Source organism: Apteryx mantelli, unplaced genomic scaffold (genome assembly GCF_036417845.1).
Source record: "Apteryx mantelli isolate bAptMan1 unplaced genomic scaffold, bAptMan1.hap1 HAP1_SCAFFOLD_20, whole genome shotgun sequence".
NCBI lineage: Eukaryota > Metazoa > Chordata > Aves > Apterygiformes > Apterygidae > Apteryx > Apteryx mantelli.
The window spans coordinates 839,158-911,049 of record NW_027118553.1 but is presented as its reverse complement, the minus strand read 5'-3'; the positions used below and the strand labels follow the sequence as shown (position 1 = coordinate 911,049).

Here is a 71,892-nt window from a genome sequence, read left to right as displayed (position 1 = left end):
GTACCTGGGAGTCATACATTCACCGCTACTTTATGTGAGTTGGTGCCTATTGAACCATGTCTAGATCATATGGGGTTTTACTTTTGTCCTAGTTCTAATCCTGGGCGAGGAGACTGTAACTACCCAAACTCTTATTATTGTGGTTATTGGGGATGTGAAACTATAGCCTCTGATTGGACTCCAGAAGCAGGGTTAGATAAGTTTTTATCAGTAAAATGGGGGCCTTTTGGGTGTACCCCCCCCCCAAAAAGGATTTCCAGCTGGGGTATCGGGGAAATCCCCACTATACCCCCCCCCCCAGGAACTTGTAAACATTTAGTGATAAATATCACCCATCCGGAGGATCCGGGATGGTTTTTGGGAAAGACCTGGGGAGTCCGGTACTGGGAGTCCGGGACCGATAGAGGTGGATTAATTTTCATAAAGAAAGAAAGTGTGCAATCCATTCCTCAAGCAATAGGGCCGAATCTAGTTATAACAGAAACTGGAATTTCCTCCCTAATGAAGCAACAGCAAGACCTTAGCACCCTATGGGCGACTGTAGATGAGGACTTGGAACGAACAGAAAAATCCATTACAGCCTCAGAAAAGTCGTTAACATCACTATCAGAAGTGGTGTTACAAAACAGAAGAGGGATGGACCTCTTATTTTTACAACAGGGAGGATTGTGTGCAGCCCTAGGAGAAGAATGTTGCTTTTATGCAGATCATACAGGAGTTGTCAGGGATACTATGGCAAAACTGAGAGAAGGCCTTGAAAGACGTAAAAAAGAAAGAGAAGCCCAGCAAGGGTGGTATGAGTCATGGTTCAGTCATTCTCCCTGGCTAACCACCCTATTGTCTACAATCGCGAGTCCATTGGCTTTATTAGTGCTTATGTTGACCTTTGGACTGTGTATAGTAAATAGAATAATTAACTTAGCAAAAAGCAGACTCGAAGCTGCCCACCTACTGTTGATAAGAAGTCAATATGAACAACTGAACGAAGATGAGAGTAAGCATAACCCTGTGCTCTCCCTGGCACAGGAGGCTGTTGTTCGATTTGATGAACAAATTAGAAGGGACCAAAACAAAAAGGGGGGATTGTGATAGGTGCTAGTTTGTTACATCAAATCGGGAAGTGATTTTACGATGAAACTAGGTGCTAATTACGGGCTAAAACCACAACATCCTGCAATGAGGGCATGTACCCCGCCTGAGATAATTAAGTGGAGCCAGCGAGGCGGCGATGTTAGTTTAGATAGCCTAATATGGCATTGGCGAGGTCACACAGTTGTAAAATATATGCATGACCTGAGGGTCACCACACACAACGCAGAGGGAAACTCCAGCCTTCATCCCCACGACCACCAGAAGGCTGAAGAAGACCCCCTAGCAACAGCCGGCGCAACCGCAGAAGTTACAGGAAGTGCCACATATACCCAGGGCTGGAATCGCATATAAGGAGACTGTGAGGGGGGGATCGCGCGTGCCGTTGGTGGAGCAGGAGACTCCCCGGCCGCCCAGCGCTGTTTTGCTTACTTGTGACTTGTTCAATTATTTTATTAAATTGGAGTTTATGCAACCCGGCCGGAGTGGTTGTCAATTTGTCGCGTTTACCTATAACAACCTCAAAACCACAAAAAGCAGCCATGCGCCTAGCACTGGCCTATCAGGCACTGAGACACAAGTGACCTCACAACCACAAACAGCACCCAGGCACCTAGCACTGGCCTATCAGGCACTGAGACACAAGTGACCTCACAATCACAAACAGCAGCCACGGGCCTAGCACTGGCCTATGAGGCACTGAGCCACAAGTCACCTCACAACCACAAACAGCAGCCATGGGCCTAGCACTGGCCTAGCAGGCACTGAGCCACAAGTGACCTCACAACCACAAACAGCACCCAGGCACCTAGCACTGGCCTGTCAGGCACTGAGCCACATCTGACCTCACAACCACAAACAGCACCCAGGCACCTAGCACTGGCCTATCAGGCACTGAGACACAAGTGACCTCACAACCACAAACAGCACCCAGGCACCTAGCACTGGCCTATCAGGCACTGAGACACAAGTGACCTCACAACCACAAACAGCACCCAGGCACCTAGCACTGGCCTGTCAGGCACTGAGCCACATCTGACCTCACAACCACAAACAGCACCCAGGCACCTAGCACTGGCCTATCAGGCACTGAGACACAAGTGACCTCACAACCACAAACAGCACCCAGGCACCTAGCACTGGCCTATCAGGCACTGAGACACAACTGACCTCACAACCACAAACAGCAGACATGGGCCTAGCACTGGCCTATGAGGCACTGAGCCACAAGTCACCTCACAACCACAAACAGCACCCTTGGGACTAGCACTGGCCTATCAGGCACTGAGCCACAATTGACCTCACAATCACAAACAGCACCCATGGGCCTAGCACTGGCCTATCAGGCACTGAGACACAAGTGACCTCACAACCACTAACTGCAGCCATGGGCCTAGCACTGGCCTATCAGGCACTGAGCCACAAGTGACCTCACAATCACAAACAGCAGCCATGGGACTAGCACTGGCCTATGAGGCACTGAGCCACAAGTGACCTCACAATCACAAACAGCAGATATGGGACTAGCACTGGCCTATCAGGCACTAAGACACAACTGACCTCACAGTCACAAACAGCAGCCATGTGCCTAGCACTGGCCTATCAGGCACTGAGCCACAAGTGACCTCACAACCACAAACAGCAGCCATGGGCCTAGCACTGGCCTATCAGGCACTGAGACACAACTGACCTCACAATCACAAACAGCAGCCATGCAGCTAGCACTGGCCTATCAGGCACTGATAAAAAAGTGACCTCACAATCACAAACAGCAGCCATGTGCCTAGCACTGGCCTATGAGGCACTCAGCCACAAGTGACCTCACAATCACAAACAGCAGCCATGGGCCTAGCACTGGCCTATCAGGCACTGAGACACAACTGACCACACAATCACAAACAGCCGCCATGCAGCTAGCACTGGCCTATCAGGCACTGAGACACAACTGACCTCACAATCACAAACAGCAGCCATGGGCCTAGCACTGGCCTATCAGGCACTGAGACACAAGTGACCTCACAACCACAAACAGCAGCCATGCGCCTAGCACTGGCCTATGAGGCAATGAGTCAGAAGTGACCTCACAAACACAAACAGCCGCCATGCAGCTAGCACTGGCCTATCAGGCACTGAGACACAAGTGACCTCACAACCACAAACAGCACCCATGGGACAAGCACTGGCCTATGAGGCACTGAGCCACAAGTGACCTCACAACCACAAACAGCAGCCATGGGCCTAGCACTGGCCTATCAGGCACTGATAAATAAGTGACCTCACAACCACAAACAGCAGCCATGGGCCTAGCACTGGCCTATCAGGCACTGAGGCACAAGTGACCTCACAATCACAAACAGCCGCCATGCAGCTAGCACTGGCCTATCAGGCACTGATAAACAAGTGACCTCACAATCACAAACAGCACCCTTGGGACTAGCACTGGCCTATGAGGCACTGAGCCACAAGTGACCTCACAACCACAAACAGCAGCCATGGGACAAGCACTGGCCTATGAGGCACCGAGCCACAAGTGACCTCACAACCACAAAAAGCAGCCATGCAGCTAGCACTGGCCTATCAGGCACTGAGACACAAGTGACCTCACAACCACAAACAGCAGCCATGCAGCTAGCACTGGCCTATCAGGCACTGAGACACAACTGACCTCACAACCACTAACTGCAGCCATGCGCCTAGCACTGGCCTATCAGGCACTGAGCCACAAGTGACCTCACAATCACAAACAGCACTCTTGGGACTAGCAGTGGCCTATGAGGCACTGAGACACAAGTGACCTCACAGTCACAAACAGCACTCATGGGGCTAGCACTGGCCTATCAGGCACTCAGCCACAAGTGACCTCACAGTCACAAACAGCAGCCAAGGGCCTAGCAATGGCCTATCAGGCACTGAGCCACAAGTGACCTCACAATCACAAACAGCCGCCATGCAGCTAGCACTGGCGTATCAGGCACAGTGACACAACTGACCTCACAATCACAAACAGCACCCTTGGGACTAGGACTGGCCTGTCAGGCACTGAGACACAAGTGACCTCACAATCACAAACAGCAGCCATGCAGCTAGCACTGGCCTATCAGGCACTGAGCCACAAGTGACCTCACAATCACAAACAGCACCCTTGGGACTAGCAATGGCCTATGAGGCACTGAGCCACAAGTCACCTCACAATCACAAACAGCACCCATGCGCCTAGCACTGGCCTATCAGGCACTGAGCCACAAGTGACCTCACAACCACTAACTGCAGCCATGCAGCTAGCACTGGCCTATGAGGCACTGAGTCACAAGTGACCTCACAACCACAAACAGCAGCCATGGGCCTAGCCCTGGCCTATCAGGCACTGAGCCACAAGTGACCTCACAACCACAAACAGCACCCTTGGGCCTAGCACTGGCCTATCAGGCACTGAGCCACAATTGACCTCACAATCACAAACAGCACCCATGGGCCTAGCACTGGCCTATCAGGCACTGAGACACAAGTGACCTCACAATCACAAACAGCACCCACGGGCCTAGCACTGGCATATGAGGCACTGAGCCACAACTGACCTCACAATCACAAGCAGCAGCCATGGGCCTAGCACTGGCCTATCAGGCACTGAGACACAAGTGACCTCACAATCACAAACAGCACCCATGGGACTAGCACTGGCCTGTCAGGCACTGAGCCACAAGTGACCTCACAATCACAAACAGCAGCCATGCAGCTAGCACTGGCCTACCAGGCACTGAGCCACAACTGACCTCACAACCACAAACAGCACCCTTGGGACTAGCACTGGCCTGTCAGGCACTGATAAACAAGTGACCTCACAACCACAAACAGCAGCCATGGGCCTAGCAGTGGCCTATGAGGCACTGAGACACAACTGACCTCACAATCACAAACAGCAGCCATGCAGCTACCACTGGCATATCAGGAACTGAGACACAAGTGACCTCACAACCACAAACTGCAGCCATGGGCCTAGCCCTGGCCTATCAGGCACTGAGGCACAGGTGACCTCACAGTCACAAACAGCAGCCAAGGGCCTAGCAATGGCCTATCAGGCACTGAGACACAAGTGACCTCACAATCACAAACAGCACCCTTGGGACTAGCACTGGCCTGTCAGGCACTGAGACACAAGTGACCTCACAATCACAAACAGCAGACATGGGCCTAGCACTGGCCTATCAGGCACTGAGCCACAAGTGACCTCACAACCACAAACAGCAGCCATGCAGCTAGCACTGGCCTATCAGGCACTGAGACACAAGTGACCTCACAACCACAAACAGCACCCATGGGACAAGCACTGGCCTATGAGGCACTGAGCCACAAGTGACCTCACAACCACAAACAGCAGCCATGGGCCTAGCACTGGCCTATCAGGCACTGATAAATAAGTGACCTCACAACCACAAACAGCAGCCATGGGCCTAGCACTGGCCTATCAGGCACTGAGGCACAAGTGACCTCACAATCACAAACAGCCGCCATGCAGCTAGCACTGGCCTATCAGGCACTGATAAACAAGTGACCTCACAATCACAAACAGCACCCTTGGGACTAGCACTGGCCTATGAGGCACTGAGCCACAAGTGACCTCACAACCACAAACAGCAGCCATGGGACAAGCACTGGCCTATGAGGCACCGAGCCACAAGTGACCTCACAACCACAAAAAGCAGCCATGCAGCTAGCACTGGCCTATCAGGCACTGAGACACAAGTGACCTCACAACCACAAACAGCAGCCATGCAGCTAGCACTGGCCTATCAGGCACTGAGACACAACTGACCTCACAACCACTAACTGCAGCCATGCGCCTAGCACTGGCCTATCAGGCACTGAGCCACAAGTGACCTCACAATCACAAACAGCACTCTTGGGACTAGCAGTGGCCTATGAGGCACTGAGACACAAGTGACCTCACAGTCACAAACAGCACTCATGGGGCTAGCACTGGCCTATCAGGCACTCAGCCACAAGTGACCTCACAGTCACAAACAGCAGCCAAGGGCCTAGCAATGGCCTATCAGGCACTGAGCCACAAGTGACCTCACAATCACAAACAGCCGCCATGCAGCTAGCACTGGCGTATCAGGCACAGTGACACAACTGACCTCACAATCACAAACAGCACCCTTGGGACTAGGACTGGCCTGTCAGGCACTGAGACACAAGTGACCTCACAATCACAAACAGCAGCCATGCAGCTAGCACTGGCCTATCAGGCACTGAGCCACAAGTGACCTCACAATCACAAACAGCACCCTTGGGACTAGCAATGGCCTATGAGGCACTGAGCCACAAGTCACCTCACAATCACAAACAGCACCCATGCGCCTAGCACTGGCCTATCAGGCACTGAGCCACAAGTGACCTCACAACCACTAACTGCAGCCATGCAGCTAGCACTGGCCTATGAGGCACTGAGTCACAAGTGACCTCACAACCACAAACAGCAGCCATGGGCCTAGCCCTGGCCTATCAGGCACTGAGCCACAAGTGACCTCACAACCACAAACAGCACCCTTGGGCCTAGCACTGGCCTATCAGGCACTGAGCCACAATTGACCTCACAATCACAAACAGCACCCATGGGCCTAGCACTGGCCTATCAGGCACTGAGACACAAGTGACCTCACAATCACAAACAGCACCCACGGGCCTAGCACTGGCATATGAGGCACTGAGCCACAACTGACCTCACAATCACAAGCAGCAGCCATGGGCCTAGCACTGGCCTATCAGGCACTGAGACACAAGTGACCTCACAATCACAAACAGCACCCATGGGACTAGCACTGGCCTGTCAGGCACTGAGCCACAAGTGACCTCACAATCACAAACAGCAGCCATGCAGCTAGCACTGGCCTACCAGGCACTGAGCCACAACTGACCTCACAACCACAAACAGCACCCTTGGGACTAGCACTGGCCTGTCAGGCACTGATAAACAAGTGACCTCACAACCACAAACAGCAGCCATGGGCCTAGCAGTGGCCTATGAGGCACTGAGACACAACTGACCTCACAATCACAAACAGCAGCCATGCAGCTACCACTGGCATATCAGGAACTGAGACACAAGTGACCTCACAACCACAAACTGCAGCCATGGGCCTAGCCCTGGCCTATCAGGCACTGAGGCACAGGTGACCTCACAGTCACAAACAGCAGCCAAGGGCCTAGCAATGGCCTATCAGGCACTGAGACACAAGTGACCTCACAATCACAAACAGCACCCTTGGGACTAGCACTGGCCTGTCAGGCACTGAGACACAAGTGACCTCACAATCACAAACAGCAGACATGGGCCTAGCACTGGCCTATCAGGCACTGAGCCACAAGTGACCTCACAACCACAAACAGCAGCCATGCAGCTAGCACTGGCCTATCAGGCACTGAGACACAAGTGACCTCATAGTAACAAACAGCAGCCATGCAGCTAGTACTGGCCTATCAGGCACTGAGCCACAAGTGACCTCACAGTCACAAACAGCACTCATGGGGCTAGCACTGGCCTATCAGGCACTGAGACACAACTGACCTCACAACCACAAACAGCATCCATCGGCCTAGCACTGGCCTATGAGGCACTGAGGCACAAGTGACCTCACAATCACAAACAGCACCCTTCGGACTAGCACTGGCCTGTCAGGCACTGAGCCACAAGTGACCTCATAGTAACAAACAGCAGCCATGCAGCTAGCACTGGCCTATCAGGCACTGAGACACAAGTGACCTCACAATCACAAACAGCAGCCATGCAGCTAGCACTGGCGTATCAGGCACAGTGACACAACTGACCTCACAATCACAAACAGCACCCTTGGGACTAGCACTGGCCTATCAGGCACTGAGCCACAAGTGACCTCACAATCACAAACAGCACCCTTGGGACTAGCAATGGCCTATGAGGAACTGAGCCACAAGTGAACTCATAGTAACAAACAGCACCCATGCGCCTAGCACTGGCCTATCAGGCACTGAGCCACAAGTGACCTCACAACCACTAACTGCAGCCATGCAGCTAGCACTGGCCTATGAGGCACTGAGTCACAAGTGACCTCACAACCACAAACAGCAGCCATGCAGCTAGCACTGGCCTATCAGGCACTGAGGCACAGGTGACCTCACAAACACAAACAGCACCCTTGGGCCTAGCACTGGCCTATCAGGCACTCAGCCACAAGTCACCTCACAATCACAAACAGCACCCTTGGGCCTAGCCCTGGCCTATCAGGCACTGAGCCACAATTGACCTCACAATCACAAACAGCACCCATGGGCCTAGCACTGGCCTGTCAGGCACTGAGACACAAGTGACCTCACAACCACTAACTGCAGCCATTTGCCTAGCACTGGCCTATCTGGCACTGAGACACAACTGACCTCACAATCACAAGCAGCAGCCATGGGCCTAGCACTGGCCTATCAGGCACTGAGCCACAAGTGACCTCACAAACACAAACAGCAGCGATGCGCCTAGCACTGGCCTAGCAGGCACTGAGCCACAACTGACCTCACAGCCACAAACAGCACCCATGGGCCTAGCACTGGCCTATCAGGCACTGAGACACAAGTGACCTCACAGTCACAAACAGCAGCCACGGGCCTAGCACTGTCCTATCAGGCACTGAGACACAAGTGACCTCACAATCACAAACAGCACCCATGGGACTAGCACTGGCCTGTCAGGCACTGAGCCACAAGTGACCTCACAATCACAAACAGCAGCCATGCAGCTAGCACTGGCCTACCAGGCACTGAGCCACAAGTGACCTCACAACCACAAACAGCACCCATGGGCCTAGCAGTGGCCTATCAGGCACTGATAAACAAGTGACCTCACAACCACAAACAGCAGCCACACACCTAGCACTGGCCTATCAGGCACTGAGACACAAGTGACCTCACAATCACAAACAGCAGCCATGGGACAAGCACTGGCCTGTCAGGCACTGAGACACAAGTGACCTCACAACCACAAACAGCAGCCATGCAGCTAGCACTGGCCTATCAGGCACTGAGACACAAGTGACCTTACAACCACTAACTGCAGGCATGTGCCTAGCACTGGCCTGTCAGGCACTGAGCCACAAGTGACCTCACAACCACAAACAGCAGCCATGGACCTAGTACTGGCCTATCAGGCACTGAGACACAACTGACCTCACAACCACAAACAGCATCCATCGGCCTAGCACTGGCCTATGAGGCACTGAGGCACAAGTGACCTCACAATCACAAACAGCACCCTTCGGACTAGCACTGGCCTGTCAGGCACTGAGCCACAAGTGACCTCATAGTAACAAACAGCAGCCATGCAGCTAGCACTGGCCTATCAGGCACTGAGCCACAAGTGACCTCACAATCACAAACAGCAGCCATGCAGCTAGCACTGGCCTATCAGGCACTGAGCCACAAGTGACCTCACAATCACAAACAGCACCCTTGGGACTAGCAATGGCCTATGAGGCACTGAGCCACAAGTGACCTCATAGTAACAAACAGCAGCCAAGGGCCTAGCACTGGCCTATCAGGCACTGAGACACAAGTGACCTCACAACCACTAACTGCAGCCATGCAGCTAGCACTGGCCTATCAGGCACTCAGGCACAAGTGACCTCACAACCACAAACAGCACCCATGGGCCTCGCACTGGCCTATCAGGCACTGAGCCACCACTGACCTCACAACCACAAACAGCACCCATGGGCCTAGCACTGGCCTAGCAGGCACTGAGCCACAAGTGACCTCACAACCACAAACAGCAGCCATGGGCCTAGCACTGGCCTGTCAGGCACTGAGCCACAACTGACCTCACAACCACAAACAGCAGCCATGGGCCTAGCAGTGGCCTATGAGGCACTGAGACACAACTGACCTCACAATCACAAACAGCAGCCATGGGTCTAGCACTGGCCTATCAGGCACTGAGCCACAAGTGACCTCACAGTCACAAACAGCAGACATGGGACAAGCACTGGCATATCAGGCACTGAGACACAAGTGACCTCACAACCACAAACATCAGCCATGGGCCTAGCACTGGCCTATCAGGCACGGAGACACAAGTGACCTCACAACCACAAACATCAGCCATGGGTCTAGCACTGGCCTATCAGGCACTGAGGCACAAGTGACCTCACAATCACAAACAGCCGCCATGCAGCTAGCACTGGCCTATCAGGCACTGAGACACAACTGACCTCACAATCACAAACAGCACCCTTGGGACTAGGACTGGCCTGTCAGGCACTGAGCCACAAGTGACCTCACAATCACAAACAGCAGCCATGCAGCTAGCACTAGCGTATCAGGCACAGTGACACAACTGACCTCACAATCACAAACAGCACCCTTGGGACTAGGACTGGCCTGTCAGGCACTGAGCCACAAGTGACCTCACAATCACAAACAGCAGCCATGCAGCTAGCACTGGCCTATCAGGCACTGAGCCACAAGTGACCTCACAATCACAAACAGCACCCTTGGGACTAGCAATGGCCTATGAGGCACTGAGCCACAAGTCACCTCACAATCACAAACAGCACCCATGCGCCTAGCACTGGCCTATCAGGCACTGAGACACAAGTGACCTCACAACCACTAACTGCAGCCATGCAGCTAGCACTGGCCTATGAGGCACTGAGTCACAAGTGACCTCACAACCACAAACAGCAGCCATGGGCCTAGCCCTGGCCTATCAGGCACTGAGGCACAGGTGACCTCACAAACACAAACAGCACCCTTGGGCCTAGCACTGGCCTATCAGGCACTGAGCCACAAGTCACCTCACAATCACAAACAGCACCCTTGGGCCTAGCACTGGCCTATCAGGCACTGAGCCACAATTGACCTCACAATCACAAACAGCACCCATGGGCCTAGCACTGGCCTGTCAGGCACTGAGACACAAGTGACCTCACAACCACTAACTGCAGCCATTTGCCTAGCACTGGCCTATCAGGCACTGAGACACAAGTGACCTCACAATCACAAACAGCAGCCATGCAGCTAGCACTGGCCCAGCAGGCACTGAGACACAACTGACCTCACAATCACAAACAGCAACCTTCGGACTAGCACTGGCCTATGAGGCACTGAGCCACAAGTGACCTCACAATCACAAACAGCACCCATGGGCCTAGCACTGGCCTATCAGGCACTGTGACACAAGTGACCTCACAGTCACAAACAGCAGCCATGGGCCTAGCAGTGGCCTATCAGGCACTGAGACACAAGTGACCTCACAACCACAAAGAGCAGACATGTGCCTAGCACTGGCCTATGAGGCACTGAGCCACAAGTGACCTCAGAATCGCACACAGTGATATCGTGTTTCCTTGTTGCCCGTAATTTAGAGATGCAGAACTGGCCTAACATTGTGTATCAAAGGAAGTTGCTTGCTGCTTGCCTATCCCATTCCGAGCAAGTAGTTACTTCACAGGCTTCATCAAAGCCATGTGCCATCTGCTGGCCTATTATATAGGAAGGCAAGAATGACCTCACAAGCGAAAACAGCAGCCATGTGTCCACCACTGGCCTCTCAATACTGAAACAAAAGTGAATTCACAGTCTTTATTGAAGCCACATGCATGCTCCTCGCCTAGCATGGACTGAGGCACAGCATCCCCAGAAGCACAAACAGCACTAATCTCCATTTTGCTGCTCTACCAGGTGCTGCTGTACCTGTACAAAAAGAAGCAATGTGTCTGTTGGTGACCTAGGAGGCACTGAGCCCGAATGACTTCACAAACACAAACATCAGTAATATGCATCGAGCTGGTCTGTCAGGTGCTGAGGCTGAAGTGAGAGGAGAGGAGAAGCTCACCTGGGCCACTTGCATGTCCCTTGATTATGGCATTAGCACTCCATGCAGAACAGTCTTCTGCAAACAGCTTTCATCTCCTGGAAGACTCTCTCCAGATCATGGCACAGCTCCACTCTGTCACCCTGCGCACAAATCACAAAAGGGAACGATTGGTCTTGCTTTTCCTTTAGTTCCATCAAGTCCCAGCTGGGAGCCTTTGCACTGCAGCACCTACACAATGACAACAGGATGCCACTTCCATTTCTAGTGCATTTCTAGGGACAGAGACCAGCTGAGGGAGCAGCCACACTGGAAAGGGTTGCTGACATTGTCACATCAACTCAGCACTGCACCAGGCATCAACCTGATGCCAGACCTCTGCTCTGCCACCTAGTCTACAAACACACTGTCTCTGCCCCACAGAGCTGCCTCTTCTGCTAGATATGGCCAAGTGCGAGAAAGAAGAGATGCATGCAGGACACTCGCCTCTTGCACACTCCCCAGCCACTGCTCTGCTTGCTGCCTTCCCTTGGCTTCTCAACCCAGAGACACAGCGAAGCTCTTGTGGTGACACCACAAGGTGGCCAAGGCACTCTAGGCTCACAAGGCCTGTGCAAATGAGCAGCACAAGATCAGGCAGGCACAGAGCTGGCTCCTTGGGTGATGCTGCTCCTTGCAGAGGGAAGGATCCTGCTTTCTTTGGGCACAGCAGGCTGCTGCTTTCCACCTCCATCCCCTCAGAAACCTCCACCTAGGGATGGGGGTGGATGGGGATTTTGTTTAGCAAAACAAAGGTTACAGATACAATGGAGTAACCGTTGGGAGTCCGGAAGGCCTCCTGAGCCCAAAGTAACCTCACTTCCTTTCCTTTAGTTACTTGGACAAGACGCCCTGCAGAAGGGAAAAAGGGTGCAGAGGCTTTGATATGAGGCCCAAGCAAGGAGACAGCCCCAGCCTGGACGTCTCTCAAATGCCAGCTGTCCTGGCTGCGCAGCCTCTGCAGCAGCAGTCCGGGCTCCACAGCTGGCTTCACAGAGCACTGAGGCCTGGGTGCCATGGGCAACCTGGCCCTGGGCACATCTTCACCCCTCACAGAGCCACAAGCCCAAGAGCTGTCAGACTTCCTCAGGTCAAGCCATGGAGGCTTTGGGACACTCACACAAAGGCACTCAAGACATGCGGGCATTTATTATAAGGGTCTTGGACTCATCCTATATGGCACCACAACCTCCTAGGAAAAGGAGGGGACACAACAGCATTTGCTGAGCAGGCTAGCAGTAACAGCAGTTGTGGGAGGCGGAATTTGCAGCACAGCAGAGGTACCAGGAGGTGAAGCCACACCCCAAGTCACCCAGGCAAGCCAGGCCCATTTATGGAGGCCTTCGCATCCATACGTAGCCTCTTCTCAGTCACTTGCAGCTGGTTTCACAGAGGACTCACGATGCTGGCAAAGATGTTGACAGGCACAGGGACACACCCTGGCATCCTGCCTCCATCCTCAGCGGCTCTAGGACTACAGCACTGGGAACCTCCAGGAGTGGAGCAATCTAGAAAGAAAGAAAGAAAAAATCGGAGTGTTACTGTTAGTTCTGCTGGCCTTACAGAGTCTCAACAGGCAGGGGCAAATGTCTCCCCTCCACGCTGAGCTGTATTGGTGAGAGCCTGATCAAAACTTCACTGGAAAAGGCCCCAAGATACCTCATCTACTGGCACCTGCCTTGAGCAGGGCATTGCATCCCTACCTCCACGTCTCCCCCATTGCAGCCTCAAGGAATCTGCTCTTCTGAGACGCTTTCCAAAGGCACCAGCAGCTTTGGAGATGCCGCCTCCACTGCTCACCAAGGACAGGTGTCTCAGAGCCACCCATCACCCTCAGAGGCCTGACTTCTTTTGAGGTGGCATCTCCCCTCTCTGCAAGGGTCTGCTTAGGCACAAAGTGGAGAAATGGCTCTGACTGCTTTGATTAACTACCCATCTCCCTAAGAGATCAGAATGTATTAGGGTCTGGGATGGGAAGATGCAATGAGAGTTCAGCTTCAACAGAAAGCCTTTAAGGAGGGAGAAGATGACTTTCTCCAGGGGAGTCAGTAAAATCCCAAAGACTCACGGAAGCATCAAGACCTTCAGGAACTGCAAGTCTGAATCTCAGCTGACAGAAACCACCAAACTGCGAGCAGCCCTGGCTCACACCAGGATGCTCCAAGGAGGCAACACGGTCACTAACAGTCCTCACCCAGGTCTCCCAGAAGGACACCGTGATGGCAGGCTGGGACCTGGGAGCAGAGCACTGCTCTCTCCAGACACCTCCTCCCAGGCTCAGCTTCAAACACTGGGGCCACCACCCGGCTCCACCACAGGGCACCCCACACTGTGACACACCGCTACCCCCACACCTCACAGAGGGTTGGCAGCCAACACGCGCCTCTGCATCAGCAAGACACAGGCCACAGCACCACACATGGCAGCACACAGGGCACCCCCAAGTGCCCCACAACACACAAAGCCCAACTCTCCAGCCCTTCCATTCCCTTCTAGGCCTCCAAGGCCTTGCAACAGGCACTGCCTCTGAGCAGCCACTCACAGCCCGGGGCCTGCTCACTTCCCACCTCCAGGAAGCAGAGAGCAAGTGCTCTCACAGGGGCTGGTCAGGCCACCTCTTGCCTCTCGCTTGGGCCTCAACTCCTCTGAACAAGAAATCTCTTTGAAAATGTGGCCCATACTTTTCTGGGGGGTGACAATCCTTCTGCCTCCTCCAACAGCCTTTGCACCCATTCTCCAATGACTGCATACGTGGACAGAAAATCAGAGACCTCTAACGTGTTACAGCTCCAAATGTGTCATAAAAGCAGGTGGACACCTCAAAGACAGAGACAGCATTCAGACCTGGCAGGAAAATCTCACAAGCTCCCTGCTGTTTTGGCAGGGGCAATTTCTAAAGCACACACACCCTGGCAATAAGAGATTACTAACACCACTGCTCACACCACCACTAGATTCATTTAGCATCCTCAAAAGTCTAGCTGGACTCCCTGGCTGACTGGGAGGAGGCTGCAAGCTTCTACTTAGCAACAAGTGGAAAGGCAAACTCCATGTCCATGTTGACCACAGAACATCATCTGCATTTCAAATGTAGCAGTAGTAACTCATGATCATGCAGCAGTATAAAATGTGTGTCAAATGATGGGGAACATCTATTTCTGCTTGATTAATGAATTGCATTTCTGTATTGCTGTAGAGCGCTGCAGGGGTCAATCCCTCCTCTGAGAACACACAACATACCCAGAAGTGACCCCATCACCAGCATCCAAACCATGTGTCTTCTCTGGACCTGTCAGCTGCTCACATAGAGGTGACCTCACAAGTGCATACCCCCACCACATGCCTGCTGCTGGCCTATGGGCTTCAGGGACAGAAGTTTCCTCCAAAGAACTTCCCCAAACACAAACTACTGCTGGCCACCCCCATCAGGTGTACCATCACGTACTCTGACAAAAGAGACCTCACAACATCCACACCTAGCTGCCTGCTGCTGGCCTCTCAGGGACTCAGAAAGTCATGACCTCACAGTCACCTTCACAGCCATGTCTCTGACACTGGCCTATAAACCTCGGAGACAGAAGTTATCTCACTAGAACTTCCCCCTGCCATGCGCCAAATGCTGATCTATCAGCTGCTCAGGCAGAAGTGATCGCAAAAGCTCATATCCCAGCCACGTACCTGCTACTGCCCTACCAACTGCTCAGGTAGAAATGACCTCACAAGCACCTTTCCAGCCACATCTCTGCTGCTATCCAATCAGTTCAGCACTCAGAAGTGACCTCACAATCAACAGCCAAGCCTTCTTCCTCCAGCTGGCCTATCAGGTACTCAGACAGAAGTGACCTCAGAATCAAGAGCCGAGCCATGTGCCTCCTGCTGGCCTATCAGCTACTCACAAAGAATTGCTTTGACAGTGGTGATTTTCTGGCACAGCTCTCTTAGTCACTAGTGACCTAACTACCCATACCCTGACCAGGAGCCTGTGGCCACCTGCAGCTCCCCCTGCCTCCCCCAAGGCTCAGCCAGCTCCTGAATGGCCTCCCTGATCCACCTCGTGGCTTCACAATGCTCAGAGTGCAGCAAAACACCCATTACGGACCAGTTACTACCCCCAAAACAGATCAGCTTTTGCCCAGGTAGTCTCTACACGTAGACGATAAAACTAAGGAATTGGAAAAAGGCCTGCAAATAATTCTTGGCAACATTTCCAAAAGGGATGACTTCATGGGATGAGGAATTATGAACCTGAAGACAGCAGGGCCTCATGTCCCAGGCAGAGGGAGAAGCCTTCCCGCAACTCACAAGTCTGGTTCCTTCCCCAGTGCTGAACAAACCCAGCAAATCCTCTACACATCCAGGACAACCAGCATTCTCCTGTTTTGTGCCCTGACAGTTGGAGACACGCGGAAGGACTCAGGCCAGGGCATCTCAGCTGGTGAAACCAGCACAGCCACAAGTCAGCAACTCTTCACCCTGACCTAGGAGCATGGAAAGAACAACGGCAAGTGCAAGCACTGGCCGTTCAGCCACTTTCAAGGCCCCTGACAAGCAAAACAGCTCACACTTATACAGCTGCTCTGGAAACACCCTGCAGGCTGCTGCCAGGGTCAGAGGTCTTGGGGTGAAGGAAGAAGCAGGGAGCAAAAACAACGGCTAAGGCACGGCGTGACATGCGGGGACAGCCTCTCTCAGAGACACTCGGAAATGCCGTTTTCAAAACAAAAGAGACCATTGGGAAGGGCCCCTCGCGAGGATACCAGCAGCCTGCTCACACTTTGCCCAGCAGCTCCCAAACGCACCTCGAAGCAGCACCTGGGGCTGCGCTGGCAGCAGCAGCTCAGGGAAAGGCTTTAACAGGGATCCCAGGGCCACCACAGGGCCAAAGGTTCCTGCCCCCAAACCCCACCGAGCCGCCCCGGCCCAGCTGCTCGCGGCAGGCCGCCACGTCTGGCTGCAGGGCAGCTCCCCCCTCTGGCCCACGTCGCTCTGGCCCCTGCTCACGGCCCTACCCACCCCTGCTGCAGCTCCTGTAGGAAAGCAGCCCCAGGGCCAGCACCGCTGCCCCCGCCCCGGCGGGAGGGCACCCGCTGGCAGCTGAAGGCTCCCGCAGCCCCGCCAGCCCCGCTCACACCCGCTCTCGCCAGCTTCCTCTTTCGCGGCTTCTTTTTTCACATGCTGGACTCCGATTGGCTGACAGAGCTGTCAGTCAAATCCATCCCCACTTTCCTCTTCCCAGCCAATAGGAGGGCAGCACTGGGGGTGTTACCGTGGAAACGTTGTGACCTCCTGCTTTGCGGCCACCTTTGCCCTCTCCCCAGCCCCCGCGATCAGGCGCCATGTTGTGGGCAGCAGCGTGGGGCATCGCAGGGCGTCACAGGACTTGGGAACAGCGCGGCCCCGTGTGCCCGGGCAGTGCGGGGCCCCGGGGCATGGCCGCTGCCCCGCGGGGGCTGGGCTCTGCCGCAGGGGCCCCGCATGGCTCCCAGTTGCCCTGCGCCCAGGGGCCCGTGGGGGGGGAGGGGGAGCAGCCGCGGGGCCTGTACAGGTGCTGGCCCTGGCGCCGGTGTGGGGGCCCTGGGCACGGCCAGGGCGCCGGAGCTGGTGGGCAGCATCCTGCTGCCCCCAGGGGAGGGCAGGGCAGGGCAGGGCCCTGTCGCTGCTGGGGTCCCAGCCCCCTGCCCGCGGCAGCCCCGGGGCTCAGCAGCCCTTACGCTGCGCCGGCAGGGCTGGGCCATGGCCAGGCAGGGGCTGCTCTGTGCAGGGCCGGGCTGGGCCCCGGCGCATCGCTCCGCAGGGCTGAGGAGTCCCGGGGGCACGGGGCAGCCAGGGGCAGAGCAGCTGTGGGCCTGCCAGTGCTGGGCAGCGGAGGTGTGTGTCCGGGAGGGGGCTGGGGGAGATGGCCCTGCTGGACTGCCCCCAGCACTGCCCCCCACAGCTCAGAGAAAAATGCTTGGGGTCAGCAGGGACTTGTGGGGTGGCTGTGGCACCCCCACCTGTTTGCAAGCTGCTCTCCCAAACAGGCTGTCTTTTGGGTGCAGAGGTCTGACCCCCATGTGCAGGAGGACATCTCTGAGCCCAAAACATGCTCTGCCGTGTTAGAAGGTTAAAAGGATCTGGGGGAAGGAGCAGAGGTTCTCCCAAAGAAGCAGACACCTTGGGATTATCACAAGGTGAAGGATCCATTTCCTATATGGGCATTTCCAGCAGGCTCTTGAGAGCCCCATGGGAGCTGCAGGACACCCCCAGCTGCAGGATACAGGACCCCTTTCATGCCAGCGCGAGATTCCAGAGGGGGACCCACTCCCACGGAAGCCTGGCTATGGATTGCCCACCCTCCACAAGGGGACGGATACAGTCCCACAGGAGCCTTTGTGCTCAGGGGAGCTCCATCCCCAGGACCCAGGAGTCCTGGCTGCCACACTGTCCCCTGAGCTAGACGGGCCCTTCAGGCAGGGCTCTTGTGGCAGCCCCCTGCCCTGTCCAGTAATCCTCCCAGCTCAGGATCCACAGCCATTTTTGCAGTTAACTGTCTCTGTGCAACACCTCAGGAAGGAACTCTTAATGCCCTTACCCATGGTGGAGAGCCACAGGAGTGTTGGGAAAAAGGAACTGCGGTGCCGGCTGATGGTCTTGCTCCAGCAGTTCTCCATCTCTCTTACGCCCTTGCCCTTGGATTGTCTTTCCAGCCGGGGAGGGGGGGACAGTCTTCCCATCTCGTCACCCATAACTCCTCTCCCATGTGTCCCTTCTCCTCTGCCTATCAGCGAGGGGCCCCAGCATGGCCCCACTGCCTCCTGTCCCCCATCCTTGCCATGGAGCAGCTCCGGAGAGCGGTGGTGGGGAGCACGTGAGCAGTGCTCAGCAGCTCCTGGACCTCGCAGGGAAGTGAGGGTACTGCCACGGCACCGCAGAGACCTCCCTGTGATGTGAACACCCCACTGTGACCTCAGTCGTGTCATCTGGGGGCTCAGTAGGTCACCGCCATGGAGATGGCACAGTCAGGGAGAGAGCTGAGAGATTTCCCCTCATGTTCTGGAAAGCAGTCACCTCCTGTCACGCCATTTATTTACCAAATCTTTCTGATAAATCCTTCAGGAACATCCCCAGATGGTGCCAAAGGCTGTGAGATATGAAAAAGGGAGCCCTGGAGAGGACACCTCTGCACCCTGGCAGTGAGAGGTCTCTGCATTGGGCAGACCTGTGTGGGAAGCTGGGGTTTGGGGGTTGCTTTGGGATTTGGTGTTTTTCAAAGACAGGATCAAAGTCATGTGGGATGAAACAGCACAAAGCATGGCCACAAGCTGAGATGCTTCGGTGAACCTCAAAACTGATTTCTCCTGTGGGTCGCTCTTTATGTAGAAGCAGGATGTAGGACAATCTGGGACAGGACACAGCCTTCCTCCTTGAGGCACCAAAGCAGGCTCTTTGGTTTTGGAAGTCCTCAGCAAGGTTTCTCGGTCTGTGGTGCTTAAGATAGAGATGATAGGTCAGAAAAGAGCAAAGGTGCCCTTAACACACATCATCCTGAGAGCTTTATCTGGGACCATGGTCCCTGCCATGCTTCATAGCCATGGCTACTGTAGTGCACGAACATGGTGCTGCCAATCAATAAGAAAGAAAAAATATTTGGCAGTGGTAAAAACTGTGTGAAGTTTTGGAAAAGAGGATTTTTGTCAATTACTGCACTGAGTTATTTTTTGAGAAGATTTCAACTTAGGACAAGAATCTCCTTTTGGGGCTTGATTCATTTGACCACACAGAGGGGCTGTTGCTGCCCGAGATGCCCTGGGGTAGCTGTTCCCATGTGGTGCTGGAAATTTTGGAGGTGGCTCCTATGGGATGTTAGCTTGTCATTAGGAAATATATCTCAAAACAACTCAGTTGAGACAACTTCTTTCCCTCCATTGACTAGAAAGGGAAGTCCAGACAACTGGGTTAGACAGAGACGTCTGCACTGATGGGGTCTGGCATGGGGTGAGATCAGCCTCCTCCCTGTTGTCCTCCAAAATGAAGTTGCACTTCATTGACTGTGGAGGGAATGAAAAGGGAGTGTAGCTAGGTGTTTTAGGGACTCCTTTAAAAGGTCACAGTAACAGAGGTATGTTGAGATTTGTGCAAATTTGGCCATGCAAAAATAGATGAAGCTGGTCACCCTGCTTTCCTCACCAGTCAAGAGAACCTGACACCTCAGAGTGCGATGCGCTCTGTGCAAAGAGTGAGGAGTGGCATGGACAGCCATGGGCAGGGGCTGGTTTTCTGAGCAGTGGGCTCTGTGTGAGACACAAAAATATCTTGTTTAATGGTGCAGGCCTGATTATAACAGAAAAGTTTAGAAAATGAGATTAAAACTAAAACAAGAAAGAAATTAAGAAAAAAAGATTGAAAGCAAATAAATGTTTTATTATACTTTCCAGCTATTAATTTTTTTATGTTCTTATTGTCTTTCTTGATTTGTTCTGTTTTAGTATACTGGTCTTCTGGGGTGATTCCGCATTTTCTTTTTGTCTGAAATTGAATGTGATTTTCAGAACTGGGATGGGACGCAGTCACAGGGTCATGGAGGGCTAGTGCCATTGCAGGTGCCCTGGTCCCCTCTGCCCAGCCCAGCCTCCCTCTGCGGCTCTGAGGGGTTCTGGTCTCCTGCAGGTCCCCTGTGCAAGCTGCCAGGCCCAGGCAGGTGCCTCAGAGACACCGGGGCGTCTCCAAGTGCCACTGGGTGCTTGTGGTTGGACAGCTGAGCTCTGCCTGGAAAGGTGAAGAACTGTTCTCAACATTAAAAAATAAATAAATGAGAACATTTTCATGAGATGAAATGACTGAATAATTTTTAAAAAAAGTTAGTGTTTTCCCATGATGACATAATTGAAATTTTGAGGAAGGGCATGAATCTCAGGAGAAGAAATGTTGATCTGCCCATTAACATGCGTTACCACTGCTCTGTCTGTGATGCTGTGGATGTAGTCTCAGTGATCTCTCACATATTTCTACATGCCCAGATTAAACTGATCATTTCTAAAGTCAACTGTTTGTCAGACTATCTGGGCATATGCACTTTCCATAGTTTCCCAGTCTTCCTCCTCCCCTTACTCTTTATCATTCAGATACTTCTCAACTCTCTAGTTGTTGCTTTGAGCTTCAGGGAGTCTGAAGCTTGCCTCATCTTTCAGCAGTCTAAATGTCTCTTCAACCAGTTCCTTCACTGTGTGTTTATCCAGCCTTTCCTATCTATTTGTGAAGAACCTTTCAAGGAAGGTTATTCCTTGTAGCCTGTGGACCTCAGTGGAGGCAACTTGGACTTGACATACAGTTGAGGAGTTTATTTTGCTTCTTATGACACTGGATCAAATTTATTTTTGTTTGATCACAATGAAGACAAATCCTTCTGTGCCTGTTTGCAGCTAGTTGTCTAAGGAAAGCGGGGGGAATTGGTGCACATGAGCTGTAACATTCAGCTGCAGCCGTGAATGGCAAAAGATTAGATTTGAACAAGAGTGATCTAAGTCCCCAGTGGCTGATGAGAGAAATGGCAGGGCTGGGGAGGTGGGGAGGAAGGTTGTCCATGGATGTCTGACTTCCAGGTTGGTGCTTTTCCTACATGTCCAGACTTCATTAGGAGACATTCTGGATCAATATCAGTTGGAGAAGGTGGATATCACGCTAGTTTGTAGGCTGAAAAATAAAGAAAACTTTAAAAGCAGAAAGTCTTTTTTTTTTTTTTTTTGATGCTCATTGAAATCTTCCTCTTGTAAATACACTGCAGAAACCTCTCTAATTAGCCACAGCACAAGAATTGAAGAGCTGAAGAAAATTATGGGGAGAGGCATGGCTCCTTAGGGGTTTTTGCATCTTAATGATCCCTTGGGTGTCTTTGGTGCTGAGCCCATGAACCTCAGATGCTGAGAGGAGACTGAAACAACCTCTCAAGAAGTTTACATCAGAAGCAAATCCCCAAGTTTCTTGGAGTGTTAATGGGTCCCACTGAGGGCCATTACCAACAAAAGCTCCCTGGTGGCTGATTAGAGCCGAAAGTTGGAGGCCCTGATTGCAGGGAGGCAAAGGCAATGTGAGGGTGGCTGTGATGCCAAATCAACCTTGATGTGTGTTATCAAGCAGAATGGCCGAGATCCACAGCCAGCCCCTGTATGGGGGGAACCTTTCCCTCACATGTTGCTCAGGGCTTTTCCTGGGGGCAGTGTGAGGGTGGGGGGGAGCGCAATGCCAAGTGCAGGACAATGATACGGCACCTCCTGGGCTACCTGGAGGTGAGGAGGCAGCAAGGCCACAGTGCTGTAAGGAAACGTCATCTTCTCGTAGGTGTCCGTGGCAGAGACACTAGCCATAGCAAATGGGACAAAGACCTCAGTTCTTTTGGAGGCTTTCAGCCTTGGCATTTTCCTCTGTCATCTCCACCACAGGCTGTCCTATGCGGTCCCAAAGCTGCACCTGTTTCCCTGCAGCCTGTAGACACCCAATGTGCTTCCCCACCTTGCTCTCACTGCAGGATCTCCCCACCTTTACTGACATCCCACTGTCCTTGCTGGTTGCTTCTTGAAACAACAGGCAAGGGGCTGATCACAGAGTCCCTCTGGGTGTCCTGTTGCACCATAGCACTACCCTATGAGTGACATTCTTGTTACCTGAAGTGCAGTCTGAACCTCTCAAGATGCACTTTGTGCCTCTTTCCCCTTCTCATGCTGCTTCCCACTACCAAGAAAAGCTCCATCATCTCTGAAACCACCCTGTCACAGGCAGTCACAGGTGACTACTGTATTGTCCTTAGCCTCCACTTCGCCAGGCTAATGAAGCCCAGGTCCCTCAGGCTCTCCATACAGGCCATGTGCTTCAGGTCCCCAACGCCCTCTTGGCAGACCTCCACTGCACCCTCTCCAGTTGCTCCACTTTCCTCCAGCACTGGGCGTACCACACTGGGGCACACTGTTCCAGACATGTGGCCACAGCAGTGCTGAGTGGAGGAGGATGAGAACTGCCCTTGCCTGGGTGGCCACGCTCTTCCTAATGCAGTCTTGTATGCAGCTGGCCTCATTTGTGGTGAGCATGCACCACTGGCTCATATGGCACCCCTCGTAATGTCCAGGGCCTTCTCCTCAGGGTCACTCCTCTGCTGGTCAGGTCTCTGCCTGTCTTGATGCACGTGTTGTTCTGCCCTGCTGATGAGCCTTTCAAAGAGGACAGGATGTGGGGTAGACCCCTGCATACCCCACCTTTCCCTGGCACGACCCATTCATGCAACTCCTCTGAGCTCCATCATCCAACCAGCTTTCTGCCCATCTGCATGTCTACTGGACATCCACTACTCTCTTCTCCTCCACAAGTGCAGGCCTTTTATTCACAGAAGCCAATCAATCCGATTGCTCATTAATGATTTACCCAACTGTATTGTTGTCCTGCACTAGGCATTGCGCTCCTCTGTAATGGTGAAAGGAGGTTCCCACTAGGAGAGCAAAGCCTGCAGTGCCGAAGGCCAGGGAGAAAAAGAGATGAGCTGTGTCAAAATGGCAGGAGAGGGGATTGCTGCCTAAGCTGATTTGTAGCACCATGGAGCCTGTGAAAGAAGTGAATCCATCTGCAGGCAGGACAAGGTTGCACTGAAGAAGTCCCTGGACCTGCGCAGCCTGTGATCCAGCCACCCTGAGGTCATCATTAGCCTAGTCCCTGTTCATGTCATGTGGTGGGGTGAGAAGAGGTTCGGGAGGAGGAGAGCTAGAAGGATTTGAGAGTGCAGGGACTAAAGTGGAGGCCTTGGTGTGATGTGTCTCCCATTTATGCAGCACACATAGATGTAGACAGGATGGACTTTCCCTAAAGGCAGTGTTGGGATTCATTTGTCTGGGCACATGTAGGAAAGCCAAGATGCCCTGGGGCACTTGCCCAGCAATCACTCCAAAGGGGCATGGTTTTCCTTTAGTTCCCATGCTGTACGTGCTAGAGAAATGTGGTTGTGCTGGACACCCCAGGCATCTGAAATGGCCCTGCCAGCCTATTTCTATGTCTTTAGATCAAGTGTCTGCAGTGAATTACGTTAGCTGTTTTTAACATAGGGATCTTCATCTGTCTCAGCTTCCTAGTGAGTGGGGCTCTAGTTGTAGTAGGCATCTGTGGTCATTTCAGATGGCCAAGGAAATTCCCCACCTGGCCCCCACCTCATGCTTTAGGAGAATGCAGGTCTCCCAGTGGCTCCATCAGAGCAAGCAGACACTGGCACATGCCTGGGGCCACCTCTGTCTCTTCAACTGTCACCAGGTGTTTGTGTGTGAGCAGCCGACTCTCATCCTCCATCTCCAGTGATTACAATGGCAGCTTAGACCAAGAGCTCCTGTGCAGACCTCTATGTTGTGCTCACTTCAGTTTTGGGAAGGAGAATCTCACCTCCTGTGATTGTGTGGAGTTCACGGGAGGGATCTGAATCCCACTGCATCCCAGGGGCTTCTATATAGGCATGAGATGCCCAGATTGACTCATCTGAATCAACATCTGAATAATGTGTTAGTGAGCTCCCTTCTTGTCCCCGTCCAGCTGTCCTGCCTAGTTAGGAGATGTGAATCGGGGCTTCCAGAAAGGCACATTTCCACCTTTCATAGATAGCCATCCTCTGATGAAATAAATTGCAATGCTGGAATCAGTCTCTCTGCACTCTTTAGAAAAGGACAATAGCTGGTTATTTTAGTCTACTTCAGGGAACATTTCCCAGGAGGAGGGAGCACAAGGGGCAGACAAATTCATGAGTTCAGCTGGGCCTCTACTCCTGAGCAGGGCCAGGCTCATGGGATGGAGGGAGCTTATGGCAACCTGTCAGCACTGCCGAGAGACAGCTGTGTGCAGGAGCAGCTCCTCTGCAAAGAGCGTCAAGGCTCTGGGCACTGAATGCTGCTGCTGACATGAGATGAGAGAAGGCAGAGAGAAGTGAAAGGCAGTGTGGAGTGGGAGGGCAGAGGAGAGCTCCTTGTGGGAGGAATCTTCACAGGCTTTTTCACAGTAAGTCTCTGGCTGCAGGGCAATACTACTGTGGTTCCTGGAGGGGTCTTCTGAACCCAGTCCATCCTATGACTCTTTTTTTAAAGATTGCTCTCCCGACTTCTCCAGTGAGGAGGTTGGGGAGACACTTCAGAGCAGGGATTCCCAGCCACAGTGTCACAGGGACAGGGCATCCTGCTCCTTTCTTCCAGGGATGGCTGCAGGGTTGTGAAGCTGGGGTGTGCACACAGGTCTGCATGGACTGTACTTCAGAGCAGTGTCGCTGTCCCCCAGGGTGCCATGTGCCCAGGGCAGTGACTCTGCCACCTGTGAGAGCCAGCACTCAGCCTGCCCGGGGAGCTCCCCACAGCGCTGTGAGGAGAAGCTCTTGGTGGGAGGAGAGACCCCCGTCAGGGCAGGTACTTTCCCCATTGAGAGGCTGCTGTGTGGGTCAGGGCTGGGGGACATATCCAGAGGAGACTTTTCAACAGGAATGCCAAGGCAGGGGATACCTGGAAGAGAAGGAGCTTTCATGAGCCTGTGCTTTCAGTTCTTTTCTGTTTGGGTGGAGTGAAATGGGATTGGATCTGTCAGGTTTAGATAGGGGACGGAGGCTGCAAAACAGTGACACTGAGAGAGGAGAAGTTGTGGGAGGGACTCAGCAAATGCCTTCATGCACCCCTCAGCCTACAGACAGAAGCAGCATCACCTTTCCAGCCTCAGCAAGGTTTCTCTCACCTCCTCCGTAGCACCTGCAAAAAAGAAGGTGCTCTTGGGGAGCGTCCTTCGCCCAGGAGGTTTTTGCAGGGCAGAGCTGAGCACCCAGCGGGTGGGATGGTGTCTGTGAGCACTGAGAGGGGAGAGACGTGGGGACGGAGAAACAGCTCCCCGCAGGGCTGGCTCCAGGCAGCAGAGTCATGGTCAGAGTATGAGAAAAAACTATCAACTCCAAGGCCTCCTCTCCTCTCCCAGCCAGCACAGCCCTCTGCTCTCAAGGCTGTGGGGTCCAGGGCATGAGTCATTTCCTCAGCAGCTGGACCTCCAGGAGAGGAGACACTTGTGAGTGCCCCTCTGTCCCTCCCTGTCCCTGCCTCCCTCACCACAAATATCATGGTATTGCTCCATGTTTCCCACCTGTCCATGCTGCCCTTGTGCTTCCCCTTGGACTCTCTGGGCAGGGGGGTTTCTGATGCAGTTCAGACACCGACCCTGCAGGTCCTGCCATGCAGATGTGTCCTTGACAGTGAGGTGCCCAAGTGCCCCTCTAACCTGTTGGGACCCTGTTTGAAGATCGACAACTGATAGGGAGAGATGGGATCCACCTCACGAGGCGGGGCACGCAGGTCTTTGCCAACAGGTTGGCCAGCCTCGTAAGGAGGGCTTTAAACTAGGAAGGACGGGGGAAGGGGAGAGTTATAGTGCCAGGGTAGCTGGCAAAAGACTGCTCAAGTCGGGATGCCTCCAGCAGGTGAATGCAGCCAGGGAAGTGCGCGTGGGATGTGGCTATGGAGGACCCTCTTTTACCCCTCCTGGGAAACCTGCATGCTCGATCTCCTCTTTGAAATGCCTGTACACCAATGCACGCAGCATGGGGAATAAACAGGAAGAACTAGAGATGTGTGTGCGGTCGCAGGGCCATGATCTCATTGCCATTAGAGAGACATGGTGGGATAGCTCGCATGACTGGAGTGCTGTCATGGCTGGCTACGTGCTTTTTAGGAAAGACAGGCCAGGAAAGCGAGGTGGTGGAGTTGCTCTTTATGTGAGAGAGCAACTGGAATGTATTGAGCTGTGCCTAGGGGTGGATGAAGAGCGAGTCGAGAGCTTATGGGTAAGGATTAAAGGGCAGGCTAGCATGGGTGACACTGTTGTGGGTGTTTACTACAGGCCACCTGATCAGGAAGAGGAAGTCGATGAGGCCTTCTACAGACAGCTGGAAGTAGCCTCACGATCCCAGGCCCTGGTTCTCATGGGGGACTTCAACCACCCCGATATCTGCTGGAAAGACAACACAGCTAGGCACAAACAGTCCTGGAGGTTCCTGCAGAGCATTGGTGACAACTTCTTGACACAGGTGGTGGAGGAACCAACAAGGAGAGGTGTGCTGCTGGACCTTGTACTAACAAACAAAGAAGGACTGGTGGAAGATGTGAAGGTTGGGGGCAGCCTTGGCTGCAGTGACCATGAGATGGTGGAGTTCAGTATCCTGCGAGGAGGCAGCAGGGCACTAAGTAGGATCACAACCCTGGACTTCAGGAGAGCAAACTTTGGCCTCTTCAGGGACCTACTTGGAGGAATCCCATGGGTGAGGGCCCTAGAAGGAAGGGGTGTTCAAGAGAGCTGGTTAATATTCAAACATCATCTCCTCCAGGCTCAAGAGCGGTGCATCCCTATGAGTAGGAAGTCAAGCAAAGGAGGTAGGAGAGCTGCATGGATGAGCAAGGAGCTCCTGGCAAAACTCAACCAGAAGAAGGAAGTCTACAGAAAGTGGAAATGGGGACAGGCCACTTGGGAGGAACATAGGAGCATTGCCAGAGTATGCAGGGATGCGAGGAGGAAGGCTAAGGCCCGTTTGGAATTAAATCTGGCGAGAGATGTCAAGGACAGCAAGAAGGGCTTCTTCAAATACATCAGTAGCAAGAAGAAGACTAGGGAAAATGTGGGCCCACGGCTGAATGGGGTGGGTGCCCTGGTGACAAAGGATGCAGAGAAGGCAGAGTTACTGAATGCTGCCTTTGCTTCAGTCTTTACTGCTCAGGCCAGCCCTCAGGAACCCCAGACCCTGGAGGCAAGAGAGAAAGTCTGGAGAGAGGAAGACTTTCCCTTGGTGGAGGAGGAGTGGGTTAGAGGTCATTTAAGCAAACTTGACACCCACAAATCCATGGGCCCTGATGGGATGCACCCATGAGTGCTGAGGGAGCTGGCGGATGTCATTGCTAAGCCACTCTCCATCACCCTTGAAAGGTCATGGAGAACAGGAGAGGTGCCTGAAGACTGGAAGAAAGCCAATGTCACCCCAGTCTTCCAAAAGGGCAAGAAGGAGGACCCAGGGAACTACAGGCCAGTCAGCCTCACCTGCATCCCTGGAAAGGTGATGGAGCAGCTCATCCTGGAGGCCATCTCCAAGCATGTGGAGGACAAGAAGGTGATCAGGAGTAGTCAGCATGGCTTCACCAAGGGGAAATCATGCCTAACCAATCTGATAGCCTTCTCTGATGGAATGACTGGCTGGGTAGATGAGGGGAGAGCGGTGGATGTTGTCTACCTAGACTTCAGCAAGGCTTTTGACACTGCCTCCCATAACATCCTCATAGACAAGCTCAGGAAGTGTGGACTGGATGAGTGGACAGTGAGGTGGATTGAGACCTGGCTGAATGGCAGAGCTCAGAGGGTTCTGATCAGGGGTGCAGAGTCTAGTTGGAGGCCTGTAGCTAGCGGTGTCCCCCAGGGGTCAGTACTGGATCCAGTCTTGCTCAACTTCTTCATCAATGACCTGGATGAAGGGACAGAGTGCACCCTCAGCAAGTTTGCTGATGATACAAAACTGGGAGGAGTGGCGGATACCCCAGAGGGCTGTGCTGCCATTCAGAGAGACCTAGCCAGGCTGGAGAGGTGGGCGGAGAGGAACCTCATGAGGTTCAACAAAGGCAAGTGCAGGGTCCTGCACCTAGGGAGGAATAACCCCATGCACCAGTACAGGTTGGGGGTTGACCTGCTGGAAAGCAGCTCTGCCGAGAAGGACCTGGGAGTGCTGGTGGACACCAAGTTAAGCATGAGGCAGCAATGTGCCCTTGTGGCCAAGAAGGCCGATGGTATCCTGGGGTGCATCAGGAAGAGTGTTGCCAGCAGGTCGAGGGAGGTGATTCTCCCCCTCTCCTCAGCCCTGGTGAGGCCACATCTGGAGTACTGTGTCCAGTTCTGGGCTCCCCAGTACAAGAGGGATGTGGCACTACTGGAGCAAGCCCAGCGAAGGGCTACTAAGATGATTAGGGGACTGGAACATCTCTCTTATGAGGAAAGACTCACAGAGCTGGGCCTGTTTAGCTTGGAGAAGAGAAGGCTGAGAGGAGATCTTATCAATGTGTACAAGTATCTGAGGGGAGGGTGTCGAGAGGATGGGACCAGACTCTTTTCAGTGGTGCCCAGTGACAGGACGCGAGGCAACGGGCACAAACTGAAACACAGACAATTCCATCTGAACATGAGGAAAAACTTTTTCACTGTGAGGGTGACAGAGCACTGGAACAGGTTGCCCAGAGAGGTTGTGGAGTCTCCTTCTCTGGAGATATTCAAATCCCGCCTGGATGCAATCCTGTGCAATATGCTCTAGGTGACCCTGCTTGAGCAGGGGGGTTGGACTAGATGATCTCCAGAGGTCCCTTCCAACCTCAGCGATTCTGTGATTCTGTGATTCTGTGATCTGCAAGCCCCTGCACTACGAGACCCTCATGGGCAGCAGAGCTTGTGTCAGAATGGCAGCAGCTGCCTGAGGCAGCAGTTTTCTCAATGGTCTCCTGCAAACTGCGAACACATTTTCAATACCACTCTGCCAAGGCAATGTCCTGGAGCAGTTTTTCTGTGATGTTCCCCACATCCTCAAGCTCTCCTGCTCAGACTCCTACCTCGGGGAAGTTGGGCTTATTACGGTTAGTGCCTGTTTAATGCTTGGGTGTTTCGTTTTCATTGTGCTGTCCTACATGCAGATCTTCACTGCTGTGCTGAGGATCCCCTCTGAGCAGGGCCGGCACAAAGCCTTTTCCATGTGCCTGCCTCACCTGGCTGTGGTCTTCCTGTTCATCAGCACCGCATTTTTTGCCTACCTGAAGCCCCCCTCCCTGTCCTCCCCAGCTCTGGATCTGGTGGTGACTGTTCTGTACACAGTGGTGCCTCCAGCAGTGAACCCCCTCATCTACAGCATGAGGAACAAGGAGCTCAAAGATGCCCTGAAGAAACTGGTTCAGTAGGTCCAAAGTCAGCACCAATAACCATCCCACATGCATTCCCTCCGGATTTCCAGGATATTTGGCATCATACTTATGTATTGGTCATGTCTGTCTTTCTTTCTTATTTTTCTCTGTTACATTCTCCTGAAAGAAAACATATTTTGCTTCGTGCCACTTGTCCTCAGGAATCTCTCATTTGAATCTGATTGAGAGACCATGTTGAAGCAGGAAACCAGGTTTCCCCCTTCATCAGCAGAGCTGGGGGAACCTCAGAGCCCACTAGTTTGAGCTCCTTGGATGCCCCCAGAGCAATGAGGAGAGTTTCCCTTTGCAGTGTCTCTTTTGGCCCCGTCTCTTTTGACACCAAGGGAGCTCAGGGGCACAGAGTCAGGCTCAGACAAGTACAGGTGGGGTGAGACCATGGGTCCCGTGTCCATTAGGAGAGCTCAGCTCCCCTGGCCATGGTCAGGGTGTGATTTCACACCCCTCTCCTGTGAGGGTGGCAGCTGGCTGTCACTGTGGGCTCGTCCTTTCCCTCTACAGAGCTCCAGCACTCAAAGTGGAGTAGGATTGGAGGGGAGGAGATTCTGGACAAAACCTGTAGGGACAGACCCTCTGTTCCTCAGGACCATTCCCCCACTGCCACAGCAGGGATTTCCTTGATGCAGCCTTCAAGTGGGGGCTGCAGCTTTCTTGGAGACATGTCCACCAACAGCAGCAGGACTTTCTCTTTTCAAGGCTTTTCCAAGTCTGGCCTTTCTTCAGAAGATGGAGTCAAAAATACACCCAAAGAAATTGCACCGTAAAAGGGCCTGCTGCTCTGCTTGTGACCTCCATGGGATGCAGGGGCAAGCTCAGCATCTCCATGTGATCTGTTAGGGACTGATGGCTGGATCCAGGGTTCATTTCTCAATGACCAGTGCCAGTGTAGCTGGGAAATGGTCTCTGAATTTCCTGCCCAGGGCTGTCCCACAGGTGACAGTGCTGATGACAGATGTCCATTCTTCTGAAGGGGAATCTGAGCCACTGGGAGAGCTCAGGGGATCTCCAGGCACAGCGTGTGCCTGGGGTGGGCAGTGAGTGGAGCCTCACAAAGTGAGGGATGGTCCACGGTGGAGTGGCGGGAAGGTGAAGCACTAAATGCAGGTATGCATGGGGAAAGGAGGGCTCTGCAATCCCCAGAGAGGCAGTGGTGACCCAGGAGGCCCAGGGAAGGGGCACGGGAGAGTGATTCCTGCACCCTCAGTGAAACACCACAGCCTGGAGCTAGTGCACGCCCAAACACATCTCCTGCCATTGCAAACGCCCTGGGGTCACTCTGAGCACTGCCCATGAGCACAGACATGCGCCAGCAGTATCAGTCATGTTTTGCCATGTCTAGCTGGATCTGCTTCCTGCCATGACCAGCATGGGCAGGGCCGAGTCAGGAGTCACCCCATGGCCTCATGACCCCGCAGCCGCTCACTCTGCAGAGCAGCACTACCAGTGGAGGACCCTGTGGGGAGCACAGGGCAGGGGTGCAGGAACAGAAAGGCTCTCTGGGGAGCAGGGATGTCCCAGGAGAGAAGCAGGGCAGCATTCAGAAATAGGAAATGAGAAGGAGAACCAAGTTTCCCTGTGCAGCAGCTGGGGGCAGGCAGCTCTGTCCCCAAGGCAGCAGGAGCTGCCAGAGGGGCTGCAGGGCCAGGGTTCTTGTGCTGTGCTGGGCAGCGGGGTGGGCATGGAGGGGCTGCAGGCAGACAGGGAGGGGGATGTGCTGGGCACAAGAGCAGGGGAGAAGAGAATGACTGTTGTCATTGCAGGGCCTTGTCCCCCTTGCCAGGGAGCTGCTGCCCCTGTCCTTGGGTCGTGGCTGAGTTTTACACTGTGGACATGCCTGTGCCTGGCCATGCACCTCTCGGGTGCTGACCTGACCCTGTCCCCATCCTGCTGACCTGACTCCCCATCTCTGCCTTGGACCTGCCTCCACACTACAGTCAAGAAAGCCTTGGCAAGGGAAGCTGGGACTGAGCAGAACCCAGAGAAGCTTGTAGGTACCAATGGTGGCCCTTTATCCACAGCAACAACCCTTGCCTGACAGGCAATTTAAAGGTGTAAGGAGTGCCATAGATTTGGGCCTTCTACCCAGGTAACACTGCACACGGAGTCCTGGCTGGATGAAAAAGCAAGGGCAGCCACTTGGGGTCTGATTTTACAATGTGTGGTATGAGAGCAGTTTTCCTGTGCTACAGCTTGACTGTTTATGCACCATTTGTGACTGGGTTCCTGCTACAAAGAGGATGTTGTCGAGAGCAGCAAGAGCGGGGCTGCTCCGTATGGGAAGGGGAGCCGCGAGATGAGAGTGATGGCAAGGCAAGCAGGGCAGGGACCCACAAACGAGAGGTGCTGTCCCGCAGTGCCTGGACAAGAGAAGCAGAGCAGGTTTGGGGATGGTAACTGGGGGTCAGGCAGAGTCCAGTGATGGCCAGACAAGATTGGAGGGCTCCAAGCAGCCCTGCTTTGTGCAGGAGGTTGGACTGGAGACCTCCAGAGGTCCCTTCCCACCGACCATCCTCTGCGACTCCCTGAGTTGAAAGACCCTGGGCACAGGGACAGGCTCTGCCTTTCCCATCGGTTGCACTCCTGTTAGGTGAGGGGCAGAGCCCTTGGCCAGCCCCACGTTCCCTTGTCCTCCTCTGCCTCTGAGCGGGACAGGGCTTGTGTCCAGGACAGGGCCCCGCTCATGGCCCCACTGCAGGCTGCTCCCTGCAAAGGCTGAAACCCTGATCTTCCCAGCACAGAGCTGACGTTGAAGGAGCATCTGGAGCCCAGCTGGCCTCAGCAGCCTCGGGCTTCCTTGGTCCAGCCACGGGGCCCTGAGCAGGGCTGCTCACCCTGACCCGCAGTCCCCCATGCTCCCCCACCCCCCGTGCCTTTCTTACCCAGCCTTTGCAGTTGCATGTGCCTGGGTCTTCCCTCTTGCCTTCACCACAGTCATGGCTGCATTGAAGCCCATGAAAATCCCCATGCTCCTACCCTCAAGCGGGCATCCACCCCAAACCTGGAGCCTGGCCGGCCACAGAGGCATCGCCCGTCCAGTGCCCCGGCTGTGCAGCTGAGGGCAGGGGTCTTTGCCCCAATTTCCCAGCTCCTCCCCCTGCTCCAGGCACCGCTGCTGCTGTGCCCATGTCAAACCCTCCTGCTACCAGCCTGCCCCGGGGCCTGAGGCAGCTCCAGCTTCCTCGAGGGCTGCGCTGGAGCCTTTCAGGAGTGGGCTGAGGTGGAACTGGCACTGCCAGGGTGGGTCAGGAGAGAGCAGCTCCCCTCTGCCACGCTGGGGCTGGGGCTGAGGCTGGGTCTGGGCACAGCTTTTCCCTGGAGAGCTCCCTGAGGAGCCACTCCAGGGGATCCTCCACTTCTGCCCTGCCAGCACCAGCAGTGCTCAGGGTGCCAGGCGGAAAGTGCACAAGGGTGGAAGGGGGACGGGCTGCCCAGGTGGGGCATCGAGACCTTGTTTGTGCACGCAGGGATGGAGTCAGGAAAGTCAGAGCTCAGCTGGAGCTGGCACCAGAGACCTTGGACATGAAAAGGGCTGGGGTGTTAAATATCTTCTTTGCCTCAACTTTCCAGGGAAAGCTCTGCCTGAGGCCTTCCAGTTACGGGGGTGTTAGCAGACAGCCGTGCTCTGGGATCTGCTGGGGTGTGGTGCAGAAGACAGGCCGTGCAAGACTGGCCTTTTCTCCTGTGTCTGGATACAGAGCCCTGCAGGAGGATGGAGCTGGCCATGGAGCACCCCACAGCTGGGGTGAGCAGCCAGTGCTGGAAAGGGGTGATGTGAGGGGCTGGTCTGGGATGATGCCATGGGGCAGCTTCCCCAGTGTGTCCATGCAACACAGGGAACAACCTGGGCTCCTCACTTCTGCACCCGCCATGTCCTGGTACCTTTCCCAGGAAACCTGCATTTGCCCTGCAAGCACACGGCCATGTGCTCCCACACTGCGGTTCACACACAGGAGCTGCCTGCTGGCATTTTTCCTCTCCTGGGTCCTTTCCAGCTCAGCCCAGCCTCTCCCCAGCTCCCCCCAGCTCCCCTGCCCTCTCCCTAGCTCACCCAGAAGAGCAGCCCAGCCTGGGGGTGGCCCCGCAGCAGTGCCCACCACAGGGGGCTGCAGAGCTCTGGGCATAACCAAACAGCCCCAGCCCCTCTGAAGGGCACAGCAGGTCGTGGGGGGCAGAGAGGGCTGTCAGCCTCCCCATCAGCCCCTGGGGGGCTAGGGGCCAGCAATGGCACAAGGAAATGGAAGCCACTCACTCCATGTCTCCACTGCTCTCATGACCAGGAGATCCTTAACCCTGGCTGCCTGCAGCCCCTCTGGGCAGCCCCTCTGCCCAGCACAGCACAAGAGTCCTGGCCCCGGGGCTCCTCAGGCAGCTCCAGTGACAGAACAGCCTGCCCCGAGCTGACACACACAGCAACAGGTTTTCATTTATTCCTCCCCACAAGCACACAATTGCTCCTTTGCTCTTCTCTGCAGATGTCCCTGCTCCCCAGAGGGCCTTTCCCCAGATCTGTGTGTCTGTGCTGGCTTCGCTGCCCATTCCTGCACCTCTCCTGCACCTGTGCTCCCTGCAGGGCCCTGAGCTGGCAGTGCTGCTCGGCAGGGCAAGTGGGCTGTGGGGCCCTGGGGTGACTCTGCACTGGCCCTGCTGGTCAGGGCAGCCCCAGCTGGACCAGCATCACTGCACCTGACAACGCCCTCCCCAGGGTCTGTGGCTGTGGAGGATGCTTGGAGCAATCACAGGGCATTTCCAACGGCTCAGGGGTGTCATAGACCCAGCCCACTGCCTCTCCTGAGATTGCAGAGCCCTGATTTGGTGCATTCCTTGGGTTAGCCCTTTGCTTTGGGTGACTCCACTTGGTTTTGGGAGACTCCACTCACTGCCCATCCCAGGAATGTGCTGTCCCTGGAGATCCCCTGTGTTGTTCTGGTGGCTCATACTCCCTTTCAGAAGGATGGGCATCCATCACCAGCCCTCTAATATGTGGGACAGTCCCTGGCAGAGACCTCTTGACCACTCACCCTCCTCAAGGGCACTGGGCACCCTCAAGACAGGGATGAATCCAGCCCTCATTCCCTCACACATCACCCAACAGAGCTGATGCCCCTTAGCCCATAGAAAACCCAGGTACGGCAACAGGGCCTTTTCGGGGGCAATTCCCTGAGTGCATTCTTGGCTCCAGCTTGGGAAGAAGAGCCCAACCTTCAGGCACAGTACTAAGGAGATCCCCTTTTATTACAGTGATGCTACTTGGGAGGCCAGCGCTGACACAGTGATCAGCAGATTTACAGAAGGCCTCTGCATCAGACTGACAGGGTTTGCGCCTCTGGAGAGGTGGGATGAATTCAAACATTTCCTTAAACACGGCTATCACAGACAGAACTCCCAAAGCACAAAAGTTGCCTGAGATAAACTGGAAATCACTTGTGAGGAGAGATGGGCAGCTCATTGCTGCTGAAATACTACCAGCTTAAACAATTTCTTCAGTGCCTCCTTGAGCTCTTTGTTCCTCTTGCTGTAGATAAGATTGTTCACTGCTGGAGGTACCAATGCGTACAGAACAGTCACCAGCAGATCCAGAGCTGGCGAGGAGAGGGAAGGGGGCTTCAGGTAGACAAAGATGACAGTGCTGACAAACAGGGAGACCACAGCCAGGTGAGGCAGGCACATGGAAAAGGCTTTGTGTTGGCCCTGCTCAGAGGGCATCCTCAGCACAGCACTGAAGATCTGCACGTAGGACAGTACAATGAAAAGGAAACACCCAAAGACTAAACAGGCACCAACCACAGTAACCCCAACTTCCCTGAGGTAGGAGTCTGAGCAGGAGAGCTTGAGGATCTGGGGAATCTCACAGAAGAACTGGTCCACTGTGTTTCCTTGGCAGAGTGGTATGGAAAATGCGTACCCAATGTGCAGGAGAGCATTGACAAAACCACTCCCCCAGGCAGCTCCTGTCATTCTGACACAAGCTCTGTTGCCCATGAGTGTGCCATAGTGTAGGGGTTTGCAGATGGCAACGTAGTGGTCATAGGCCATGACAGTGAGAAGACAATACTCTGTCAACATAAAGAAGACCAAGAAAAAGACCTGGGCAGCACATCCCAAGTAGGAAAAGGCCCTGGTGTCCCACAGGGAATTGGCCATGGATTTGGGGACAATGACGGAGATGGTGCCAAGGTCGAGGAGGGAGAGGTTGAGGAGGAAGAAGTACATGGGGGTGTGGAGGTGGTGGTCACAGGCTACGGCTGTGATGATGAGGCCATTGCCCAGGAGGGCAGCCAGGTAGATGCCCAGGAAGAGCGAGAAGTGCAAGAGCTGAAGTTCCCGTGTGTCTGCAAATGCCCGGAGGAGGAACACATTGAGGGAGCTACTGTTGGGCATTCGCTCCCTCTGGGTGCAGGTGGACTGTCCAAGGAGAAAAAGACAGTGACAAGTTAGGACAGACTTCTCTGAGAAAAACTTTCAATTTTTCAAATAAATCCCTCCCAAATACAAATGCATCTCCTTTCTCCTTCTCAGGAGGACCTTTGTTCAGTTCCCCAGCTTCAGCTCCAGCTGAGTGTGCTGGGAGGAGCAGGGGTTTGTCCTGCTTTACACCAGCGGGTACATGGGAACTAGTCTGTGACATCTACATCTCTGACATCAGAGGACATCCACCTTTAATGGAAAAGGTCTGCTAATATAAGCACACATAATTCTAAAGAGTGTGGCCTCCAGCAGAGAGGTTTAGCAATTTGGGGGTTTTGTTTTTTTGAGATTTTTAAGATCTACCATCACATCTGGTGAGTATATTGCTGCAAGCATGAACCTTATAAAGACCAGAGAGGCCAACAGGTTCTCAGTGGCTTGGTGCAGAATCAGGAGTGCTGCTGGGTGCATCAGTCTTGTTCCCAGCTGACCTGCGCTTGCACTTGTGTTACCCAGAGGTTAATTTCACACACAAGTTACTCTAAAAAAGACACTGGACTCTGATGAGATCAGAGGAGGCTGGTTTCAAAGCACAGATCTAACTCTGCTCTCTTTCTCAGCTCCGGGTGGAGATGTGATGGAGAGAAGAGGACTTTCCTCCTGACATACATGATCACACCAAGGGCTCGGTGAGGTGAGAGCTGATAGCTAAGGAAATTCTCAACACTCCCATTCTGGCTGAGGAAATGCCAGGTTCACTTCAGCTGCACATGTACAAAACCACTCAGGAGCATTTTGTGGCATGAGCAGGTCCTGAGCTTCTTGAAATGGCTCTCCAGTGCTGCTAAGATGCAATGGGGGAGCTGTGCCCTTCTGGAGGGCAGCTCGCAAACCCAGCAGGACACCGGAAGGAGATGATAGTCATGTGTCCTGAAAATGAGGTCTCCTAAAGGGAGAGTCAACTCCTTGCCAGCCCCTCCGACTGCATTGCTCAGCACCCTGGGGTGAGAACAGGCCTTGGGCACCTCGCCCCTATGCAGACACCTCCATGGCAGGACATCAGGGTGGGTGTCTGAATTTGTAGCTGAACTCCCAGCTGACCGCAAGTACAAGAGCAGAAAGGAGAGGCAGGGAAACAAGGAGAAATGCTATGACCCTGCTGCCAAGGAGAGACAGAGGGGCACCTTCCCCAGATTCCACCTCCTAGACAGCGTGTCCTCCCAGGGCAGTTGTTCTCAGCCTCTTTGCCTTGCAGGGGGAAATGGGCACATGGCAGGAGAGAGGCAGCTCTGCTTTTCTGGAAATCTGACTGCAGAGGAGGTGAAAGATGCCCTAGAGCCCTTCACCTTCAGAGCAGAGGCAGGGCTCTGTTGAGTGGGAGAGGAGAAAAGAAAGGGTGGCTTGCTCAGAGGAAGACATCTCCAAGGAAGCACCACAAGAGAGTTGCCTGAAGCCAGCCTGCCACAGTGTTTCTGTGGGCACTTTCGTAGCACTCCCTGAGCACCTCTCAGCTGCCTGGAGCTGTCCCCAGTGGGAGCTCTTTCTCTGTCCCCACGTCTCTCCCCTGTCACTGCTCACAGACCCCATGCCACCATCTGGGTGTTCAGCACTGCACTATGGAAACCTTGTGGCCAAAGGGCACTGCCCAGGGGCATCTCTGTGTTTGCAGGACCTAAGGAGCAGGTGAGACTAAGCATGATGAGACTGATGAGAGCTGCAAAGGTGCTGCCTGCAGGTAAAAAGACGGTTGAGGGAACTTTCTGGGATCCTTGCAGACCTTTTGATCCCTCCCAGTAACACTGCAGAACTCTCCTTCAGTCACCTAAGCCTAAAACACCCTTTTCAATTTATTCCCTGACAGACATATAAAAAAAAAAATCAGAGCATCAGGAGAGTGCCTTCCCTTTCAGGTAAGCTTGCAGTGAGTGTCCCCTTGAAAAGTTCCCTCCAGACATGTTCTGAGAGTGAGCTAGAATTGTGAGCAGCCTTGACCCACGCAGCACCCTCTCAACAGCAGAATGAACTAGCCCTGCCGGGGGTTACTCCTCCCACCCAGAGCTTCTCACTGCAGTGCCATGGGGATCTCTGTGGGCAGGCTGAGTGCTGACCCTCGCAGGAGGCAGAGTCACTGCCCCAGGCACACAGCACCCTGGGTCGCAGCGACACTGCTCTGAATTACAGCTCTGGGCAGACCTGGGTGCACTCCCTGACTTCACACCCCTGTACCAGTCCTGAAGAAAGCAGCTGTGATGCCTGTCCCTGTGATGCTGCGGCAGGGAGTCCCTGCTCTGAAGCATCTCATCCTCCTCCTCTGCAAAGGAGAAGCTGGGAGAACGATCCTTAAAAAAACTGCTATGGGGTAGGATGGGTTTAGAAGACCCCTCCAGGAACTACACTAGCATTGCCCTGCAGCCAGAGACTTACTGTGTCAAGGATCTGTGAAGATTCCTCCCACAAGGAACTCTTCTCTGTCCTCCCACTCCACACTGCCTTTCACCTCTCATCTCATGTCAGCAGCAGCAGGCAGAGCCCAGAGCCCTGCTGCTCTTTGCAGAGTAGTTGCTCCTGGACACAGCTGTCTCTCAGCAGTGCTACCAGGTTGCCATCAGCTCCTCTATCCCAGGAGCCTGACCACACTCAGGAGCAGAGGCCCAGCTGAAGGCATGAATTTCTCTGTCCCTTGTGCTCCCTCCTCCTGGGAAATGTTGCCTGAGGCAGACTAAAATAATCAACAATGATCCCTCTCTAAGCACTGAAGGAAGACTGATTCCAGCATTATGATTTATTTCATCAGAGAACTGTTATGTGCAAGAGGTGGAAATGTGCCACTCTGGAAGCACCGATTTGCATCTCTTAACTAGGCCGGACACCTAGATGGGGACAGGAAGGGAGCTCACAGACACATGGTTCAGGTGTTGATTCAGATGAGTCAATCTGGGCATCGCATGCTGGTTTAGAAGCCCCTGGGCTGGAGTGGGATTCAGATCCCTCCCATGATCTCCATAGAAACACAGGAGGTGAGATTCCCCTTGCCTAAGCGGAAGTGTACACAACAGAGATGTCTGCACAGGAGCTCCTTTTCTGAGCTCCCATTGTAATCACTGGAGATGGAGGGTGGGAGTCAGTTGCTCACACACAAACACCTGGGGACATTTGAAGAGACAGAGGTGGTTGAAGACATGTGCCAGTGCCTGCTTGCTCTGATGGAGCAACTATGACAACTGCATCCTGTTAGAGCATCAGGTGGGGGCCAGGTGGCGAATTTCCTTGGCCATCTGAATGACACTGGATGCCTACTACAACTAGAGCCCCACTCACTATGAAGCTGAGACATAAGCAGATCCCGACAGTGCAATCTGGTAATGTAATTCAGTGCAGATACTTGATTTAACGACATAAAATAGGCTAGAAGATCCATATTGGATGCCTGGGGTGTCCAGCACAACCACATGTCTCTAGCAAATACAGCATGGCACTTACAGGAAAACCATGCCTGTTGGGAGTAGTACCCCAGAGCATCTTGGGTTTCCTATCTGTGCCCAAACAAATGAATCCTACCTCTGCCTTTAGGCACAGTCTGTACTGCCCACACCCAAGCGTGCTGCGTAAATGGGAGGCACATCACACCAAGGTCTCCACTCTAGTCTGCATTCTCAAACCCTTCTAGCTCTCCTGTCCCTGATCCTCTTCTCACCACCCTCCTCTCACCCCCTCAGATGATATGAACAGTAACTGGGCTAATGATTTCCACAGGGTGGCTAGATCACAGGCTACCCAGGCCCAGGGGCTTCTTCAGTGGCACCCTGTCCTTCCTGGAGATCAGCTCACCTCTGTCACAGGCCCCAAGGTGCTGCAGAGTCAGCACAGGCAGCAAACCCAGTCCTGCACAGCCCAGCTTTGTTTCTCCCTGGCCTTGGACACTGCAGGCTTTGCTCTCTTAGTGGGAACCTCCTTTCACCATTACATTGCCACCTGCTATCTATGCCAGTAAATCTCTGCTCTGAAGTGGGGCCCTCACACACACAGTGTCCTGGCCCTTGGTAACAGGTTTCACCATGACCAATCTGACTGATACATTGCTAGAATAACTAAGATGTGGTGAGATCACTCACATGACCAAAAGGAACCAATTGGAGGGTACAAGCTCTTCAGGTGTTGGATATCATAGCATTTGCTTAGAGCTAGCAGCTAAATGTACTGAAGCCTAAGGCCGCACATTGCTGAACTTTTCCCAAAATTGTTTGGGCCAGTCTGAACAAGGAGGGAACAAGGAGATAAGAAAGCAACAAGACAGTGTCAACAATGATCAGCGAGTACCATAACTCCACCTGGAGACAACGGGGAAACCAACCAGGAGCGAAGAAGCTACTACTTGTTGAGCAATCCTTGGTGCAACAAATCAGAGAGAGAATGGACAAAGAACTTAACCTGTAGGGGTATAAATACCCAGGGAATTTTCCATTTGGGAGTCCCTCGGAGGAGGCACCCAGCTCGAGCTGTAATACTAATAAAATCATCTTATAAAGAATTATTTTGTATCTTTTGGATAAAGCGGAAACCTAGAGTCGAACCCTGTTAAGGACACTGGATTGAACAGTTTCCCTAACAGTCTGGCACCCCAGATGGGACTCTAGGCAGCCACCATCGGATCCTCTTCTCTCCAAACTTCCAATGACTGGCATCGGGTGATTTCACCTAGGAGCTTTGGTGATGGGAGGTACCGACTGGTGTGAGTTAAAATTCCGCATCTATATTTTGGGGAGAGTGGGTTCAAGACCCATCTCTGGGATTTGAGAGGTTTTGAGTCCCATCTCAATCCATCTGGAAGGGGGAGTGTGCAGCCTGATCAGCGTAAGGTGACCGCAAAACTCTGATACACATGGGAAACGTATCTGGTGCATAGAAGGGGATGCCCTTAGCCGAGGTACTGGAAAACTGAAGAAAGATTGACTGTACCATAGGGTTAGAAGAAACTAGTGACTTTGTACCAGGAAGACTGGCTTCTCCTTACCCAGGAGGGCAGCCCAGCTGCACAGCGGCCACAGCAAGGGACTTTTGACCAACAAGAACTGACCTTTTTACGACATCACCTAGAAGACAGATTCCCAGGACAAATGGATTATTGGTATGTATGGGATAGCTGGGCATTCTCTAGAAAAAAGGAGATGTCTAAAAACAAGAGAAAAGTGTCTTCTCAGAATACTCTAAGTAGCGCAGCTGCTAAAATGCTTGTGGAAACTGCTCCACCCTATGTGCTACCCTCTGCTTCAACTTCTCTATACTGCCCCTTGCCTTCCACCTCCACCTTTCAAGCCCCTTTGCAAGTCATTCCTGTGCCAGGAGCGGTGGCCCTGCCGGGTCTGGATGGGGTACCGTGGGTAGCTACTACGTGAGTTTACTGACCCTGGGGGCCCCAAGATTTGATTGCATGGAGTCAACAAATTCCCAGGCTTAGGGAGGACCCGGAAGAAGTTTTGCAAGTAGCAAGGGGAATATTTCGCACATATGACCCCACCTGGGGGGATGTGCAGATGCTTCTTGAAGCCTTATTCACTCCTGATGAGAAACACATGATTCTAGACACAAATCGTCATTGGGCTGAACAGGGAGGAGTGGCAGCCACCCGAACAGTGTGGCCAGCTGCAGATCCCGGATGGGATTATAACATAGAAGCAGATTATCGGCAGTTACAATTATCTAAACAGGGTATAGAGGAAGCCATACATTTGGCCAGACAGAGAACTGCAAATTGATCTAAGATCCGGGAGTGTCAACAACAAATTGACGAACACCCCTCAGCATTTCTGTCCAGAATGTTTAAGCAAATTAGAATGTTCAGGGGAGGGATCGACCCAGAGGCAGAGGCTAACAGACCCCCAGTAGTTTCTACTTACATAGACCAAACATCTCCAGATATAAAAAAATATTTCTCTAAGCATGTTCCCGATTGGCCAGGAAAATCCATGGATGAAGTAGTGCGCTTGGCTACCTTTGTATATAATAGAAGGGAGGAGCAAAAAGCTAAGGAGAAACAGCTACAGAGAAAGGAGGAAGTCAGCATGCTAGCGGCAGTACTGAGAGACGGAATTCCAGGGAACAGGGGTAGAGGCTGAGGAAGACCTGGAGGAGAAAGGTGGAGTCAGAATGTACGAGATGATAGACAACCGGGATTGAGAGGACCCTGCCATTACTGTAGGGAGCAAGGGCACTGGAAATGAGAATGTCCCGTAAGACCCCATGGGCGGGGCGGATTACAAGGAGGGACCAGGAGTGGAAACAGGCCATGACTTTCAGAAGCATGACGAGAGGCGGGGGACCTGGGGAGTCCTGTGGAAATGGGAATGAATGCATGGAATATACCATTAGATTTTAAAGGTCGAGTGATGGGAGAAGTTGGAGGGCGTGAAGATAGTCAAGAACTCTTTGCCTTTACCTGGAAAGGACAGCAGTTAACTTGGACTCCATTGCCACAGGGATTTACTGGGTCTCCGACTATTTTTTCACAAATACTTAAAAACAATTTGGAAGACATTGAGCTTCCAAAAGAATCAGTGCTAATACAATACGTAGATGATTTATTGTTAGCCAGTAGGAATTATGAAACATGTTTGAGGGACACTGTTTCCTTATGTACTGCCTTAGCAGAAAAAGGGCACCGTGCATCCCTATCGAAGCTCCAGCTGTGTCAACAGGAAGTAAAACATTTAGGTTTTATTTTCAAAAAAGGACATAGACAATTGATCAGGATTGAGTAAAAGCAATTCTTGAGTTACCACACCCAGTAACTAAGAGACAGTTAAGGGGATTGTTAGGGACTGTAGGATTCTGCAGACCATAGATTCCTGGACTAGGAGACATTATTAACCCCTAGTCCAGGCAACAAAGAAAGAAGAGGCGGCGCCACTGGACTGGGGTTCAGAATGAGAAAAAGCTTTTATATCTGTAAAAAGGCCTTGACTTTGGCTCCAGCATTAGGGTTACCAGATTCTAGCATAGACTTTGAACTGTTTGCCCATGAACAACAAGGAGTAGCAAGCAGAGGGCTCACTCAAAGGTTATGTCCTCATCGCAGACCGGTAGCCTATCATTCAACCCAATTAGATCTGGTAGCTAAAGGTACTCCGGGGTGTATTAGAGTGATAGCTGCAACTGCAGCCATTACTGAAAAGGTGCGGCCCGTAGTTTTGGGCCATTAGTGCTCAAGCGGCAGAACTGATAGCTCTTACACAAGCCATGAAGTTGGGAGAAAACCTGTGGATCAACGTATATACTGACTCTAAATATGCTTTTGGGGTACGTCATGCTACAGGAATGCTGTGGAAGGAGAGAGGATTCTTTACATCGGCTGGGAAGATGTTTGCTAATGGACAAGAAGTGCAAAGATTGTTAAAGGCAATTGAACTCCCTAAAGAAATTGCTGTTATATATTGCCCAGTCCATACAAGAGCAGTATCTGATGTGGCACAAGGGAATAATCTAGCAGACAGAGCCGCTAAAGCAGCCACCCAACAACCCTTTTCTGTAACTAACATACAACTCCCACAAGAAGGGCCAAACATATTAAGCCCAGCAAAAATCTACAAAGACATATCACAGAAGGAAAAAGAAAACTGGAGAAAATGGGAAGCAATTCAGAACAATGAAGGAATTTGGACCATAGGCAATAAACCCTTCCCTCCAGAGAGGTATGTACTCCCCGTAGCTAAGTGGTACCATGATCGTGGACATGGAAGACTGTCAGCTATCGCCTCATGAATCTTACAAAACGGGGCAGCTCCAGGAGTTATGCTGTTGCAAAACGCATAACCACCACCTGCTTGACATGCCAGAAATTTAATGATACTCGACCAAAAACTGAGCAAGCAAGTCACCCGTGGGCATATTTCCCTTTCCAATGCCTACAAATCCATTATGCTGATCTCCCACCTGCTGAAGGCTACAAACACCTTCTCGTGATCATCAACCAGCTAAGTGGTTGGGTAGAAGCCTTTCCTACTCACAAGGCAGATACAGCCGCAGTAATTAAGACTCTATTAAGGGAAATTGTTCCTCGATATGGAGTACTGGAAACTATAAATTCAGACGGGGTTCTCCTTTTTCAGCTGGAATCTTAGAAAAACTATATCAAATGATAGGAATCCATAGAGAATTACATACACCCTACCACCCTCAGTCCTCGGGGCAGGTAGAAAGGATGAATAGAACCATTAAGGCTAAATTAGCACGAGTATGTACACCAACCAATCTTAAATGGCCAACAGCTCTAAATCTAGTTTTGTGGGAAATCAGAACTACCCCAAGACAGCTGGTAGGGTTGTCCCCAGTGGAAATTTTGTTTGGATGACAATTAGTTGTACCTGGGACTTATATCCCAGCAAAGACCAGCCTCTTGGACGGGGATGAGCGGTTAACCAAATATGTGTTAACTTTATAAGCTTCTTTCCGAAATGCATGGAACCAAGACCAATGGGCTCAGGCAGTACCTACAGAAATCGAGGTACATAATACTCAGCCTGGTGATGAGGTGATGATTAAGGCACACAGCAGAAAAAATAAACTTGAACCAAAATGGGAGGGCCCCTATATGGTATTATTAACCTCTTATTTTGCTGTAAAGGTTGCAGGGAAGGATCACTGGGACCTTCATTCCCATGTCAAGAAATTACCACCTTCCCAGAAGAGTGGGACCTCTACCCTGGAAGATAAAGTCATTCCAGTTTTCAAAAACTGAGGGAACTCCCAGTACATGCTGCACTTGTTTCCTTTCCAGGGCTGCATGGACACATGAGTCACCAGTTGCTTGGCTGAGCCAACAGTCTCAGAGTATAAACAAAGGACATATTGCCCTCACTGGTGTCTTCATCACCCTTACAGGAGTGTCCTCCTCCTGAATGCTGCTGCAAGGGAGGAAGGATTGAGATTTCACCAACATGGGTGGCTCTGGGTGACATGTAATAGTTGTGGTCTTTGTGACCCTCGTTGGTGTGACCAGTGTTACCAAGCCCAGTGGATAAATAATCATCAAGGTTGGAGCTGGGGAAGTGTAACTAGGCAGGGGTGGCAGGACATATTAACTGGTGGTGTTCCTGCCCATTACATCAACCCCAGGCTATAGAGGCTAGAACAGGTGCATTAACATTATCGGCCAACTAATGACTCTATTCAAATTACAAAATGATTAGGCTGGTAATAAGCTTACTTACTATTCAGATGGCCCATTCCAAATTATCCATAATGGAGCCTGAGATTATGCTAAAATTAAAACTAAAATCCACTCAAGCCCCAGAACATGGTCGCACCAAAAGAGGTAGCTCAAAGACTAATCTACCAAGTAACACAAAAACATACCCTAGACGGCGAGTGGATAACTAAGCTGTCCACCAGTCGGGGACTCTCGTCATGGCTGAGCAGCCTATAAGGTTCCCTAATTAAGATATTCTTACCAGGAATAATCATACTGTTATTGGCATATTGGGTTATTACCTGTGTACGAGATTGCTTACAAAATGCGTTACTGCGTTATATACAAGGATACCGGAGAATGCTCGAACAGGAACAATTATAAGAGGGCAGGGATGCCCCCAAAAACAAAAGGAGGGACTGTTGGATATCATAGCATTTGCTTAGCACTAGTAGCTAAATGTACTGAAGCCTAAGGCTGCACATCACTGAACTTTTCCCAAAATTGTTTGGGCCAGTCCGAACAAGGAGGGAACAGGGAGATAAGAAAGTAACAAAACAGCATCAACAATGATCAGCGAGTACCATAACTCCACCTGGAGACAATGGGGAAACCAACCAGGAGCCAAGAAGCTACTACTTGTTGAGCAATCCTTGGTGCAACAAATCAGAGAGAGAATGGACAAAGAACTTAACCCGTAGGGGTATAAATACCCAGGGAATTTTCCATTTGGGGGTCCCTCAGAGGAGACACCCAGCTGGAGCTGTAATACTGATAAAATCATCTTATAAAGAATTATTTTGTATCTTTCGGATAGAGCATAAACCTAGAGTCAGACCCTCTTAGGGACACTGGATTGGACAGTTTCCCTAACAACAGCATAATAGAAAGGGTCATGGAAACACAAGGTCCAGGGCAGATCGATATTTCTTCTCCCAAGATTAATACCCTTCCTGAAGATTCCCACTATTTCATCACAGGAAAACATTGACAGTAAAATTAGTCAATCATTGGAGCTGATGAAAGTGTGCTCATATTTTGGAAACGTGGAAAACAGCTCTTCACCTTTCCAGGCAGAGCTCACGTGTCCAACCACAAGCACCCAGTGGCACTTGGAGAGGTCCCGGTGACTCTGAGGGACCTGCCTGGGCCTGGCAGCTCTCCCAGGGGACCTGCGGGAGACCAGAGCCCCTCAGAGCTGCAGAGGGAGGCTGGGCAGAGGGGACCCGGTAACCTGCAATGGCACCAGCCACCCATGACCCTGTGACTGCATCCCACCCCAGTTCTGAAAATCACTTTCCTTTTCAGACAAAACAATAATGCATAATTGCCCCAAAAGACTAGTGTACAAAACCAAACCAAGAATAACAATAAAAACACAACAAAAATAAGAGCTGGAAAATTTAACAAAACTTTTCTTTGCTTTAAATCTTTTTCTTAATTTCCTTCTTCTTTCATTTTTAAAGTCATTTTCTAAACATTTCCGCTATAATCAGGCCTGCACCCTTAAACAAGATATTTTTGTGTCTCACACAGAGCCCAGCGCTCAGAAGACCACCCTCTGCCCCTGGCTGTCTTTGCTACCCCTCACTCTGCACAGAGCATGTCGCACTCTGAGGTGTTGGGCTCTCTTGACTAGTGAGGAAAGCAGGGTGACCAGCTTCAAGGACATGCTCTGTATTGGCATGGCCAAATTTGCACAAATCTCAACATACCTCTGTTACTGTGACCTTTTAAAGGAGTCCCTAAAACACCTAGCTACACTCCCTTTTCATTCCCTCCACAATCAATGAAGCGTAACTTCATTTTCAGGAAAAACAGGGAGGAGGCTGATCTCACCCCATGCCAGACACCATAAGTGCAGATGTCTCTGTCTAACCCAGTTGTCTGGACTTCCCTTTCTATTCAGTGGAGGTAAATAGGTTCCCTCAATTGAGTTGTTTTGAGATACATTTCCTAATGACAAGCTAAAGTCCCATAGGAGCCACCTCCAAAATATTCATTTCCTCATGGGAACACAGCAACCCTAGGGCATCTCAGGCAGCAATAGCCTCTCTATGTGGTCCAATGAATCAAGCTCCAAAAGGAGATTCCAGTCATAAGTTGAAATCTTCTCAGAAAATAATTCAATGCAATAATAGACAAAAAAATAAAAATCCTCTTTTCCAAAACTTCACACAGTTTTTACCATTGCCAAATATTTTTTTCATTCTTATTCACTGACAGCATCATGTTCATGTACTACAGGAATTAGCCTGTCTATGCAAGTGTACATATGTATATACATATTAGTCATCAAAATACATTTGCTGGCAGTACTCTGGAGTAGCAGTGGAGGAATGGAGAAACTTTGTTCTGAGAAACTACTTCATTTAAATGGACATGTTTCAGATCTCTTGTTCTCCTTCTCGGTCCTTTCTTCTTCCTCTGTCTCTTCTCTCTTTACAGAGCACTCCAGGGGACCATTCACTGAATCACAGCACTTAGGGTGGGGGAGGACTCCGGACGTCATCTAGTCCCAACCAGCCCAGTCAGTGCAGAGGGAACTAGATGAGGTTGCCCAGGGGCTCCCCCCAGTCGTGCATTGGCCACAAGGGGCTGAGAGTTCGCTCCATCCACTGTGCAGGCCATTCATGAAGATGTTAAACAGTCCTGCCCCACATGTTGATCACTGAGGGATGCTGCTTGTAACCAGCTGCCACGTGGAACTTGTACCACTGATCACTGTGTTTCAGCCTGAAGGTCCAGACAATCCTCCACCTGATTTATGGTCCATTCATCCAGGGCAGGTCTCCACAATTTGGCTACAAGGAGACTCTGGGGGACTGTGTCAAAGGCCTTGCTAAAGGGAAGGTTCACAAAATCCCCTGCTTTCCCCTTGTGCACAAAGCCATTCATCTGATGGCAGAAGGCAATCGGGTTGGTCAGGCATGGTTTCCATTTCCCCTTGCTCAACCCATGCTGCCTCTTCCAGGCCTTGTCCTTCATAGGCTTGGAGATGGTTTCCAGGAGGATTTCCTCCATCGCCTTCCCAGGGACTGAGATGAAGAGGACCAGCCTGTCATTGCCCAGATCCTCCCTCTTGCCCTTCTGGAAAATGGGTGCGATGTCTGCCTTTTCCCAGTCATCAGGAACCTCCCTGATTACCCTGACATTTCATAGACAATCGGGAGCAGCATCACAATGACTCCGGACACCTCTCCCTGCACCCTGGGGTGCTTCCTTTCTGGTCCCATGGACTTGTGTGTGCCCAGTGGGCAAAAGTCCTCCCCAGCTGCATGTTCCTCTGCCATGGGTGAGGCTTTGCTAACACAGATGCGGCCAAAGGACTCGTGGGCCAGGGAGGCCTGGCAGAAGACAATACCAGTAAAAGACAAGGTAAAAGAGGCAATGAGCTCCTCAGCCTTTCCCCTGTCTTTGTCACTACGTCCCCTGCCCCACTGAGCAGGGATACCACATTTTCTTTGGCTGCCTGCCTTCCTTGTGCTGCCCATGTACTTACAAAAGTCTTTCTGGTTGCCCTCCCCATCCCTTCCTCGTTCCACCTCCAGTTCCAGCTGCAGCTGCAGCTGAGATTTGGCTTGCCTAATGGCATCCTTCCACCACAGGCAATGGCTCTGTCTTCCTCCTGGGTAGCCTATTCCCATTTCAATCCTCTGTGCACTTCCTTCTGCCTTTTCAAGTCCTGAATCACAAAGTCCCTGCTCATCTGTGCCAGCATCAGGCCAGGCCCCGATGGACTTCCCTACAGCCTGGAGTGTTCCTGTACTTTGAGGACTTTGTCCCTGATGATCCAAGAGGGCTGCATGGCTCCTCTGACCTCCAGGACAGTCACCCATGGGTTCCTGAGAAGCAGATCCTGAACAAGATGAAATCCTCTCTGCTGCAGCCCAGGGTGGTGATTCTGTCATTCCTCCTACCTCTCCACCATCTCAAGGTCACTGCAGTGACACCCAACCTCCACATTCACATCCCCATCCAGGCTGAGCTTCAGGGAAGAAAGAAAGGGCAGGATGGCACCATCTACCTAGAGGTGCAACTACAGAGGTAGAGAACTCACCCTGCAGAAAAGCCTGCATTTCTCCCCTCACCACTGAGGGGATCCAGGCAATGGACTTCTATGTGGTTAAAGGTGGATGCAAAGAACTTCAGGGGTAACGTAGATATGCCTGAGTCAGTGCCTCCCAGGCTGCCTTTACAGTCAACGGGGAGGAGGAAGTGTTCACCTGCCTTCTTTTAAATGGTCAGAAAAAGCACAAGTGACTCCTGTCCCAGAGACATTTCCTCTGTGCTTGAAATGGAGCCCGAGGTCATAGGCTTTTAGGATAATTCAGGTTGGAGGGACCACAGGAGGCCTGTAGTGCAACCTGCTGCTCACAGCATGGTCAGATAGAGGTTCAGAATCCAAAAAAATTTTTTGCCAAAGGATTTCTGGAGTGATAGAGCAGGAGAAGACAGTAGAGGGTTGACGGGGTGATCTTATGGATGAAAGGGTTTCCTTTTTCGCTTTCTCCAGAGAATGAAATCCTCAGCTCTCCAGAGAGAACAACCTGGGACACTAACTTTGCCACTAACATGGAGGCAGAGAAGTTGCTGAGTCCCTTACAGACAGACAAAGGCCACCACCCCAATGGTACCAGACCCCCAGGCATGCCTGCCTTCTTGCTGGGCACCCTCCAGCCCCAAGCAGGAGGTGTGCGGGGAACAGAGTGGGGTCTGCAGCCTGCAGCCCTGGCCACCCAGCAGGTGTGGTGGGACCCTGCTTCTCTAGATGAGATGACACTGGGCTCTCCTGCATTTCCCCAGGGTGAAGCCTGCGTCCCCTCCGGCTGGGAATACAGCCCAGCAGGGAGGGCCAACATGGGAAACAAGATCTCTGTTCCAGGGTGTGAAGAGAGAGGGGAGGGCAGAGGGGGATCTGCTCATGCTCTGGGCACTGATTCCCTCCCTGCAGCCAGTACAGCCCTCCTGATGCCCTGTAACCTGTGAGCCCAGGAGGTGGGACGCCCATCTGCTCTGGCTCTAAAGATTTCTCAGCCCTTCAGACCCAGGATGCAAAGCACCAGTCTGGGGACACCTCAGCAGTCGAAGGGGGCTGAATGCCTGGCATGTTCCTGAGAACTTTTCTGCACTCTCCCTGCACTGCTTTGACTCCTGTTGCCCATGGAGCACAGACTCCTTTGGAGGATGAACTCTCTCACTGTGTGACTCTGAGGACAGGCTTGACCAGGCAGTACAAATGCCAGCAAGGCCTCAACCCCACAACAGTGTCCCCTGCCCAGGACTCTGCCTTCCAGCCCCTTCCTCCTAGAGGATTTGGGTTGGGAGGGACCACTGGAGATCTCCAGGACCATGATCTGCTCTGAGCTGGGCTAACTTTACAGTTAGATCAGGTTGGTAAGTTCCTTCTCCACAAGCATTCTTAAAGATCTCCTGGCCCCTGCCCCACTGCTGCTCATCTATCATGTTTTTTGTTTTTTGTTTTTTTTTTCTTAAATTCATTTGAAATTTCCCTTCCTGCATCTTCTCCTTGTTGTCTCTTGTCCTTTCCTCCCCTTTGCCCCCAGACAGACCATCCCATCTACGTTGACCGAAGACAAACACAGTCTCACCTTCAAGAACAGCCTTGCTGGGATCTCCTGGGACCATGCAGGTGGGCCGTGGTGGCCAGCTCTAAGCAGACAGACATGCTGCAGGTCCCTACATGGTCTCAGAGGAGAGCGTATGGAGACATAGCATGACCCAGGGCAGAGCCTGTGGGCTGACACCAGGGCAGAGCTGGGGTCAGCAGGGCTGAGAAGAGAAGCTCCAGCAGCTCCTTTCCACACGCGGGCTGGGAGTGATGCACCCAGCAGTGCTCCTGAGAGAGGATGGTAACACAAGAGACAGGGAGCACCGTAAACTGTGGTCCTGAGCACTGAGCATCTGTGCTGGGTCTGGGAGTCCTGGCAGGTGGTGCTGATGGCTGCAGCCCCCAAGAGACCCCCAGCCCTGCTAACAGCAGTGAGTGCCCTCCACGACTGTTGGGAGCTTCTGGAGTGTCATGCCTCCCATCTGCACCTCATCCCTGCACTGGCTCAGCCCTTGGTGCCCTGGCCACTATGGCCTTCCTGTTCAGCAGCCTCCCACCAGTCCCCAGACCCTGCCCAAGCCTCATCCTGTCCCTCCCGGGGTTAGCAGAAGGCCATGCTCTGGGGTCTGCTGGTGCCTGGGCCCAGGGAGAGAGGCCAGGCAGGATGGCCATCCCCCCCATACCGGTGCTGAGCCCAGCCGGCAGATGGAGCTGGTCACATTCCAAGATCACCCCTCACCAGCACCATGGAGAATGGCCAGTGCTGGAAATGGCTCGTATGAGGGGCTCAGTCTGGAGGAGTTTCCTGGGGCAGTTTCTCCTCTCTGCTCCTGCAACAACAATCTGAGCCAGATCTTTGTTCTGACAGACCCTGCTTGAGACCCCCCCCATGGGAAGAGGATGGCCTACAGGCCCAGTAGACGGCCCCAGGACCTCCTCTGCATGCTCCCTGCCAGCCCTGCAGAGGACCCAGGAGAGGGCTTATCCTCCCAGGGCTCACAGCTGGATGCCCAGTCCTACAGCTGGGCATGGAGCCTTGTCTGGGGGTGACTTTTGGGGTATGGACCAGCACACAGGGTGTCTGAAGACACACATTTCATCTGAAGGACATGTGCTGGGGACAGGGCCTGAGGGACAGCAGCAAACTGATATGGCTCCTGGGTCATGCTTCCTTCAACACAAGCTCCCACAAGGGCTCCCAGCCTTCTTTTTGGTGCCAGTTGTCAGGAGGGATGATGGCACAAGGAGCTGGGAGGGTGGGGAGCGTTAATCCTTCTTCAGGCACTTCCCAGGCCATGTGGAGGGCCAGCAGAGCAAGGACTTCTGGCTCTGCACTGGGAGCTCACTTCAGTGTGCCCACACTCTGAACATTGTCTTGCATGAAAGGTCGGCAATTTCAAGCCCAGTTCCACTTCCTTCCATCTCTCCCAATCCCTCCTCTGATCTCATTGGCCATTCCCACACCCCCTCCCCTCTTCTGCCGCAGGGCCCATAGCTGATGGTGCTGCTCTGCAGAGCGAGCGGGCTGTGGGGCCACAGGGCCATGGGCTCACTCTGCACTGGCCATGCTGGTCAGGGTGGGAAGCAGACCCAACCAAATGGGGATCATGGCCTCTAATCCCTCCAGGGACTGTGGATGTGGCGGCTGCTTGGAGGGACTATGGAGCATTTCCAGGGGTACTGATTGAGTCCAGGTGCGCCTCTACATCTTGCCCCTGGTATCACATTGACAACATGAATCGCTCTCCAGTCTCCCTTCCCCATGACACATGGGTCCCCACTGCCTCTGCTGGGATGGCAGAGTCCTCCTTTGCCCATGGATACCTGGGTTTAGTGTTTTACCTTTAGGTGACTCCACCTTGGAGGACCTCTCCCTTTGTGAGGCCCCACTCACTGCCCACCCCAGGCATACACTGTCCCAGTAGATTCCCGGAGCTCTCCTGGCACCTCCAGATTCCCCTCCAGAAGGACGGGCATCTGACACTGTGCTTTAACATGTGGAACGGCCCTGGGTGTGTACATCATCACTGACAAGTCATCATCTCCACTGTTACTGGACAGCGATGGGCAAGTCCTAAATCCAGCCCTTGCTCTCTAAGAGATCATTACCTGATTAGAAGCTTTTTGCTTCTAAACCCATGGACAACCCTGCCCAGCAGGCCCTTTTAACATGCAGTTCCTTAGGCCTATTCTTGACACCAGCTTTGGAAGAAAAGCCCAGCCTTCAGACCCTGCACTGGGTAGAACTTACTTTATTACAAAGATAGTGTGCAGGACTCAGCTCTGACGCAGCGTTAGACACAATTTTATGTGGGTACCAGGTGAGACAGAGCAGTCTCAGGAAAAGTGGAATGAATCCAAGCATTTGTGTAGCAACATGATAACACATAATAATAGTAATAATAGTAATAATAAAAATACAGTGAACAAAAAACGCTCAGTTGGGTATAGGACACAGGGGGAGTCATTTGTGGAGAGCAAAGGCAATGTTAGCACTGCTGAAAAATGTCCATGAAATCACTTTCCTCACAGCATCTTTGAGCTCCTTGTTCCTCATGCTGTAGATGAGGGGGTTCACTGCTGGAGGCACCACTGTGTACAGAAGAGCCACCACGAGATCCAGAGCTGGGGAGGAGAGGGAAGGGGGCTTCAGGTAGGCAATGAAGACAGTGCTGAGAAACAGGGAGACCACGACCAAGTGAGGCAGGCACATGGAAAATGCTTTGTGTCGTCCCTGTTCCGAGGGGATCCTCAGCACAGCAGTGAAGATCTCCACATAGGACAGCACAATGAAAACGAAACACACAAATAATAAACAGACACTAACCACAATAAGCCCAACTTCCCTGAGGTAGGAGTCAGAGCAGGAGAGCTTGAGGATCTCGGGAATTTCACAGAAGAACTGCTCCACAATATTGCCTTGGCAGAGTGGTATTGAAAATGTATTAGCAGTGTGCAGCGCAGAATACAGAAAACCACTGGCCCAGGCAGCTGCTGCCATTTTGGCACAAGCTCTGCTGCCCATGAGGGTCCCGTAGTGCAGGGGTTTGCAGATGGCAACATAGCGGTCATAGGCCATGACAGTGAGAAGAAAATACTCTCCTGCAAGCAAGAAGACAGCCAGGAAGAGCTGGGCAGCACATCCTGAGTAGGAAATGGCCCTGGTGTCCCACAGGGAATTGGCCATGGATTTGGGGACAGTGGTGGAGATGGCGCCAAGGTCAAGGAGGGAGAGGTTGAGGAGGAAGAAGTACATGGGGGTGTGGAGGCGGTGGTCGCAGGCTATGACTATGATGATGAGGCCATTGCCCAGGAGGGCAGCAAGGTAGATGCCCAGGAAGAGCGAGAAGTGCAACAGCTGCAGCTCCCGTGTGTCCACAAATGCCAGGAGGAGGAACTCATTGAGGGAGCTGCTGTTGGACATTTTACTATCTCCGGGCATGGGGGACTGTCGAAAGAAGAAAAGATATTGAGAAGTTAGGAGAGAGTTTTCAAGCAAAGAAACCCCCAAAATCTTGCTGTTCTCATGCAACCCCCCCACTTTGCCTCTCTCTTTACGGAGAGGATCTGTGCGCAGCTCCCTTGCTTGAGCTACACTTTGCAGTGGCTAAGTGTCTTATGAGGAGCAGGGACTTCTGCCCATGAGCTCCAGAGGAGTCAGTCCTGCTGTATAGTGGTGGGATGCATGGGAATGGGGGTGACTAGCTCGGACAGTCACAGTTCCTGTCAGGTGAAATCCACTGGGCATGTGGAAGGGCTTTTCAGCATCTGCACCACCACTTCTAAAGAATGAGGGTTGAGGAACAGAGTTTTAGAGATTTTTAAAGGGTGTTTTTTTTCTATTAGATGTCCTTGTTACCCCTGTGGAGTGTTCCTGGAAGGCAGAAATCCTTGGCATTTCTACTTAGTCCTGACAAAAATGTATTCCCTGTCACTTGGTGCAGAGTGAGCACAGCTTGTCTGTCTATTAGCCTGGTTCTCCCCTTCTAGCCAAGGACACACTGGGCTCTTTTCAGATGCCCATATACAGTTTCCCAACACCATTTCCATACTCTCAGCATCTCTTCAGATTCCTCACGGGTCTCTTGGACATCACAGAGATGCTATGAGGCAGCAGTGCCCTTCTGGAGGGCAGCTCAAAGTCTGCCAGGACATGACAGGGAAACAGTCCAAGGACATTCAGGACTGAAGATGGGCTCTCCTTAAGGGAGAGTCAGCTCATTTCCCAACCCCACAGACTGCATTTCCTGGAACCGCATGGACTAGAAGGGGGCTGCAGACACCTCACTCCCAAGCAGACCCCTCTCTTGCACAACTCGCAGGGCAGGTGTCTGAACTGCAGCTGAAAACCCAGCAACCTCAGGGAGCCCAAGAGAAGAACAGGAGGAGCATCATGGCGAGCAGGGGAAACAAGGAGCAATACCATGATCCTGCTGCCAAGGGAGGCAAGGAGAGAGAGGCAGATAGGCACTCAGGAAAGCCCTCACCTTACCCAGCTGGGCATGCTGCCTCACAGATGGTGACAACGCAGGACAGTCGCTCTCAGCCCCTGAACTCCATGGCTGTCAGGACAGAGGCTCTGCTGGGTCAGAGAAGAGACATGGCGGGCTTGCTTGGAAGAAGCTGTCTGCATCGGAGGGACTGAGCAAGACTTGCACAAATCTATTCTCCCATGATGATTCTGTTAGCAGGTCCCTCTCATTGCCTGTCCATCTCTGCTGCCTGGAGCTGTCCCTGCTGGCAGCTCTTTCTCTGTCCCAGCATCTTTTCCTTGCCGCTGCTCACAGACCCCATCCCACCCTCTGTGGGCTCCATTCTGCCCTACAGAAACCACCCAGGACAGGGCACTGGGCACAGGTATCTCTGTTCTCACAGGTCCTAAGCAGCAGGTCAGAACAACTCTTATAAAGCAGTCAAGGTGCTGCTGGTGCTGTTTGCAGGCTGAGGTGGGGTTGAAGGGGTTTCCTGAAGTTTCTCACAGACCAGAGGTCACTGAATTCATGACTGAATCTATCAGTCATAGGATGGGATGGGTTCAGAAGATCCCTCCAGGAACCTCAGTAGCATTGCCCTGCAGCCAGAGACTTACCGTGTCAGGAGCTGTGAAGATTCCTCCCACAATGAGCTCTCCTCTGTCCTCCCACTCCACACTGCCTTTCACTTCTCTCTGCCTTCTCTCATCTCATGTCAGCAGCAGTAGGCAGAGCCCAGAGCCCTGCTGCTCTTTGCAGAGGAGCTGCTCCTGCACACAGCTGTCTCTCAGCAATGCTGTTAGGTTGCCATCAGCTCCTTCCATTGCAGGAGCCTGGCCCTGCCCAGGAGCAGGGGCCCAGCTCAAGTCCTGACTTTCTCTGTCCCTTGTGCTCCCTCCTCCTGGGAAATGTTCCCTGAGGTAGACTAAAATAATCACCATTGGTCTCTTTCTCAACACTGAAGGAAGACTGATTCCAGCATTATGATTTGTCTCATCACAGCATGGTTATCTGCAAGAGGTGGAAATGTCTCACTCCTAACTAGGCAGGAAGCTACTCGAGGACAAGAAGGGAGGTCGTTTACCCATGGTTCAGGTTTTGATTCAGATGAGTCAATCTGGGCATCACATGCCCCTTTAGAAGCACCTGGGATGGGTGGGATTCAGCTCTCTCCCATGAACTCCACAAAAAAAAAAAAAAAAAAAAAGCTGGAGGTGGGATTCTCCTTGCCCAAACCAAAGTATACAAAACATAGCTGTCTGCATGCGAGCTCCTTTTCTGAGCTCCCAGTATAATCACTGGAGATGGAGGGTGGGAGTCAGTTGCTCCCACACAAACACCTGGGGATGTTTGAAGAGACAGAGGTGGTCCAAAGCATGTGCTAGTGTCTGCTTGCTCTGATGGAGCAACTATGAGACCAACATCCTTCTGGAGCATGAGGTGGGGGCCAGGTGGGGAATTTCCTTGGCCATCTTTAATGACCCCAGATGCCTAATACTGCTAGAGCACCACTCACTATGAAGCTGTGACACAAGCAGATCCCTACGGTGCAAAATCCTGATGTAATCCAGTGCAGACACTACATGTAATGACTTAAAAAAAGGCTGGCAGGGTCATGTCAGATGTCTGCGGTGTCCAGCACAACTGCATGTTTCTAGCACATACAGCATGGCCCCTACAGGAAAGCCATGCCCTTTTGGAGTGGTGCTGGGCAAGTGCCCCAGGGCATCTTGCGTTTCCTGCCTGTGCCCAAACAAATGAATCCTACCTCTGCCTTCGGGCACAGGCTGTACTGCCCACATCTAAGCGTGCTGCATAAATGGGAGACACATCACACCAAGGTCTCCGCTCATGTCCCTGCGCTCTTAAAACCTTCTAGTTCTCTTCTCCCTGACCCTCTTTTTGCCCCCAGATGACATAAACAGGGACTGTGCTAATGAGGTCCACAGGGTCACTGGATCGCAGGCTGTCCAGGCCAGGGACTTCTTCAGTGGCACCTTATCGTGCCTGGACATTGGTTCACCTCTGTCACAGGCCCCAAGGTGCTGCAGAGTGAGCTCAGGCAGCAAACTCTCCTGCCATTCCTGCACAGCCCAGCTCTCTTTCTCCCTGGCCTTGGGCACTGCAGGCTTTGCTCTCTTAGTGGGAACCTCCATTCACCATGACATTGCCACCTGCTATCTGTGCCAGCATGGCTCTGCTCTGCTCTGAAGTGGGGCCATCGCACAAACAGTGTCCTTGGCTCCTGGTAACAGGTTGCACCATGACCAATCTGATTGAAACATTGGTAGAGTACTGAGATATGGTGGGATCACTTGCATGATAGGAGAGCCCTGATGGTAGGGTACAAACTCTTCAGGAGAGACCAACGGGGAAGAGGAGGAAAGGGGATGCCCTTTGTGTGAAGGGACAGCTCAGACGTGTGGAGCTCCTAACACATCAAGGCAAGGGTTTGGGTGAGAGCTTGTGGGTGACAAGGGTGACATCGCAATGGGAGGTACAGACCACCCAATCAGGGTGAGGAGGTGGACGCAGTTTCCTTTAAGCAATGTGAGTAAGTCTGTGGATCAGAGACCCTGATTCTTATTGGGGGGACTTTAATCCCCCTGACATGAACTGAAAGGCCAAACAGCAGAGTGCAAGCAGGCCAGGAGGTTTCTGGAGGGCATCAGGGACAGCTTCTTAGCACAAATGCACGATTTGTGATGCTGCTTTGTCTCTGAAAATTTCAAACTGGAAGGAACTGATCAGGAATGGAACAGACAGTGTCTGCCTGGCCTCCAGTGATGAAGAAAAAGTAGAGTTCCAGATCCTGAGTGGAGTGAGGAAGGATAGTAGAGGAGCACAGACCCTGGACTTCAGAGGGGCAGACTTGGGTGTGTTGAGGGGACTGGTGGGGGATCCCATGGGAGGCAGTTCTGAAGGGCCCAGCAGCTCAGAAAAGCCAGCAGGTCTGTAAGGACAGCACCCAGCAAACACAAAAAGATTGGATTAGGATAAAGATTGGATAGGATTGCCCATTGCAGGGAACATCAAGAGCATGAAGAAGAGGTGCTACAGCTTCAGTTACAGGAAAAGAGTAAAAAGGAAAATGTTGGCTCACTGCTGGATCAGGCAAGGAATCTAGTAACAGCAGATGCAAACATGTCTGAGGAGCTCAATGCCTTCTTGGCTTCAGTCTTCACCAAGAAGGTCTCCTAGGCTGTTGTGCCTGGTCAGGAGTCCAGAGGGGGAAAAAAAAGCAACCAATGCTGGATGATGGCTGAGCAAGGGATGACTTGCAAGAACTCAACCCATACAAGTCTATGGGACTGGATGGGCTGCACCTGAGGACATTGAGAGGGCTGGCCGCTATCACAACAAGGCTAGTGTCTATCATCTTTGAAAGGTTGTGGAGATCAGGGGAGGCCCCAATGACCAGGAGAAGGAGTATGCTGTGCCCATCATCAGAACAGGCCACAAGGAGAAACCAGGGAGCTGCAGGCTGTTCAGCCTCACTTTGGTGTGGGGTGTTTCATGGAGTGAATCGTCTTGCATCACATTTCTGGGCACCTGAAGGAGAAGAAGGTGCCTGGGAACCGTCAGCATGGATTTAGTGCAGAGAAATGATTCCTGACCTACCTGATTGCCTTCTGCAATAAAAGATCTGTACTTGGTGAGGAGAGGAGAGTAGTGGGTGTCATTTACGATGATTTTAGGAAGGAGTTTGACACTGTCTCCAAGAATATTCTTGTATACAAATAGGGCATTATGACAGGCTGGGTAGACAACCAGATGGGTCAAAAGCTGGTTGGATGATCAAGCTCAGAGGGTTTTTTTGAATGGGTCAGGCTTTATCTGGGAGCCAGTGAGAAGCAGAGGATGCAGGGTTCTCTAGTGGGACCTGTCCTGTCTAACACGTTCATCAGTGACCTGCAGAACACAACTCTCATCACACTTGCAGGAGAACATCAGGAGATCATCAGGAGAACAGTCCTAAGCTCGAGGGCTGCCATCCAGATGGACCTCAGTAGGCAGGAGGAATGGGTGGGCAGGGACTTCGTGAAATTCAAAACAAAACAAGCACCAGGTCCTGCCCCTGGGGCAGACCAACACCCTGCAGTGATACGGGCTGGGGAATGCCCGGCTGGGCAACACCTCTGCAGAAAAGGATGCAGGATAAACACATCCAGTTAAGATTTGTGTTTCTGTATTCAGGAAAACATCATCACCAGAAGTGTAACCTGTTAATGCCAACTCCCAGAAGTCTAGAAAGTGGAGGATGTACTCCTACTGAAATCTGCTGATGGAAATCAGTGCAGTTGTCTTCCCAAAGTTACCAAAACACAAGATGGAATTCAGATTTCTAATTTGTAAAGATTTGGCCCTTATGAAGAAAGAACTGATATTGCAGTTAAGGCATTCAAATGCTAAATGCATTTCTATTCCGATCACTGTTACCCCTATCTTTTGCAATGGCAGACTGTCAGAAGGCATGCTGTTGGTCAACAGATATTGATTGCCGTGCACTTTGCAAACATTTCATTCATTTGGTTCAGGATATAAATAACTATCTTGAAATCGCCAGTATTATTCTCCCAGGCAAAATTATACATCTGTCTATTAAGCCTGTGGGGGGGGGGAATGGGGGGAAGGCTGGACCTGAGTGAATCTCTGGACTCAGAAAACACTCTGCACAAACGTTTTCAGTGCTGTTTGCTGCCGCAGAAAATTCTAGAAGATTCAGGTAGGGTGCCCTCGTGATGACGGTATCCATTTGCTTGGGAAAGCACCGCATTCAGGTGCTTCAAGGATACGTAACTGAATAGGAAACTGAAGAAGGAAAGCTACTGATAGGAAGAGCTCTTTGGGGACATTTGCATGGCATCCAGCTGGTGTTGCAAGCTACAGAACTGGTGCCTATGCGGGACTGTTCTGTAGCAGTGTAGTAAATGTAGCTTTCAATGAGACTCCGAGAGCCTCCCACTGTACACGGACATGTGGAATATAAATGATAGTTGGTGCTGTCCTTTGGGCTTCCTGGATGCTGGTGTCCACGTCAGTGTTGAGCAGAAGCAGCATGACACAGGCAGGAAAGCTGAGGGCAGGCACTGTCAAAGGAATGTGGTTATGAATCACAGTTTCAAAGCTCATTTTATAAGAGGTGACAACCTTCTGCCTGTCTGAAGAGTTCCCCAGCTCACAGCCTGCTGTCTCATTTCCAGAGGCTCCTTCTGACCAGGTTCCTTGCTCAGGAAAATCAAAGGCCATTGCCTGCAGGTGGTACCTCAAGCACATAAGCAGACAAGCCTCTACCCCATGAAAAAAGCAGCAAGCATCCTTTCCCAGGATGCATTTCACTGTACGTCTGATCAGATAAGCAACACTCAGGCAGGTCTGGTCCCCAGGGGCAAAGTGCTAGCAGTAGATGCGGGCACTGACTAGACATTACTGGTAGATGACTACAGAGGCAACCATCACATAACCCGAAGGGAGATAATCCTCTTATGTGGCAGATGAGCATCCAACCACGTAGCATGTCTGCCCATGCTTTAATGGCTCTCAAGTGCTTCTCCTAAAGGTCCAGATGCTGTAATAGAGGGATGCCAGAGAACAGAATCCATTTCCTGCATAAAAGTAAAAAGGAACAGAACAGCACCAAGTCTATTCATGCTATAACTTTCTTCTTAAGAAAAAGGCACAATTGTACAAATAGAAGCGTTGAAATGGTTTTAATGCCTCCAATGGGGCATTGCAGGCTGTGGCATTGTTTATATTTGGTAACAGTACCCAACTAAAGGAAATGTTTTTATGAATCAACAAGTGCACAATAACTGTTCCTCTTAAGTACAATGAAAGAAAGGAAATGCATTTCTTTCCACCAAAAAAGAAACAAATCAAAAAATCGGCTGCATCACAAAAAAAGGAAGCTAGGAGAAGGGCATGATGTGCAGTCAGGCTGATGCAGAACCACCTCCTGGGAGCTACAGAGTCTTAGTAGGAGACAAAAAACACTGTCTGAATGAGACCAGCAGGAGCTCTTGCCATGGTGAAAGGTTTATGAGCAGCATCTTCCAGCTCCCTGAGCTGACAGCAACCTCCTGGCTGTTTAATTTGGAATGGAAACAATGGTCATGCACAACATCTTCATTAGATGTCTTTCAATCTAAAAGAAATGTGGATTTTCAGGCAGAAAGAACAGCAAGCACATTAAAACCAGGCCACCTGAGTGCCCTGAGTTCCAAGCATCCTTTTCCAGGATGCATTTCTCTGTGTGTCTGATCAGTTCATCAGCACTCAGGCAGTTCTGGTCCCCCTCCACCTACCTCACTTGAGTCAATGAATCCTATGCGATTAAAGAAGTGAAAAGGTGCCGGTGTGCATCTTTCTTCAGGGGAGGTGGTGCTAGCAAACAGAGCGGACAGGCCCAGGGTAGGAGCTGCCAACTTCTCCAGAGCACCTGTTCCTGCAGGTTCCAGGGGAGACCTTTGCCTGTAGCCTGGCTCTCCCACTGTTTGGCTACACAAACCCATATTTTATTTATTTATTTATTTATTTATTTATTTTTTACCTAAAAGGATGGACAACACATTTCCTTGGTTTTGAGTCACTTAAGGAATACTGTGTTTTAAGTCAACATGACTATGAGTCTTTGGATCTTTCTGGTGGAGTCTCAGTACTTCCTTTTGATCCATAATAACAACGTACTTTATTGGAACTCCAGTACTGAGCTTCAGCTTCATGCTTACTTCTTCCATGTATTGATATAACCTTCCCTTCCCGACCAGCTTTTCTCTACTCTTTATTCTCCCACCCCTCACTTTTAAAACAGCCAAGGCTGTTTACAAGGACCCAGCAGTTTGAATCCAAGGGACAGAGACATTTACCTGTTGCAGTTAAGGAATGTTTCCTCTTGTCTAGTAGGCAAGACATGAGACATGAGACAATTCAGCCTCAGAACCCTGAAGGTGATTCCTCATCACTATACATTGCATCCTCTTTTAAAATGTGATTAATACCACCTGAAAGACAAGAGATGTTCGTTAACTTCCCTGAATAGTCCGTATCCCTCTCTTGCACTAGTACAGCTTCTAAATTAGTTCTGAAATACATTCTTTTGCATTTTGTGATTTAATGGGAATACACTATATTCTTAAGTCTTCCTCCTACCACACAGCACAGGAGACTGCACAAGTCTCTGCAAAACTCTCCTGAATAGCCTGGTTTGGCTAAATGTCTTTCTCCAGTGGTGAAAACATCTATTCTCCCAGGAAAAAAAAAATAGATGATGATCAGGATGCCTTCTGTAGTTCCTAGACACCTAAACGATATCTAGAATGTATATACTTATATCGAAATATATGTGTGTGTATATGTGTGTGTTTGTGTATTGATTTTTTATATATATATATATATATATATACATTTCATGACACAGCACTTGTGTAGAACAACAGACTCCCCACACAACTGCAGGAACTGTGTTTTCATAGCTCTGTGCTGTTTGTGGTTCATTTCTACCAGCCGATAAGTGTTTCTTTCTGAATGCAACAGCAGGCTCTTTCTTTCAAGATCCAGAAAGTCCCAGAGAAGCCATCCAAATCCCTGCTTGCATGAACTTGGTGATGAGTCTATTCCACGCACTCCAGGCACCCTGCTGGATCCACAGCAGAGGGTGCCCAGCACAAGCCCCCCCTGCCCAGCGCAGCCTGGGGGTGGCTCAGGCCTCCCTGGAAAGCCCCAGCGCAGCAGGGAACAGCCCTGCAAGGCCAGCGCCTTTCTGGACTGTCGTCTCCAGAGACAGAAGTGTCCTCACCAGCCATTTCACAGCCCTGTTGCTGCTGCTCAGCTGCTCAGACTGAAGTGACCTCACAGCTGCTTTGCTGATGCCCTTCCTGCTTCTGACCTATCCAGGACTCAGGCAGAAGTGACCTCACAGCCTACACTCAAGCCATAAACCTGCTTCTGGCCTATCAGCAGCAGACAGAGGTGACTTCACATGAACCGACAGCAAGCAAGGGCCTGCTGACAGCATACGATCTATAGAGAAGGACGTGAGCTCACTCTCAGCATCACAGCCATGTCCCACTTTTGGCAGATCAGGTACTGAAGCAGCAGTGACTTCACAATCAACATCCCAAGTACCTTCCTGCTACTTGCCTATCAGGTGCTTGGGCAGAAGTGGCCTCACAATACATTTCACAGCCATCTTCCTGCTGTAGGTCTATAAGCTTCTCATATTGGAATGACATCACAGCCACTTTGCTGACCCTGTGCCTGCCAGTGGCCTGTCATTTCTTCAGGCATCAGTGACCTCACAGACAACAGTGAAGCCATTAACTGCTTCTGGCCTAACAGCAGCACAGGCAGAGATGACTTCACAGGAACCTACACCAACCAAGAGCCTGCTGATGGCCTATCAGGTACTGAGGAAGAATTGAGCTCACAGTCAGCATCGAAGCCATGTGCCTAGTTCTTGTCCATCAGGTACTGAAGTGGCACTGACCTTGCAGGCCCACATCTGAGTCATGTGCCTGGGCCTATCATTTCCTCAGGCAGACGTGACCCCACGAGCACAATCCCCAGCCATGTCCCTGCTGCTGGCCCATCATGTTCTCACCCAGAAGTGAACCTGTCATTGACTCTCTGGAAGGTGGGGAAGGGTTTTTCCCCAAGATTTGCTTGCTTCTGCAGTGGCATCCCAGGAGCTGGGGGAGGGCTGAGGAGATAGCAGTGCCCTGGCCCCAGGCACCCGTCAGCACCTTCCCCTTGTGATTCATGGGACCTGTCCCTCCTCCCTCCAGCCCTCTGACCGGCCAGCTGTTCTCCAACAGGGTGACAAGAGCCTGAGGTGTCCTTGCCGATCCTGAAGGCATGGTCCTGATGGACTCCCATAAGCACTGCTGGCTGCCCAAGTGCCTGGCCCAGGGAGTGTGTGCAGGGGTGTTATCACAGGAACATGCTTGGGAGGAACAGGAAGGGCCAGGCCCCACCTGTGCCCATCCAGACAGCTGCAGCGAGTACCTTGGGGACTTGGTTTAGTTCAACACAATGAAAGTCTGGGTGTAGGGTGCTCCTACACCTAGGTGCACTCCCTGGTGCTGAGGAGCTAAAAAGAAAGTTTTAGGTGCAGGGAGAAAAGCACAGAAATACTGCAGGTCTCGTTGAGGCCAGATGTTAGGGATCTGCTTCTGAGGTTGTTTCAAGGATGGCTGTGATGTGACTCAGGTCCCTTGTGAGCCACACACTGGAGGCACCCTGTAGCCTTCAGTCACTCAGGACTTTAAGGTTCCAGACTGAAATCTTTGCCTGAGTGCCCAGCAACTCCCCCTTGGCCGGAAGGGGTCTCTCAAATCCTGCTGCCCTCCATCCCATGAGGACTGTCAGGAAAAGACCCTCCTTCCCCCAGGTAATGCTGGTCATGGAAGAAACAACCTTGCCAGAGAGGGGGTAAATCCACCTGTATTTGGAGATGTTTACTGGTGGGACTCCTGGCCTGAATTCTCCCTCTTTTCACTCATTTCTACTTTCTTCCTCCACCTCTCTGACTGTGAGGTGTGTCATGAGCCCATGGCCTGAGTGATCAGAGGAGGCTGTATCCTGCCCCATGGCTCAGGGCTTGGGATCCTTGGCACCTCGGCAGGGTCACGGTCACTTGGTTTTTCCAGGCCTTTGCTGTGAGGTCTTGCGCACACACTTGCTTTTTCAGTGGCCCCTCCAGGCTGCCCAGATTATCAGCGTGGCATTGCCCTGGACTCAGCTCTATCTCCACAGTCCTGACCTATTACGCAAGGGGAAAAATACAGTACAGTGTAGACTGAGGTGTGACCAGAGGAAGTATTGCTGAAAAGCATAGAAGGCATCAAGCAGTTTATAATCACCCTCAGGACATTCAGTCCTAATCTTTTCTCTTTCAGAACAAACTCAGGCTTCATCCCGCAGCCACTGCAGGCAATGGAAAGGGGTATTTTGGCTTCTTTACCCCACATTGGTGTGCTTGAGCATGAGCCCTAATGCTTTAATCTTGGGTTAAGTTAGATTAGCAAAGACATGTTCTAAAATCATAATCCTGGACATGCTATTAGAAGTAGAGTCAAGGAGAAGTCCCCCTGGCGCTCTGCCCCGTGAGCAAGCCTGGGCACATCTGCCTCCAGCCATTTGGCCAATGGCAGAAATGCCTTTTTTGGGAGGGCTGTTTTAAAGTGTTTCCAGGACCTGGGCACTCTGTTGACCATACCACTCTCTTCAAGACTAGTAATCTTCCAATTCTGCCCTTTATTTTGCTCCTCTTTACTTGAGACTGCCAGCATATTTAGTCTGTCCCACTGCACTCACCCTGCTGCTGCACTCTTGCTAATGCAATCCAGGGTAAGGGTGGCTGTCTTTGCTACAAGAGCACCCTGCTGACATCCTGTCAACTTGATGCCCACCACAGCCCCCAGGTCCTTCCCCGGATCCTCTTTCTTGTCCTTCTTGAAGATGGATGTCATGCTTGGGGGGAAAGGTGGGGAGGGCCGGGGGCCAGGCAGCGGCTGTGGGGCTGTGTCAGCTCCTGCTGCACCACTGGTCCCTGTGGTGTGGGGAGAGGGGATGGGAGACGGGGCAGCTTGGGGGTGGCAGCAGGTCAGCAGGGCAGGGGCAGGGGGCAGTGGGGGCTGCAGCAAGGGGTCGTGGCCAGTGTCGACAGCCAGCAGCTGTCACGTTCATCTCAAATGCAAATGTCCTGCACTAACTCCAGGCAGAAACAGGCCATTTCCCTGGTCCCCTTGCCACCCTTCTAGCAGGACAAGGACTTACAAGGAGGGTGATCTGCCTGTCCCAGTGCTCAGGGCAGCTCCCTGAAGCTGGCCCAGCTTTGCCTGAGGGACCTCTTGGTCGTCAGTCTCTGCTCTGGCATGGCTGGAGCAGGGACAAGAGCTCATGGGGCAGGGCTGGGAGAGCTCTCCTGGGAGTTTGTCTTCTGCAGTGGAGCAGTGAGGAGCATCATGGCTCCCATCTGTGCCTCATCGCTGCGCCCACACACAGCCCCACCACCCCGCTGTGCAAGCACCACAGAAGGAGAGTGTGTTTAGGGGTGGGGAAATGTCCCCCTGGACGGTCCCCACAACAGCCCTCAGTGATCCATCCCCCCACAGCCCTGCTGCTTTGGCACCCTCCCCCAGTGCCCATCTCCTGCCCAGCCCCAGCCGTGTCCCAGGCTGGGGACAGCACACAGTGATCCTCCGGGGTCTGCTGGGGTCTGGGCTGGGAGAGAGGCCAGGCAGGACTGGCCGTTCCGCTCGATACAGGCACTGAACCCAGCAGGAATGAGCTGGCCACGCAGCAAAACACACCCAGAAACCTGGGGTGCGTGGCCAGGGCTGGAAATGGCCAATGTGAGAGGCTGGTCTGTGACGAATGCCCGGAGGCACCCCCACGGTCGGTCCCTGTAACCAAGGGCACAGAGAGGCCTCCTCTCTTCTGCACCTGGCAATTCTTGGTTCCCCTCCACAAGACCTGGCTCTGCACCACAAACCCCTGGTGTGTGTCCTCACCCTGCCTGTTCACACAGCTGAGCTGACATTGGCGTTTCCCTCTCCTGGGCCCTTTCCAGCCCAGCCCAGACCCTCCCTGCCTCTCCCCACCTCCCCTGCCCTCTCCCCAGACCACCCAGCACAGCAGCCCAGGCTGGCGGTGGCCCCCAGTAGCATCCGCCGCAGGGGGCTGCAGACCTCTGGGCACTCACTCCACAGCCACAGCCCCCCGGTGGGCACAGCAGCTCTGGGGGGGACAGGGGTGTGTGTGTCAGCCACCCCATCAGCCCCCAAGCTGGGACTGGCCCCAGTGGCACAATGACACAGAGGACACTGGCACTCTGTGTCCCTTGTTCAGCTGCCCAGGAGATTCCCTACCCCCAGGCTGCCTGCAGACCCCTGTGCCAGCCCCTCTCTCCAGCACAGCACAAGAGTCCCTGCCCTGGGGCTCCTCCAGCAGCTCCTGCTGCCCCAGGCACACAGCAGCCTGCCCTTAGTTGACATACAGAGAAACAGATTTCTCTTTCACATTTATTCCTTGCCAGCCCACAATTGCTCCTTTCCTCTTCTCTAGGTGAGTCCTTGCTCCCCCAAGGGCCTTTCCCCAGGTGGGTGCATCAATGCTGGCCTGCCTGGCTAGTCCTGGACCCTCCTCCATCCTCCCCACATGGACCTGAGCTGGCGGTGCTGCTCTGCAGAGCAAGTGGCTGTGGGGCAATGGGGTTTGGGGTGACTCCACACTGGCCGTGGTGGTCAGGGTGGGAAAAAGATCCAGCCGGACAGGAATCATTGCACCTGACAACCCCTACCAAGGGGTCTGTGGCTGTGGACGATGCTCTGAGCAATCACAGGGCATTTCAAAGGGCTCAGGCTGTGTTCAGGGGTGTCCCTACAGCCAGCCCATGGTTTTTCATTGAAGATGACATGAACAACTCTCCAGGTTCCCTTCCCTGTGCCTGCAGGGTCCACACTGCCTCCCATGGGATTGCAGAGCTCTCACTAGCCTGGACATTCATTGCTTTTGATCTTTACCTTTGGGTGACTCCACTTGATCTTGTCAAGCTCCATTCACTGCCCAACCCAAGGCACATGGTGCCCTTGGAGATGCCCTGTGCTCTCCTGGGGGCTCCATACTCCCTTTGAGAAGGACAGGCATCAGTCTCCAGCCCTGTCGTATGAGAGATACTGCTTGACCGTTCACCACCTCCAGGAGCACTGGGCACCCACCCACCCTCATTCCCTAACACATCACCTAGGAGCTCATGGCCTTGAGCCCATGCAGAGCACCGGAAAAGCAACAGGGTCTTTCAGGGTGTAAAGTCCCTGAGCATATTTTTGACTCCAGCTTTGGATGGAGAGCCCAATCTTCAAGCACTGCACTGAGGAAATCCCCTTTTATTAGTGCGAAGCCAGGTCTCACACAGTGACAGACACATTTACAGCAGGCATCTCAGTCAGACAGACTGGGTTCATGGGTTCTGAAGAAGTGGGATTCAAATACTTCTGTACAAACATGATTATCACAGAGAGAATGCCCAAAGCATAGGAGTTGTTTTGAGAGAAATTAGAAAGCAACTGTGAAGAGGGCTGGGCAGCTTATTTCTGCTGAACTAGTACCAGCTGAATCAGTTTCTTCAGTGCATCTTTGAGCTCCTTGTTCCTCATGCTGTAAATGAGAGGGTTCACTTTTCGAGGCACCACTGTGGAGGATCTTGGGAAACTGCGTAGACAAAGATATTTGCATGAGAAGTGGTAGAGTAGGCGTAGCGGAAGATCACGCGGTGTGACGTGCAGCCTAGGGGTGGGAACGAAATGCAACTGTATGTAAGCTTGAACGCAGCTCACAATAAACGCCATTTTAGCATCTGTCACATTGAGGTCTGTGCTTGTGGCCCTGCAGCAGGGAGCTGCAGTGCTCCCCTGGTGGCGCCACGGGACCGAGCGAGAGCGCGGCAACAAATGGTGACCCCGACGTGATTCGGCAGGACCGACACGTCTCGCCGTGAGACCCAGGGGGTGCGGGCCGTCTCCAGAGGGAGAACGGCGGCTGCGACAGCGAGCAGCGGGCGATAGCCGAGAGTCCGGACGACATGGAGGCCTTAATAAAGGTAGTTGCGTTTCTAGCTAAGGAATGGGGAGCTTCTGTGAAGCCGAAGGATATTACACTATGTGTAGAGCGGCTCCAGAAAGAAGGAGCCATAAATAGGCCGGGGGACTGCTTGCAGCCGGAATTCTGGCTGCGATGCACTACGGTGCTGGCAGAGCGAGCTATGTCCACAAACACGGCCAAAGATCTCAAGACGTGGGGAATTATACTCCGTCTTCTGAAGCGGTCGCGGGAGGAAATGGAGACTTGGAAGTCTGCCCGCGACGCGTTGTTTCATCAGGAGAAGGCTGAGACGGAAACGGAGGAGAAGTCTAGTGATGGGGGGGCAAAAGAACGGGAGAGCGGGGGCGAGGAGGCCCCAGCGAAAGAACGGGAGAGCGGGGGCGGGGAGGTCCCAGTAATCCTACCGGTGGAATCCCAGGAACCGCCTCCGGTGTACCCCTGGCAAGATCTCGCACAAGCCGGAGAGGGCTGGGGGGTCCACGAGACCGACCCCGAGGATTGCGTGCCTGGCGCAGTTTTGAGGAAGGTGCTTAGTGAGGAAGATAAGACCCTGCTGCCGCGGGCCCCAGCAGAGGAGGGTGCTGTAGGCGGGGAGAGTCAGGCAGAGCAGTGAAGGAGGAAGGGTAACGGCCAATCGGAGCGGAGAGACCAGAGTACGACCTTAAAAGGAGAAAGGAATGTCCGAGCGAGATCGCCAATTAAGGAGGAGAGCGGAGAAGATAGTGACGAGGAAGGCGGGGGCTTGCGAGAAGTTACGCGCAGGCTGCAGGGATGTGTAATAGGAGAAGCGCAGCCGAAAGGGAGGCCGAAGGGCGGAGAAGAAGTAACAACATCCCCGGTCGACAACCTACTGCATGCATTAGAGGAAATAAGGCGGGAGGTCAAGAAACAGAAGGACCTGCTCAGCAGAGCTAAAAGGGAAGCGGCCCCTGCCATGTCCATACCGCTCACTGACTGGCGGCTAATAGCCGATTCGTGTGCCCTTCAGGGCCTACGGTTCGAGCAAGTGCCGCAAGTCTGCCCCGTAAGGGCAGTGCCGGGAGGAGGGGTTCAGTGGATGGCGCTCGAGCCCAAGACAGTACAGGGGCTGATGACCTCGGTGAAGGAGAATGGGCTGAAACATCAGCAAACTCAGATGTTGTTGGATAGTGTGCATGCCCAGGCGTGCACGCCTTACGACCTACGGCAGCTGGCGAGGGCAATACTGTCGCCCACGCATTGGATACTGTGGAAGGAAGCATGGCAAAGCCGTTGCGCCGCCCTCGCTGCAGCTGCCGCCAGGGACCCGAACCACCCCCTAGCAGGTACCACGCTGGATCGCTTGGTGGGGCGGGGTGTAAACTTTGCATCCCCGAACCAGCAAGCGGCAACTCTAAGGGCCCGGGAGGTCATGGCCACAACAGAGGCTTCGCGGGCCGCGTATGAGGAACTCGGGAAGCTAGTAAAAGTAGAGCCCCCCTGGACAAAGATAAAACAGACACACGCAGAGAGCTTCACTGAATTCTGTGACAGGCTCCAACGGGCCATTGCAGAGTCAGACTTGCCCCCTGAGGCCCAGGGTCCGGTCATGATGGAGTGCCTCTGGCAGCAGAGTAACGCCATGACGCAGGACATCCTGAAAACGATCCCTAAAGGAACACCGCTTTCAGTTGTCATCTGCACGGTACTGGAAAAACAGAACCAGGGAATAGCGGCAGCGCAGGCCCTTGTCGCGGCAGTGCACCAGATGAGAAAGGGACCACAGCGATGCTTCTCTTGTGGCAGATTAGGGCATATTAGCGCACACTGTCAGCGGCCGGGCCGGCCAATCCCGTGGCAAGGCCGGGGGCCATGCTGGGCTTGTGGGCAGTACGGGCATGTAGCCCGAGAGTGTCCCCAAAATCAACAGCGGAAACTGCCGGGAAACGGGGGGCGGGGGGGACTTCGCAAAGGGGCGTCCCTCCCGAAAATCTCGGCCCCGCGCAGGAGGGTGACCGGAGTTCGCCCGACAGTGGCAGCGGTCCAAGAGGAAGACGTCCCAACATGGCCCTGGCAGTAAAATTAGGTGATCGCCCGGTGGTGTGGGCGACGCTGAGCTTGGGAGGATGCAGTGACGAGGGGAGGAGGATAGTAACCATGCTGGCGGACTCCGGAGCAGATGTGACATGTATAGCGCACGCCCAGTGGCCCGAGAGCTGGCCCTTGATGAATGCTGGTTACATAGCCGGAGTTGGAGGAATGGCTAGTACGTACACGAGTGTGATGCCGGTGGAGATCCGCGTGCAGGACGACGACAGCGACGAGCTGATAGCTCGGGTCCGGCCGTACGTCACGCACATCCCTGACTCGCTGTTAGGCCGAGATGCCATGGCGCAAATGAGGCTTAAGCTCACAAATTTAGTATGAGGGCCACTGCTGGAGGCGGCGTGAGGATCACCTGGAAGACAGAAGAACCTGTGTGGATAGAGCAGTGGCCCCTTACGGAAGAAAAATTGAAAGCCGCCAGAGAAATAGTAGACCGTGAGCTACAAGCGGGACACCTACAAGAGAGCTATAGCCCCTGGAACACTCCCATATTTGTGATTTAGAAGAAGGCGCCTGGGAAGTTTCGACTTCTTCACGATCTCAGAGCCGTTAATAGCCAAATGATGGGCATGGGGTCATTCCAGCCCGGACTTCCACTGATCTCCACGATTCCGAGAGGATGGCCGGCAGTGGCATTGGACATTAAGGACTGTTTTTTCTCGATTCCTCTGCACCCG

The 71,892-nt window shown here is 52.6% G+C and overlaps 1 protein-coding gene across 1 annotated transcript; it reads right to left on the bottom strand.

Annotated features, from left to right (window-relative positions):
• Positions 1-35,361: 35,361 nt before the first annotated feature.
• Positions 35,362-68,706, bottom strand: LOC136995964 (olfactory receptor 14C36-like). Its single transcript, XM_067316962.1, has 2 exons — positions 68,659-68,706; positions 35,362-36,321 (listed from the first exon to the last, which is right to left on the bottom strand). Exons 1-2 carry the CDS (start codon positions 68,704-68,706, stop codon positions 35,362-35,364), a joined length of 1,008 nt encoding a protein of 335 aa, XP_067173063.1.
• Between the last annotated feature and the right edge of the window lie 3,186 nt (positions 68,707-71,892).

Coding starts and splice junctions, on each gene's coding strand:
- LOC136995964 (XM_067316962.1), bottom strand. CDS start 68,706: ATGAGGAACAAGGAGCTCAAAGATGCACTGAAGAAACTGATTCAGCTG. Junction 36,322..68,658: donor TGAAGAAACTGATTCAGCTG/GTACTAGTTCAG, acceptor CTCCTTGGACAG/TCCACCTGCACCCAGAGGGA.